This window comes from Hydra vulgaris, chromosome 11 (assembly GCF_038396675.1).
Source record: "Hydra vulgaris chromosome 11, alternate assembly HydraT2T_AEP".
Taxonomy (NCBI): Eukaryota; Metazoa; Cnidaria; class Hydrozoa; order Anthoathecata; family Hydridae; genus Hydra; species Hydra vulgaris.
Genome location: NC_088930.1, coordinates 9164337 through 9236425, shown reverse-complemented (window position 1 = coordinate 9236425; position 72089 = coordinate 9164337). Strand labels below are relative to the sequence as shown.

At 28.4% G+C, this 72089-nt stretch overlaps 1 protein-coding gene across 2 annotated transcripts; it reads left to right on the top strand.

Moving 5' to 3' along the window:
• Positions 1–16557: 16557 nt before the first annotated feature.
• On the top strand, positions 16558–52870 carry LOC100215411 (eukaryotic translation initiation factor 4B). Of its 2 annotated transcripts, none has more exons than XM_065810021.1 (9): positions 16558–17226; positions 33141–33281; positions 36671–36873; positions 48785–48892; positions 49770–49836; positions 49975–50062; positions 51508–51884; positions 51959–52527; positions 52639–52870. In XM_065810021.1, exons 1-9 carry the CDS (start codon positions 16680–16682, stop codon positions 52711–52713), a joined length of 2175 nt encoding a protein of 724 aa, XP_065666093.1. In that variant the 5' UTR covers positions 16558–16679; the 3' UTR covers positions 52714–52870. The 2 variants fall into 2 exon arrangements, with proteins under 2 accessions (XP_065666093.1, XP_065666094.1); XM_065810022.1 differs by lacking the exon at positions 16558–17226 and adding an exon at positions 27371–27492.
• The last annotated feature ends 19219 nt before the right edge of the window (positions 52871–72089 follow it).

The window sequence follows — 72089 nt, the reverse complement described above, 5'->3', positions numbered from 1 at the left end:
AATTTTGGGAAAACTTCATAGAAAGTTTTCCTTAAGGTGGTTATCAGGTAAAGAAAATATTTTTTGATTGCCAACTTAATCATGTACCAAAATTAGTTTAAAAGAAACATACTTATTAATATAATTAAAATCGCTTAAAATTTTTTTTTTTTTTCTGAATTAACATTAAATGCAAAAAAATCAATGAAAAAGGAAACAACATTTTCTCAGCTTCTTTATGATATTATAAGCTAAAAATTACAACACTGCTAGATTATAGTGTAATAAACAAAAGTTTACTAGAAAAACTAAAAATATTAATTATTTTTAAAATGGCAGCTTTTTCAATATTAAACAAAATTATTGATACAAAAACCCCAGGTAAAATATTAATATATTCAAATGGAAACAAGTTTAAGATTAGATCTAGTAAGCTATTGTAGTTCTATCTATAAAGAAACAACCCTGAAAATTTGAACTCAATTGCATATCTGGTTAAAAAGATATGCAATTGAGTTCAAAATGAATGATTTGCTCTTCGCAGTCAGGCAAAAAAATACAATTGAGAAATCAAGCTTCAAAGTTTAAAAACAATTTATTAATTAAAAATTCCCTGAAATATAAGAGTCAACTCCCTCTTTTTCTTTTTCTTTATCAATATAGCCTTTCCTGATACATTTCCTTTTCCTTCTAGTCATTTTTTGTTTAGGAGTTGAATTTTTAATCGTGTTCTTTACTCTTGATACGTCCTTCTTCCACGATCCTTGGATCATAAAACTTCCAGGGGCAAGCTGCAAATGTTTAAAAATTCTTGTGAAACCTCTTAAACCATCATTGTAATTTATTACAGCTGAAGCAACACCCATATCTAGTACCTTTTTTGTAACAAAAATGTTTTTTGGGCACTTTTTCCAGATTATCTGGTTGAACGCTTCATTTGGATTTTGTGTTGCACCATCCAGGCATTTTGATAACAAATCATCCGATTGTAGTGCCAAGAATGTGTCTTTAAGAATACTTTTAATAGCAAGAGGCAAATTGATGGCTTATAATTTTTGTCGTTCTGCCAATACTTGCACCAGCTTTCCTTTGTACGCGGACAAAATTGGTGTCTCTCTTCGCTGTTGCTTATATTAGAGCAATGCCAAAATACAGCCAAAACAGATTTTTTCATATTGTACAAGGCTATAGTACTGTCTCCACTCTATGCTTCTAAGGTATTTTGCCTAATGCTCATGCCATAAAAGTTTTGCATTTTATTAATGATCTTATCTGTCAACCTTCCTTTCCCTGATATCATTTTGTTGTCTTCTAACTTTCTACCCTTTAAGTCACACCGCATTTGACGTAACCGGGTGCCAAGGCGTTTTTAGACATGGCCAATACACTCTATCTTTACTGGGATAAGATCATCTCCGTATGGTTTTGCCTTTACAACATTCCTATAGGATTCAGTATCTCCATCTCCTATATAATGAGAATAGCGCACGTTGTACTTTGCCAATGATTCTGTAAAAATTTATAAAGCACCTGCTGATTCCATGGTACCTGATGATTGTAAGTGGTTAAGGTCACAAACATGTGTCTTCAAAAATTTTAAATAACCGCTTTGATTACTTTTACTTTGCCACAAAGTACAGCCACGGCAAAACTTTGAAAATACTTGGTAATCAACAACTTTACGGTTAGCTTTTGCAACAGCAGTGCATACACCATTTAGAGATGAATGACCGCGTTTCTGCCATGAACCGTCAATTCCAATTTGTATATCAACGATATCATTTTCAGCAACATTTGGAAAGTCTTTTTTTCTAATCTCTATCACAGCATCCTTCATGCTATCACAAGAAGCAGCTTCATAAAATTTTAATAGGTCAGAGTTTATTTCATTATACGAGAACAAACTCATTAGTGGGGGCATATTCAAAATAGATGCAAATGTTTTCATTGCCTCGTGACCTCGCCCAATTTCTCTAAAGGCCATAACAGTTCTCACATTAATTTCTTGAGATTTTACTCCTCTAGTATCTCTATCAGGCATACTAAATGCTCGTGATGAATTAAGGAAGAACTTCCATTCACAACCTGCACATTTAATACAACATTGTATTGAAAATCCCTTTGCTTGTTCATCAAGATATTCAAGAGCAATATCCTTTGAATTGCATCCACCACAGGATCCAATGCTACAAATTAAATCTTTAAACATAGGGAAATGAAAAAAAAAGAAAAAGTCGTCGTGTTTCGTTAAAGGTTGATCAGCTTTATCTAGAGAAATGTTCAACTTTGTTGAATTAGCACTTGGCAATGTATTTATTCCATCTTTGTTTGTATATTTTGCAGGCTGTTGCAAAAAATCCTCAATTGCTTTCTTAGTATATCTATTACCTTGAAAAACTCGTTTAACTTTGCTAAGTTTAAAACTTTTATTCTTTGCCATAATAAAACCTTTTTTAACAACTTCAAACTTTTTCCTCTCTGCTTAAAAACTATAACATCAAAACATACTACTTTGCTTTATAACTCCAGTTCAAAAGTTTAGTTAATTATACAGACCCAAGAAAATAAATAATTATTTAAATCTAGTTCTAAGGATAATATATCTATAAAAAAAAATTGGTTGCTATGAGGTTGCTAAGTAAAGTTTTTTTTACTCTTACCAACTAAAACAATTTTTTACATTTTTTTTATCAATAAACTTATATCATGTTATATATGGTTGAAAAGCCAATTAAATTTTACACAAAGTTGGCTAATAAACTAAAAAACACTTTTTTTCACAAAAATCGCTATTTTTTTACCTGATAACTACCAAAGAACTACCCAAAATGAAAGAAGAGTGGTTTTTTGAAAAAATACTTAAGGCTCTTAGCAGTAATGTCATTAACTTTATTTTTATAAAAGTGTAACCATGTTAACTATTATATGGTATATAAAAAGCAATTGAATTTTTAAAATCAAAAAAATGCTATATTTACAGAAATTGTAAGCCATATTTATACTTGAGACATCAAATAATATTGATGATAAATGTTTTGTAAAATTCACCTTATAAGCTGGCGTAGATGTTAACCTGTGTTTACATTATTTCCTGCCTCATGACGGGAAACCAAAATTTGTAACTCCTTCAGTTTGAAAAGCTTACAAATTTTTGTAAGCCTTATTGCTTAGCATTTCATACACAATCTATAATTAAGCAAGTTCTCTAACTATTATAATAAATAAAATCATCATTACTTCCAAAATATTTTAACCAATCCATAACAAATATTTGTTGCTGTAGAAATAACTTTTCATTTCTTGAAATTTATCAGACCTACTCTTTTTGATATTGTTTTTGATCAAGTTAACCCTTTTTCTTGATCCCTTATTCAATATATTTATTATTGGTGACCTTAATGCTTGTCATATTGAATGGTTCAGTTTTAGGGTTACCGAATTCTCTGGCGCAATAAACACTTTCAAAGCTGTAGGTACAAAAAATATTCCACTGTCTTTTAAACCATAATCTTTATACCTCTCTTCATTTATCATATTTCTTTATTACTATTTATACTGTTTAACAAGTGCTAAACTGATACATATTTTAATGTCAGATTTAAATTTAAAATTTAAATCTGCCACTTCACGGCAATAAAATTTAAAATTTAAAATCATTACACTTAAGGTCCTAAATTTAAAAACATGGATGTTGCTCCAAGGAGTTATCATAGACTGGAGTGAGAACGAAGTTAAATTACGTCATTTTTCAAGGAAGTCTTAGTAAAATAATTTTCTATTGAACACTGCGTAACTATCGTAATTGAAGTTAACCAATCACATTCCACGTTTAAGAAAAATTATCCAATGATATTGTTTCAAAACGTTATAAACGATTGCAAATAAAAGATGGAAGTTTAAGAAATTCGAAAAACAATATTTAGAGTTAGTTTATTGTTATTTTTTGTTGTTGTGATTTTGAACGACTAATAATAAATTTCTAGATTAGAATTTAACTAATAAATGTCTAAATAAAAATTTGGTAGTACTTTTGCCGGATTTACAAAAAGAAGTTTTATATTTCTATGTTTGCTTTTAAATCCGACAAAAATACTCGAACACAAAATAAAATCCGACAAAACTACTCCAACACAAAATAAAATCCTGGAGGGATTTAATAAGTTCCTGACCAAAAAACAGTTTTAAAGAACGTAACTAACCTATAGCTGAACAGGCAAGCAAAAAATAAGGTTAAAAAGGTAGTAGAGATTAAGGTAGAGAGTCTAAAACTTTGATATTTATACCTATAATTGAGGTAAGCAAGAAACAATTACTTTGCCTTAATCGTGATTTTTTTAAATTAACTTTTTGATTGATCAAATAGTTGTTAAAAACATATTTAACAAACTTTTCTTTTATTAATCCATCTCGATTACAACTCTCAAAGCTTATTGATTACGTTTTAAAATTTTCCATTTTTTGCAAAAGCGCCATTTTGACTTGCTTCTGGAATAATTATACTACAAAGATTGTGACGCGATTTTATTTCATTTTCGGCTTTGTTCTCCCTCCAGCTAAGCTATTATACCTCCTTGGTTGCTCAAAGCCCTCTAACTACTAATCAAAATTTATACTCTTATTAGCTTTTGAGTCTATAATTAACTAATCTATTCAAAATGATACTCTAATCTTGAGTTTTTATCTTATAACCTCAAATCTTATTCTTATATTATATTATCTTAAATTTTTAATATCTCATCTTGAGTCTAACTACTTACTATTTGAAAATTAAAGCGGATTTTGATATTCTCGTTTTCACTGCTGACTTGTTGAAATGGAAGCAGTTAGAAGTGAGCTGGAAACAGTAAGAAAAAAAAACCTTTTGTGCTCTTAATATAGCTTCGAAATGTCACAATACCAGTTACGCTGAATGTCGGTTGTAAAATTTTGTTTCATTTTTTTAAGACAATATATCGACTTTAAAAATTAGGGAGAAAGGAAGACACCTTTCATTAGTCATAATCCTCTTTCAGTTTTCATGTTAAATTTACTTTTTTATACTAAATTTTTAAAATACTGAAAAAATTATTAATAAATAAATAAAACTAAAAAATATAAAAAAACGGCAATAAACAAACACTATATATTGATTACGATTTTTATAAAAACTTTTATCTTTTATTCGCAATCCTCTGATTGCTTATGACGTTTCGAAAAAATATCATTGAAGAGTTTTTTTTAAGTGGAATGTTTAACTTTAGAAAATTGGTTAACTGTAAATTATGAAAATTACGTGGTATTTAATTGAAAATTATGTCACTAAAAAGACTGTTCCTCTAAAAATGAATTACTTTATCTTCGTTCTCATTCCAGTTATAATACAACTTTTGACTTAAAGAACCTTAAATAATTTAAAATTCATCAATATCCATTTAGGCTTACAGGCGCAATACAAAAAAAAAAAAAAAAGGAAAGGTAAAATTAATACGTGTATATGTGTGTATGGATAATTTAAAGAAACCTTTTATGATTCACAAAGTACTATTTATTACATTATTTTTATAAATATGGCATAACGAAACAGATTTTCACAAATTTTGAAAAGAAAATTATTACCTATAGTTACCATTTACTTTGAAGTTGACAAAAAACGAAACCGCGGCGTAGTGGTTAAATTTTTAGCTCAGAACTAAGAAGTGCGAAGTTCGAAGCAGATTCTAGCCCAAAATGTGACATTTGTAAGGAAGAAGTACCCAGTAAACACGCTTTAGTTGGTCCAACTGACGGCCCAGTAATGGCTATAGTTGGCTAACTATTGGCATTTTGTGCAAACTAGGCCTGTAAATCGAGCCGAACAAGCCAAGCTTGCCCAGGGCTTGGCTTGGCACGTTTACATATTAAGAGTGTTCAGGCTCGGCTCGAGCTCGTTTCGAACATGAGATTCTTTGTTCAAGCTCGACTCGTTAAGGATTAGTATTGTTTGGGCTCGGCTCGTTTTACATGTTGCTTGAGCTCGACTGGTTTAAAACTCGAAATAATTATTGTAACCTGTTAGTTTAAAGCTCGTTTAGTAAAAAAAAATTGTTTGTTAAAGGCTCGTCTGTAAATAATGCAAGTCCAAATCAACAAACAACATAAACAATCCTACAGTCTATTAAACATGCAAATAAACAACATAATGAAATAAGATCCCACAAATCTAATAGTTCAAAATAAAAGTTAAAACTAATAGTTCAATGTTCAAACTTAATGTTCAAAGTTCAAACATAATGTAAACTCTCACAAACAATATAATTCCTATTAAACACTGCACTCTAATAGTTCAAATTACATTTTCACAAATATAAGTCTTGCTCTCATTGCATTGGATATATATATATATATATATATATATATTTTTATATATATATATATATATATATATATATATATATATATATATATATATATATATATATATATATATATATATATATATATATGGTTGCCATATGGTAATCTTCAAAAAAGAGGAGATTTTGCAATTTGTGATAAATGAAAGGGGCGTCAACTTTATTTAGCAAGGTGGTAGAGTGGGTACCCCTATTATGAATGTAAAATAAAAACCATTTTTTTAAATAACATTCGTTTTGTTAATATAAACAGCTGGTTTGAAAATTAATATTAGGACTCTTACAACTAATTAATGTAATTTTAATCATAATGCAAGTGTACATTCAAATTCAAATTTATTGAATAAGAGATAAATATATATATATAAAAAGAATCAATAATTCATAAAATTTTTAATATATTTTCAAGTATACTGTTCTGTATATTTTTTACTATATATTTTATATATTATTCTATATTAAAATATACCTTTAAGTATGTCTAATTAAATATAGCATATATTTAAAAAATATATATATATATTTAAATCAAAGTATAAATAAAATGTATATATATTTAAATAAAAGACTAATGAAAGATAAAATCTGTATGATTACAAGTTACACATTAATTCTAATTTTGTATCATTTGTATCAATCTTACTAATCACTTGTATCAGTATCTCTTTCATCAAAGCTTTTATTTGTGGTAACAGAACTGTAAACAGGGGGAAATGGATCATACCAACTATCCTTTTTTGTTGAGCCTATTTTTCTCAATAAATCTTTGTTTGATAACAGATACTCATGGAATTCATGATATGAGTATGATTTGAAATTATATTTTACACATAGAATACTTTTAACAGGCTCTACTGATAATCTACTTCTTTCTTTTGTCCATTGGCAAGACATTAAAGAAAACAATCGTTCTACAGAGGTATTGTGGCCTGGAATGCAATTAAAAAATTGCACTATTTTCAACAGTTCAGAACCACAGGACTTGTCTGGCAGGTTACTAAAATACTTGACCCAAATATAGTTAAAAAGTTTTAACTTATTTTGTAATTTAATGTATTTTTTATTGTTTTTCTTTTCTTCTTCATCAAATTTTTTTACCTCTTCTTTGTGCCTTTTAAAAACTTAACAAAGTTAGAAAATTGGTCACGGCACAATGATTCATTAACTTGAAAAGAAGCTTTTTCATTTACAAACAAAATTGAGTTTTCAACCTGATCCCAATTTGGGATACTATCCAGTTTCATCAAACTGAAAGCTTTGAACTCTTGGTTTTGGAAGAGCCATTTATTGAGGTACAAAATTGAGCCTTCATATACATTAGAAAATTCAACAAATAGAGCACTACATTTATCTTCATATCCATTATTTTTCATTTTCTTGAAAATACTTTTAACATTTAAAGTTACAAAGTTATTACTTTTTCTGTCAGTTAAAATTTCAAGAGTTTCCTCTAGGATGTAGATACTTTCAGCTAAACTGTTCTTTTCTTTTTCTAGATAAACAATTCTCTCATGAAATAAATACATTAGACTATGAACAAAAAAAAGTCTGGCTTCATTAAAATCATCATCAAAGAAATTTTTAATTATAATAGGTACAGATTCCTGAGATTGAAAATAGGACTTAAGTGCTAGGTACATTTGTAAGACTCTATTTACACAAGGAAGCAAAGACAACCACCTTGTTTTTGAGTGGTATAACAATTGCCTGTATTCTACATCTACGAAATTACAAAAGCACTTCAGCTCTTCAGTTTTTACTGTATATATTGAGAAGTAATTAAATATTTTCAAGAAAATTGACTCTACATCAATGGAAAGTCCTCTGACCAAACCGTTTTGAATACAATTGTGCAAAACATGAGCAGGACATCCAGATCCTAACGTCTTAGGATTAAGGACATTTTTAAAAAGGCTTAACACATTATTGCCCTGACGCCTGTTGATACCTCCAAAGTTAGTGTTGGTGTTATCCCCAGCAAAGGCAATGCATTTGTTTTGTATGTTTGAGTTTTTTAAAGTGTCAATAATGTAGCCTGAGATAGTTTCAGCTGTCTCATAAGGAGTGGCTTTAATTTCAATGACCTTAGTTGTGACACCTTCTTTGTTTGGATCAAAGTACTAGATTAAAATAGGAAACATTTTGGTAGAAATATGATTACTGCCATTGCTTGCTAATCCAAAACAGGCAATGTTTTTCAGATCCTTTATAGTCATGTCAATTGAGTGGGGAGACAACACTGCCGTAATTATTGCCTCTGATTTTGTTCTGGCACAAGTGACTTCTTTAGCAATTTTTGAATCAGGATATACAGTTTTGTGCAGCTTACTGACACAATCCATCGAATTAAAAGACTGGTGATGACTTACTGTATGAAATGCTAATGCACCTTCTGCAGCATGAACTTTTTCTTGAAGAAGGTTGTGCTGATGAGGCTGTAAAAATGACTTAATTGTCCTTGTAGATACAACTGATTTTAAACATTTTTTGTGTTTTGTTGTGTTTAAGTGATATTCCAAATCCAGAGCACCTAAAACAAAACAATATTTAAAAAAAAAAACACATGATTTGTAAAGATGTAAAACATTTAGGCTACGGTAAAAAAAGACTAAAATACAAACTAATAGTTATAATAAAGTAATTAATTCAAAAGCTGAAAAGACCTACAATAATTATTGTAAGATGCATTTGATAAATAAGATGAATTATTTCTTACCTTTCTTACCTTTGTGAGTAACAGAAATATATGTTCCAGAAGGACAAATTTTGCATTCAGCTTCACAATCAATTCTTCCTTTCTTAAAACTAGAAAACTTTTCTTGAAGGACATCATTAAAAGTGCAGCTATACTTTTTCTTTTTTAGGTTTTGGTTTAGATTTGACATGAAAATTAATTAAGTGATGTTTGACATATGTTATCTTCGTGTTTACGAGTTTGGAGGTGCGCACATTTTATAATAATATGTAAAAGAGAAAAAAGAGTACTTGTTGTTTGAGTATTTTCAATAAATCTGTAAAACAATACATTTTATTTTAGTTCGCCTTTTTATACTAAACTTTTTTGCATTTAATAATTTAATTTAATAAAACATGTTGCACTTAATAATTTTTCTATATATTCTCGAAAAGTTCTATATAAACTCGAAATTTAGGAATTTGAAAGGGTTTTTTTGATAGAAACTTTCAAAAAGAGGAAATTTACCTTTTTTTTCTGAAATCCTCTGGAGAATTCTTTTTGGCCTGAAAAACCGGAGATCTCCGGGTAAATCCGGAGATATGGGAACCATATATATATATATATATATATATATATATATATATATATATATATATATATATATATATATATATATATATATATATTATAAAATAACAAAGAACAAAGTATTGTAAACTTGTATGAATTTTTTAAAAACATCTACTAATAATTAGTCCAGTCAACGTCTAAACTTTAATGTTGCATCTGTCATTTTTAAGTAGTTTTTAGGCTTTTTAATAAATTTAGTTTTAATAAATAAATTTTTGTTTGTTCTTGGTTTTTTACTTATTTGTTTTCAGATTCTTAAGAACTAGGCAACTAAGCTAAGCAAGTTTTGTTTTATTTTTTAGGTCAATTGGAAAGAGTTGAAAGCTATTTTTTAGTGCAATCGGAAAAAACAGAAGTGTTTTTTAGTCACTTCACACAATATAACTGGTACTGATTTGAGTTTTTTTTTTTTTTTTTTTTTTTTTTTTTTTTCTTTGCTGTTCATATAAAAATAAAATAATAAAACTACAATGAAACTTTTACGTTACACAAAGAATATATATAAAACAGACAGGGGCTCAAAGAAGATATGGATGACTGGTGCCACCACAATCTTTTCATAGAGCCCCTTTACAATAACATTTAAAGCCCACATGGCTTTAGTAAATTTACAATAAAACATTTTTTCTGAAAAATACTACGTGAAGAATAATACTCAATAACATAATTTACAATAACATTTAATAACATTTAAAGCCACACTTGCCTTTAGTAAATTTACAATAAAATATTTTTTCTGAAAAATACAAGGTAAAGAATAAAAACTTATATATACATCCTCATATATATACATACACATACACAAACACATATACAAACATACTTTCACACACATATATAAACATACTCGCATATATATCAGAAGTTAAGGAGATGCAATTTCATTTGTCGTTTAAAAGAGGAAGTGCTTTTCAAATCTTTTATATTGTTATTTTTTAATTGATTCCATAATGACTGACCTTGGTTAATAATTGAGAATTTTGACACTTGCAATTTTACTCTGCTCAATTGATAGTTATGGTTGCTATTTGATCGAAGATTGTATTTTTGTGAAAAGGCCAATGTAAAAATATCAGAAAATATTTTTGGCAGCAAGTTATTCTTGTATTTATACATAAATATTAATATTTGAAGCGAATTAAGTTTTGATATATTTAACACATTCATGTATTTCATTACAGGGGAAGGATTTTCTAATCTTTTTAAATAGTTAACCGCTTTACATGCGTGGTTTTGTAGCCTCTGTAATCTTATTAATTTAGTTTTGTGTGTATTTGCCCAAACAATATTAGCATAAGCGAGATGACAATGAACAAGACTGAAGTAAAGCATTTTGCGTGATTTATAATCAAGAAAGGCCCTAGATTTATATAATACACTTATAGCAGAAGATATTTTTGCTTCAATAAGACTAATATGTTTTTTCCATGATAGGTTCTCATCAAAAATTACTCCCAAAAATCTTGTATAATTTACTCGATTTATTTCTTTTTTATTAATTGACAGTTTTGGCAACTTTAACAGGAGATTAGTTGATTGTAAATACTTAGTAAAACTTGTTTTTCACAATTTAATGATACCTTATTAGCTATAAACCATTGGTTAAAGCTTTCCAGTTCAGTGTTCATTGTTTCGAACAATATTTTTACATCAGAATTGCTGTAGAATAAATTTGTATCGTCTGCATATATAATTGACGATATTTTATGAGAAGCTTTATTCGTATCATTAACATATATTAAAAATGATAAAGGTCCCAAGATCGATCCCTGTGGGACTCCGCAATCAATATCAAGAGCTCCTGACTCCTCCAGGACAACAAACTGTTTTCTATTAAAAAGATAACTTTTAACCCACTTATATGTTAGGCCTTTAATGCCGTAATGCTTTAACTTTGAAAGCAAAATTCCGTGATCAACGGTATCGAATGCCTTAGAGAGATCAATAAATACTCCAAGTACTTGTTCCCCTTTATCAAAGCACATAGATATTTTATTGGAAAGTTCAATAATAAAGTGTTCAGTTGAGCAGTATCTCTGAAATCCAAATTGATTTTTGTATAAAAGCGTATTTAATGTCATGTAATCATAAATTCTATTAAAAATTACCCTTTCAAATATTTTTGAAAAGACAGGGAGTAGTGATATAGGGCGGTAATTGGAAACAGAAGAACAATCACCATTTTTAAAAACTGGGTGAATTTTAGCTAATTTTAATTTATCAGGAAATATACTATTCTCAAATGAAAATGCTATTAAATAAAATAATGGTTTTATTATACTATCCATAACATGGATAGCTACATTACTAGTAATGTCGTCACATCCACATGACTTGTTAAGCTTTAGTTCAAATAGTGCTTTGTTAAACTCGTGTTTATTTATTTTTTCATTAGATATGCTAGTCGCGGGTTTATCTCCCAAGTATTCATCAAACACTTTAGTCGACTGAACAATATTAGATGCAAGAGAGGCGCCTACATTAACAAAATATTTGTTAAATTCTTGACATATTTTTTTCACTTGTTATAGTTTTGTTGTTAATAATTACTTGTTTTGGTAAGCAAGAGAGTTTCTTTTTCTCTCTTCCAGTTACTTCATTTATAATAGACCAAGTTTTCTTGATATCAAACTTGTTTTTATCCAGCTGGTTAGAATAGTACTTTATTTTCGCTTGTTTTAAATTATTTTGATAAAACTTTTTATATGATTTGTACGCATTTTCGTCAATTTCCTTTTTAGATTTTAGAAATTTTATATAAAGCTTTTGTTTTCTTTTTGAAGATTTTATCAGAATATTTGTCATCCGTGGGTTTTTAAGTTGTTTATTTTTTATTTCAGTGGTTAATTTTGGGCAGACATTGTCATAAACATTTTGAAAAGTATTTAAAAAATTGTCAAACGCGCTATTGGGGTCTGCAGAGGAATAGACATCTTCCCATCGCTCTTCGTACAACTTCTTCTTAAGTTTATCTAGGCTTTTAATACAAAGATTTCTTTTAGTAACAAATACTTTTTTATTGCCGTCGTTACATGAAACTCCGTGCGCAATGTGATAGATAGGAAAAGGATCAGAGAAATCTGAAATAAAAATGCCAGATTCGAAATAAGTATCTAAAATATTATTAGTTAAAATATTATCAATTAAGGACTAAGTAGTTTTTGTAATACGCGTTGGCTTAAAAATGGTAGATATAATGTTAAATTCAAGTAGTAGATTAAAAAAGTTTTTTGTATTTACAAACTTTTCTTAACACATAGCATCCAAGTTTAAATCACCAGCGAAAAAAATATGCTTAATCTGAATGCTCATTTGCGATATAATTGCTCTATGGCTATTATGAAAGTTAATTTGCTTACCGCATGGTGGTCGATAAAGCGAGGAGATTAAAAAAGGCTTACCAGTTTTATTTAGAATTTCAATACACAAAGTTTCAATATGTTTGTTTGCTTTACAAAAAGTTTTTTTTGTTTTAAATACAAACTTGTCAAGAATATAGATTGCAACGCCGCCTCCCTTGCTTCCAACACGTGGTTGACTTATTATTTTGTATGATGATAAATTGTACAAAGAATTTTCTGACAAAGGCATTTTTGCATCTTCCCAAGTTTCTGAGATACATATAACATCAAAAAGATAGTTTATAGAGTAATAAAAATGTTTAAAAGCCTCATAAACATAAGATCAATGAATAAAAGTTTTTATTCATTGATCTTATGTTTATACTTAGGATACTAAAATCTTTACTGTTTTTTTCTCTATTAAACTCGTCAGGTTTATAGTATGAGTTGTCGAGACAACTAATATTTATTTCAGTCAAAAAACTATATTCATTTTTGTTAGCTCTCAAAAAGTTTAAAACTGGAGACTCTAAGTTTTCAATATTAATTGTTATATTATTCTTTACTTTTTAATTATTTTATTTTATATTGGATTTATTTATATTGAATATATATTTTATCTATTTAACATGGAAAACTGACTGTAATTTTTTGACATTAAAGTGATCAACAAATTACAGTCAGTAATTTGTTGATCACTTAAATAATTGTGTGAATTGTAATCTAGATTTTTTGTTAAATTAAAAATAATTGATGTAAATAAATATTGTTTAATATTTTTGATAAACAACTTATGCATATAAATATAAAAAGATATGGATTTCAATAAATCTTAAGTTTAAATAGTCTTTGATTAGAAAAGATCACAATTTGTAAGGTTTTTTTACATTTTTTTATTATTCAGTTGTAACAATAGTAATATTACTGGTAATATGTTTAATGATAATAGTGAAATTGAAATGGATAATATTAGGCTCGTTATTTGTAAGAAGTTATTAATGTAAATGCTAACAGGTAACTTGAAAATAGTTGTCGTCAAGTGAAAGAGATAGATCTAGGCAAGATGCGGTAGTGGTAAGAGCGAGTTAAAGAGTTGAGAGAGGGTTGCACCACTAGTAACAACTAAAAAAAAATAAAATAAACAAACACAAAAATGAGTAGCCTCCTCGACTGTAGTAGCCCCCCTCGGGCCTTGGGGAGGTGAATAATCTAAAAAAAAAAAAAAAAAAAAAGAAGATGAAATAAATCATTGAAATCTAAGAAATGCTGCTCAGCAAGCAGAAAACTTACTTGCCAGAATTCAGTGTCAATCAGTGTTAATGTCTGTTAATTTAATTTTACTTTAGATAATTTAGAACAAAGCAAAGTATGAATTTTACTATTTATAGTAACAATAACAGTTTTAAATTTAAATGATTTTAAATTTTTTTATAATTTCAAACATAATTATGTTCTTTTTCTTTTTTATTTGTTAGTTGCCTTTGTCATTTCTTGATTAGTTTGCTTACTGTTGAAACATGGCTTTAATTTTGTAAATTTAACATGATGTGAAATTTACTCTATAAATCATTAGTCAACAGTTAGAGAGAAGCTGGAGCTTAATTAAGAAATGCTGGAAATTAAATCAAGGTAAATATAATTTTGTTTACTGGTAACATAGTAAAACCAGTTACTACTATTTATTGCGTGTTTTTTTACTTTTTCTAACAAGCTGCTTTGGAAACACATTCTTTCTCTCCCACTCTCTCTTATATCAGAGGGAGAATTAATAAAACTTATGTAATTGCTGAGCTCTTACGTATTTCTTAATACCTCAATTAATAATGACCATTTATAAGAAATATTTTTTGAGTTGCTTGCTATTTTGTGGTATAATTATTCAAATTGTTTAACTGTAATTGTCCCTCGATTGTTCAAGTATTTTAATAAATAAAATCTTTTTAGTCCAAGTTTTTTATTTGATAAAATATCTTAATAAGCCGTGGTGTTATATGCCAGTGTTACTACATTGTGTTGCCTAGGCTTTTAATAATCTTTTTTTTTTAATTACTTTAGAGACACAGTAATGTGTGCTACAAATATTTTATGCTATGCGCTATTGTTACTGTGTTTTGTGTTGATAGATCTAGGTTGTTATAGCTATTTTTTTATTCTTTATATTTTCTGTAATATTATTATCCTAATTCTACTAACAATAAAATGCAAATAATACTTTTTAAATTAACAATTGTAATTTTTTTTAATTTCTTTTTTTAGGTATTTTCAGGCTTTACTTGACTTTCTTTTTCTGGTACTTGTGTTTTGACAGATTTAAAAAAGAACTTAACTGATGTTAATGCAGTCTTTATGTCGTTAACTATAAACAATGACATTGCTGATAGAGAGTCAAAGTTAAAATATTATTTATAGATAAATTTGTATTTAATTTTTTAGATAATATATCAAGTTATTAATGTGTTTTTGTTATTAATGATTTAATTACTCATAACCCGTATTCGGGGTTGCTTATTCCTAGTTTTTTATTATTGTTACTGTTGTGAATTACTGCTGTTATTATTATAATTGTAGTTGTTATTGTTATTACTACTGTTATTATTACAATGATTATTATTGTATTATTACACAGGTCAACAGACAAAAAAAATTTTTCTGGTGCCGAGCAAACAGTTTGTTTTTTGTATAGCATTTCTCTTTTGATTTCAAATATGCAACTCATTTTTCACCATCACGTCAAGTTGTAAAGCTAGTTGTAAACATTTATAACATTTGCACTTTCAATTAAAGTGCAAAAGCAAATTTAGAAAATCGCGACAAAAATCATATAGTTTGGCCGGTAATGGTACCACCTGTTAGCCAACTGTTTTATTACTGTTGGGCTGTTAATGGTACCAACAGTTTATAAAACAGTTGGCTAAGTGTTGGTAAAAGCGTTACGTTTTTTTCACGGTACCAACTAAATAGCCGACTGTTGGCCCAACTGTAGCTAATAGTTGGTTATTAGGATCGGGGCAACTACTTACCAACTGTTCAATGTTTACTGGGTAGTGAATAATAATAACCACAAAAAAAAATTCTATGATTTTAATTTTGATTACCAAAATGTTAGTCAAAAACATATTTATATAAAAAACTAATGGGGAGTATTTACAGGAATTAACCTCTCAAAAAACTATTTGGCTACCACATGCACTCCAACCATAATAAAAATTCAAAACAAAGAAAAGTTTATTACAATTTTAAATGAATTAATAAAAGCATTAAAACTAACAACGAGTTTAGTTTGGAGTCTTCTTTAAATCAAGGTGAAAACAACAACGAGTGTGGAGCCTTCTTTAAATCAAGATGAAAACAAAAAAACGCTAAAGTTATTTACTATTTTTAAATAAATTTCTTTAAATTTAAATTTCGTACAATAATCTAAGCGTTCAAAATTTATAATCTTGTTAAATGTGTAACCCCTTCAAAATGAAGAGAAAACTATGACTATTTAAACTTTAAATAGTCATAGTTTTTAAACACTATGAGATTATTGTATCAAATTAAAAATTTATCAATGAATACTGGATTATTGATTTGCGATACGTGATCGGACGTGTTTTTCTTGCGCTGTAAATTTTTAATAAAATCGTTTAAACTTAATTTTTAAAATTTTTGTTTATATATCTATATATTTAACTAATAATGAATAAACAAGAGGAGTATGTTTCAATTACAATGATGCGTGAACTAATGAATACTCAAAAAGAAACGATTTTTAGCTTTTTTCGAAAAACGGTAACCAACCTTAACCTTCAGATTGAATCGTTTCAAAAAAATGTTCAAGATTTAAGGAATGAACTTCACGAAATTAAAGTTGGTATGAACTTTGTTGGCCATATTTGTGATGACAAGGTAACGGAAGAAAAAATAAATGTAAAAAAAATTCAAGGTAAAATTTCATCGGATAACTCTGACCTCAAATTAAAAAGCGTTAATAAAGAAGATCGGAGGAAGAGGAGTTTACGAATTGATGGTCTCGCTGAAAGTGGTGACAAGAAAGATTGGGAAGTCATCAAAACTAAAGTTAAAAATTTTTTTGCTGAAAAGCTTGAAATTGATCGAGAAATAAAAATCGAACGTGCACGTAGAGTTGGCAAAGTTAATCCTGGTCGAGAGAGAACTGTTGTTTTAAAACTGCACGATTTTGAAGATAAAGAAATAATAATGGAAAAAGTCCACAAACTAACAGGTACGAATATTTATATTAAGGAAGATTTTAGTGAGATGACGAGAAAAATTTGCTAAGAGCTATATTTGCACAGGCAAAAACCCATAGGCAAAATGGTTATTTTGCCAAAGTTATATATAACAAACTATTAGTTCGTAAATTAACAAACAAGACAGATAGAGCGGAAGTGAAAATTTGCATATTATATAAAAAATAAATAAATAAATTATATTTTTATTAAAAATTTTTTCATATATAAAATTATTCTTTTATTTATCAAAAATGGCGATTTATGTTTTTAAGAAAGTTGATTTTGAAAATTTAAATTCTGATCCTTTTGAGGACAATATTTTTAATAATCCTTCTGAAGAGGACTTAAATATTTTACAAGGAGCTCAAATGAGGTCAATAAAAACACCAAATTTTGATTCCTTTGAACTTAAAATTTAAAAAGATATAAATTCTTTTTCTATACTACACTTGAACATAAGAAGCATGCGTCAAAATTTTGAGAAAATTTAAGAACTTTTAGATATTGTAAATTACACGTTCGATGTCATATCTCTGTCAGAGACTTGGCAAGAATCAGAAAGTCCGTTGGAATCGAATTCTAATTACAGTTTGTCAAATTACAAACTAATTAGCCAACCACGAAGAAATAAAAAAAGGCGGGGGACTAGGTATTTATATACTTGAAAAGTATTCTTTTAAAATAAAAAAGCAATTATGTGTTGCAAATAATAACTATGAAAGCCTTTTTATCAAAGTAATTAATCAAAAAAAAAAAAAAAACATTATAATTGGATGTATATACCGACCACCAAGTGGTAAAATTAGACCATTTCATGATTTTATCGAAAATTATATTTTAAAAATAAACAATGAAAGAAAAAAATTATATACCATTGGTGATACAAATTTGAACGCTCCAACATATTACAAATTTCCTAAAACAAAATCTTTTTTTTGAAATTTTGCTTAAATACAATGTTTTGCCTGTAATTAATAAAGCGACTCGGGTAAATAGAACTTCTGCCACTGCTATCGATAATATTTTTATTAGCAATTACTTAGAAACGTCATTTGAGGCAGGTATATTTAAGATTGATATAAGTGATCATTTCCTCATATATATTAACATATAAAATGTTACAGCTATTTTGGAGGACCATCCTAAAATTTTAAGCTTAAAAAAAACGTAACCTTTCAACTATTAATACAAACAATCAATCTCACAATTTATATAGAGAAAATTGGAGTGACGCTTATAAAAGCCAAAATGCAATTGAAGCGTGTAATTTATTTTTAAACATATTTCAAGAAATTTTCAATGAAGCGTGTCCAAATAAAGTCATAAAAATACATGGGTGGATAAAACACTTATAAAATGCTCTAAAACCAGACAAAAATTATACAATAAATTTCTAAAAAATAAAAATACAGATAATAAAAAAAATTATAAAAATACTTTTATATCAATCTTCTTAACAAAACTAAAAAATATATATTACACCAAATAAATTACTAATTGTAAGTTATATACTAAATATACATGTTCAGTAATAATTGATTTAATTTGGGAAAAATAAAACTTCTTTGCTACCAAAAAGAATCAATATCAAAAATACTGATCTATTATGCCCTAAATAAATATCTGAGGAGTTTAATAAATATTTTACAAATGTTGGACTTGATCTTGCTAACAAAGTTATACCAAACTCATAATTCTTTTAAAAGCTAAAACCATCAGACGACAAAACATTGCATGACTTAACATTAAAATAATTTGAAACTGCTTTTACCTCCTTAAAAAAGAATGAGTAATCGGGATTTGATGATATACCCAGTAATATACTTATTGAATATAAAAAAAGTATTAGTAAACCGTTGTTTTATATAGTAAAACTTTCTTTAGATTAAGGGGTATTTTCTGATGTACTAAAACTAGCAAAAGTATTTCCAATTTATAAAAATAATGATCATTCTAACGTTTCCAACTAGATCAGTGCTTTCTGTATTTTCGAAAATATTCGAACGTGTAATTTACAATAGAATCTTTGATCATTTTACTAAAAACAGTTTTTTTTATTCAAAACAATATGGATATCGGAAAAATCATTCAACTGAGCATACTCGTATTGAATTAGTTGATCGAATAAATAATGACTTTAACGAAAACAAATTTACTTAAGGAACATTTATCGATCTCTCAAAAGCTTTTGACACTGTTGATCATTGAATATTGTTAGAAAAGTTGAAGCATTATGGAGTAACTAATAAGGTTTACTACTGGATTAAAAGTTACCTCACGGATAAAAAACAATATGTTTTAAATCAAGAATACGGAATACTTAAAATCCCGTGTGGAGTATCACAAGGATCGATACTTGGTCCTCTTTTATTCTTAGTTTATCTAAATGACTTAGTCAATGCATCAGTAAAGTTAAACCCAATTATGTTCGCGAATGATACAAACCTATTTCTTTCCAACGATAGTATCAAACAACTTTATGTGACATGAATTTTGAATTAAATAAGATAAATGACTGGTTTATGGCGAATAAACTCTCATTAAACGTTGAAAAAACAAAGTATACCTTATTTCATTAAAAGAAAATCTTCCCCTTAAATCACCAGACCTATTTTTAAATAACATACTAATATAAAAGCAAGGCTATAAAAAGTTTTTAAGAATACTTGTTGATAATAATTTATCTTGGCTTCCCCATATTAAGGTGGCTATTTTAAAAAAACCATTTTAAAAAAAATTGATAGGATCGATTTTTTACCTCATACTTAAACATTTTAGTAGCATTGGAATCAAAACAAATAAAAAAATACAAATTTTTTATATTTTCAACATTACGTCATTAATTATATGCATAATTAACTTAAAAACAGCATATTTTTTAACAAGGATAACTAACTGCCAAATATTAAAAAAAATAACCAGAGACATAAAATTCATCCTCATTTTCATTTGTTTTATCACTGTAACCTTTTTATAATTGGTCTTAGCTTTCTTCTTTGTTTTTTGGCTGGCTCTGCTGACTTTTTGTTTATCTTTCTAACGCGTTTAACATCAATATTTTGCAGTCCTTTCAAAGTATACTTTCCAAGTACAATACCGATCTTTAAAAATATAGGGAGTAGTCCCTGGGAACCTTCATTAAAGCAAATAACAGCAGATGCTGCAGCCATTTTTAATAAATCTTTTCCTGTAAGAACTCTTTTTGAACATTTGGTTCATATCATACCATTCAGAGATTCATTTGCATTTTGAGTTTTACCATGCAAAAATTTTTCCAGCAGCTTTTCGTTTGCAAGATCCTGATAAGAAAAGATTGGATTAAGGATATTTGCAACTGCTTGAGGAATAGTTAAGTTAGACTTATAAGTGTTTTTGCCTGTAGCTAGGTCAGAGTTATATTTGCACCAAAATTTGGCTCCTTTTGGACAAAGTTCATGACGTTTGTTTGAGTCATCATTTTCACAGCAATGAAAAATGATAGCAAAAGGTTTACCATCTGTTAACAGTTTACCACGATAGTTTATTCGCAAAGTTCTTAGCCGTGCACCACATCAATTTTGCACATGCCCTACACATTCTGCTTTTTTAATTTCAAAGCCTGGATAAGGATCTGATGTAACAACACTTTGGTATGACTTGGTATCTCCATCACCAATGTAGGTAGTGTATCGAAGTTTTCGACTATTTACTGAACGACCAAAGATCTTTATTGCACCTTCTAATTTCATTGCACCAGAGCTGCCCACATGGTTGATTTTGCAGTTGTGTCTGAATTTCCACAAATTGTAGTCAGCTGATCCTCATTTCTTTTCTCACAAACTGCAAGACTTACAGATTTTTGAAAGAACTTTAATGTCAACACACTTTCCATTAGATATTTGAGTGACTACACCATTTAAAGATGTATATCCGCAATGTTGCCATGATCCATATGTACTTGCAGATACATTGACAACTGCATCTTCATGGTAGTTATCATTGAGTACATTATGTCTGATTTCAAATGCAGCATTTCTCATTGAATTCTCTGCTACATCAACATATGAATCATGCAAGTTCTTGTTTGCAGTCTCAAATGGTTTTGAATTCCTGGGTGGCGGCATATTCATAACAGAGCAAAATCTTTACATTACAGTAAAACTGCAACCTATCTCACGAAAAGCCATTATTAATCTGTAGTTTACTTCATAAGATTTTGGACCATTTTTTCCATGATCCTCTATAATTGGTTTAGATGTTAAAAAGTTTATACTTCAATCACATTCATTGCAAGAGAGAAGAAAACTGTGAGCAAGTCTTTTTTTATTTTCCATGTCATGAAAAACTTTGATTGCAGCTGTGCAGTTTGGGCACCGACCAATCAAACTAAGTAATTTAATTAGCAAGTCTAAACTTTAGCAAACTAAGTAATTTAATTAGCAATTTAATTAGCAAATTAGCAAGAATTACCAATCAAGTTACAACCATCATTCCTTTTGAATGTTATTTATTACTTTTAAAAAAGATAAATCAATTTTGTTAAACGAAGCTGATGCATGTGAACTGTCGATAACAGGACTTACAGTTACTTTATTTAATGCAACTGTTGGTGTTTCATCTGGAGTTATGTCAACCTCAACAGACTTTTTTTCGTAAAAACGTCTTTTTTTTGCTCTTACCTTCTTATATCTGTTTTTAGATCCCATATTATAATAATATTATCAACATAAATTCTTAATAACACTGGTGAACTCAACAAGATATTTTTAAAAACAAAAATTACTAGGACAAATATGTGGTATGACTTTAGAACTTTTGGCAAATGGCATTTAGCACGGAATTAAATTAACAGTGCACCTACTGGCCGTAGGTGGACAAAATGGGAAAAATTTTAATTGTCTAATCTTGAAAACCTATTTAATTTTAGTATCTACATATATTAGGGGAAATCTATTGATAATTTATTTATATTAAATCCTTTAGTTACCAGGACTCTAAGCATTTGAATATTGAGATAAAATAAAAAAAAATAAAAATTATAAATAAGTAATTAACGGTGACATCAACGTTGTGTTATATTTCAATTACATCTACGTTTTTGAAACAAAAAATTAGTACATGTTATTCTAGAGTATTTAGAGATAAGAAAAACCAATGTGTGAAATAAATTTGTCATAGCATATTATCTCAGTTATACTTTGAAAATCACAGATTAAAAAAAAAAATTTCTTAAGAAACTTATTTTTTGCCGCACAATAACTAGTAATTACCACAATTTGCCATGTGTTGTCTTATATTTATTTGAGCTATATGATGCTTCAATCGAGTTTTAATTGATTGCTCGTCCCCTTAAATCCCCGTTCAGATTTTATGTATGTTTTAACTTGGTTGCTATGGTACTAAATTCTGCATAGCAACAACTCATTTTTACATTAACGTTGTTTTAACAGTATTTTACTTGCGCTAAATACACAATATTGGGGGTATGTATTAAAATGAGATTCAGAATTCTTATAAGGTTAACTTTTTTTGGTTACTATGGATACCTTACTTTGCATAACATAGCAACAACATATTTTCGGTAGTTGTTAGTAATTTAATTACTAACACTGACAGTAATTTAATTACTTTTAATTTTAATTACTAACACTTGTAGTAACTTAATTACTAACAAGTATTAGTAGTCCAGGCGGCATATATATTATAACATTTTACTTTTAAATACAAAATACTTGTTACAATAATTATTTAGATATGGTTTTGTTAAACTTAGACATTCATAATTTTCTCCAAAAAAACAATCTTAGTATTTCAAAACAAAATATTACTGAAGATATATTAAAATTTATTCAGCCAAAATTTGCTGATTTTAAAGACGTTGGTTTTAGACATGCTGTTCAACGATTTGTTTACTTGTATAAAAAAAAGTGGAAATCTGCAAACTATACTGTGAAAATTTTTGAAAAGAAGTTTGTGAACTGGCTTAATGAATATTTAATTGTCAGAAAAAAAGACAATGAACCAACTGCAAGTAGACGTGGTCGAAAACCAGTTGCATTTGATAATAGTTCTAATAAAACTAAAAAACGGCGTGTATCTTGTTTAACTGAATCTCATTCATCCAATGAATTATTTTTTGCTGCTAATAAAAAATTTAGAGATGAATCTGTTGTTATTGCTGACAAGAATGTTTTAAATATATCAAATACAGATAAAGCAACTAAATATTCACTAGACGAAGCACTGGCTTTAATAATTGATGCAAGTCTGACAAAAGCTTCCTATCAATTGATTAGAAGCGGAGCCTTGGAGAAAGAATATAACATCTACCCCGCTTACAATGATGTCAGAGATGCAAAATTGAAATGTTATCCTGCAAACATAACAGTGGAGGACTATTCAGCTTCAGTTCCTTTAAAAGATTTAATGACTCATACTTTGCAAAGAATCTGTGCAGTTCAGGAACCTGTGCTAAGGCACTTGATATTGAACGACAAAGCAATAAAAACAATGACACTAACGTGTAAGGCTGGTTTTGATGGTGCTACTGGCCAAAGCATTTATAAACAAGTTTTATCAGAACCCGACATTAACAGAGATTTAAAGCGTGAAGAATCATTATTTATTACTTGTCTTGTCCCATTGGATTTGACTGGATTTAACAACAGCAACGAAAAGGTGCCTATTTGGAGAAATCAAAAGTCGTCCTCCACAGCCTATTGTAGACCCATAAGATTTGCATACAAAATGGAATCCAAGGAATCTGTGATTGAAGAAGATCAGTAAAAGTGAGATAGAAAGCTTGGATATGATTTTATTAGAGGTTTGCGGATCTTCTATTGAAGTGAATTGTATTATTGAACTTACAATGATTGATGGGAAGGTTCAAACAATATTATCTGAAAAAATAACTCATACCAATGCTGTTCAGTGTGTGGTGTCTCTCCAAAAAATATGAATAGTCTTGATATCCTTAATATAGATTATACTAACAGAGAGTTCAAATATGGTCTTTCCAGTCTTCATGCATGGATTCGATTTTTTGAGATATTATTGCACATTGCATATAAAAAAGAAACAAGAAAGTGGCAAGCAGGATCTAAAGAACACAAAGAAAAGGCATCTGTAGCTAAACAAAAGATTCAGACTGATTTTATGAACAAAATGGGACTTGTTGTTGATTTCCCTAAAAGTGGTGGTTCTGGAACAAGTAATGATGGCAATACCTCAAGGCGTGCTTTTGCAGCATATGAACAAACAGCTGAAATTCTGGGTATTGACCAAAACCTTATATTCAGATTTTACATTATCTTGGTAACGCTCTCTTCAGGATATGAAATAGACTGCTTAAAGTTCAAGGATTATTGTTTTGACACTTTTAGACTATATGTGTCCCTTTATCCATGGTATTACATGGCTCAATCAGTTCACAAAGTATTGATACATGGACATGACATAATTAAAAGCCTTACATTACCCATCGGACTTATGTCAGAGGAAGCTCAAGAGGCTAGAAATAAAGACTTTAAATCTTATCGCGAAAATTTCAGCCGAAAAACATCCAGAAAAGCAACAAATACTGATCTTATCAATAGACTCCTAGTTTCCAGTGATCCTGTTATTTCATCATTGCGTAAATCAACATCACACCAAACAAATCATAAAGCATTTTCTTCAGATGTTTTACAATTACTTAAACAATCTTCAAACGATATTATTGTTTTATAATTTTTTGATGTAATTTAAAATTGATAACGTTTTCTTGCACTATTTTTTGCTTTTATTATTCCTAAAACATTATTTACCTAAATACTCAATTTTTATTCAATATAGGTGGGTCAAAAATCCGATAAGATATTCAAATACCGATTTACCACTTTGTAACTAAGGAAAGTATCCGGTAACTAAGCAATATAAGTATCCATAACAACTAAATTTAAAAAAATTTCACTTTTGTAAGAAGTGTGATCTCATATTGGTACTCATGCCAAATTTAGTGAATATAGCACTTATAAAATATCTGCAGATAACAAAAGTAGGTTGTTGCTAAGCAAAATAAAGGTATCCATAGCAACGAAATAAAAAAATATTACCTTCATAAAAAGCGCAGACATCATATTAGTACTCATACTAATTTTAGTGAATATAGCTCTAATATTAAATTAGTTATGAAGTTTGTCCAGTAAAAGTGCATTCTGGCCCACTGTGCAGTGTAGAAAACAACCTGGTTAAGATGCAGTAAAATTTGTGAGAAAAACTGCTCAATAGTTATGGAGAAAAAAGGTTTCAACTGTCGCTAAGGCCGTTGCTATGGAATTTTTTAAAATTTTAGAGATTTGCCCCTTTTTAAAAAATAAAATTAGGGTAAGTTAAAAGTTTTTATACTATTGTTGTACGTTATTTATTGCTTATAAAGGTTAAATCTTCCACAAATAAGAATAAAAATTCTCACTTTTTTTTTATTTTTTCAGATTTTAATAGTGGGAAGCCTTAAATATTTACAATCAAAAGTTAGTAAAACCATTGGTCTGATGTACCGAGTTTGTCCATATGTAAAAACAGTTTTTCTAAAGTTAATATACTTTTCTTTAATTCATTGATTCAATAACTATGCTAACATTCAGCGCCGTACTATCGCAAGTGCAACAAGTGCAATCGCACTGGGCCCCCTATTAAATAAATTAGAAAAACTTCTCCAACACCATAAATTATTACGAATTAAAAGAAAAAAATTTTTTTTTTAGTTTCTGCACAGGGCCCCCAAAAGTTACAGAACGGAGCTGCTAACATTACATGGGCTAGTACACAACCATCAAAACCTAAAAAAATACATAGTTTGCAAAAACATGCGTGTATGCGTGTATTATTTAGGAGAAAAAAAGAGAAAAGCATACTAAACCCTTAATAAATATATATAAATTATATATATTACGTTATTAATATATATATAAATATATTAATAACGTAACTCCAGCTAATTTTATTTGTAAGTTTTAGAAAAATGTAAATGAAAAGTTTTTCTTTAGAACAAATCGATCGAATTCCTTTAAACTGCCAAGGAAATTAAATAAATAAACAGAATATTCAATCGAGGACCTAAGTTATGGAATTATTTTCAAAAAACTAATTCAAATATGGTAAAATCATTTAACTCGTTTAAGTTTCAAGCAAAAAAACAAAATTTTAATTTTGCGGAATAATAATTTTGTAAATTTATTTAAATAAATTTTACTTATTATTCTTAGTAGTTACTAATGCATACGTGTCTTTTAATGTATTAATTATTAAATCTTTTTGTATATGTTTGTATTTATTTTGTAATTGTAAAAATAGTTTAATTTTTTATTATATTTTAAGTTTTATATTTTAAGTTTATTTTATATATTTTTTATTTTAGTACTTTTATATTTTTAATGGATTTTTATAACTTTTTTTGGATATTTTATAATTTGAAATAATAATATTTTATTATATTAAGGGGCTCTATGAAAAGATTGAGGTGATATTGCATCATCCATATCTTCTTGAGTCCCCGTCTGTTTTTCAAATATTTTATTTATTGATATTTACCATGTAAAATTCATCTGTAATTTATTTTAACAGCGAAATATAAAATTAAAAAAAAAAAAAAAAAAATTATTTTATGTAAAAATAGTAAACTTTTTTTTTATCAACTTGTTGGTCTTACGTTTGGGGCAGACAGAGGCAATTCTACGAATAAAATGAGAAGGGTGAATTCTTTAAAAAGTACTAATTGGTTTCTTAAAAAAAGAAAGATAAAAAAAGATCCTCAAAAATAAAATTTACTCGACTGAATTGTGTCAAATACCTGACTAGCCAACTATACTCGTAAAAAAGCCAACTATATCTTGAAAATCCCTTTCTTTGGGGAATGAGGGGTAGGGGAAACCCCCTTCCCCAAAAACTGCCGCGTTAAGTTGCACCTGGGGGCAGATATGGCCAAAATTTTAGGGCTTTTTTGTTCCCAGGCTCTTATCGTCGCAGTTTTTTGCAAAGCATCATTAATTGACAAAACTATAAACAGGTAAATGTTTGGAGTTTGCTCCATATCTGGAAGTTATCTATCTCAGATATCAAAAAATACTGCATTTGCTCAAGCATTTTACCTGGTATTGGTACAGGATGTTATACCGGGAAGAATGCTTAAAATGTTAAAATTATTTTATTTGCGGTAAACAAATATTCTCCGTAAATTTCATATTCTATAAAACGGAGGTAAATTGCACGTTTGCAACTCTGCAAGATGGCCGCCTCAGGTAAAATATACATCAATTAGGTCTATCTCAAGTTTAACTATATATTACAGAAATTTAAAAGTAATCTTAGTATTAATTTTAAGAAAAGTAAATATTAAAATTTAAAGTTAGAAAAATATTGGAATTATAAAATGAATTATTTTTTTAAATAGTTAATTTGTGTAGTTAATTTCTTTTCTTTGTTCTAGTCAATTAAGCTAACTATATTACAACATCAAAAAACAATTTAAAAAATTGTATTTATTAAGTATTAATATAAAAAGAATTTTAAGATTTTTAAAAACCATTTTTTATTTGTGCTATAAATTAGGTTTATCTGTTTTTTAGGTGAAAGAAGCTAAAAATTTTAAATAACAAATGTTTAATAAAATATAATTATATGCTTATTTAAAACGAAATTAATTCACTGTAAAGTTTTTTATGATAACATTTATTCATACAAATTTCATAGATCAAGCTTAAAAGCAAGAAAAATGCAACAATAATATCTAATATAAATTTCAATCTACCATTAAAGTTAAAAAAAAAGTTTGAAGGCTGAAAGTAACTAGATTTCTACACTAACTTTTAATGCTTAAAGTATGTGTAAATTATTTGAATATGATTTTGAATAATATTTTATAAAATAAGCATATTCTTCATGAAATATAATACAGTTTTAAAAACTTTTGATTTAATTTATTGAAATCTATGTATTAAGTTTAAATATTATTTTAGTATTATAAAAATTCAATATTTCATTATAAATTTTTAATTGTCATCGTGGTAAAACATTTTTTTTTCAAGCTAGTAGTTTTTAATATTGTTAAAATGTTTAAAAAGTTATTATCAACATTTTTGTAAAATTTTTTAAGTTAAAAATCAGTATATATTTAAGAATAATAGTGTCTAATAACTAAGCTATGATACTTTGGACTATTTACCTTGGAGAAGGAAAAAGCTGATATAAAGCCCCATTTTATTTTAATTTTGTTTCATAGTCAAAAGTAAAGGCTTGCAAGCTCAGGGTAATCTTCCTAGTGTTCGCACACTCCTAGTGTTCAACACAAAAATACTCAGTTCTAATCTGCAAAACAGGGTATATATATAAATATATATATATATATATATATATATATATATATATATATATATATAAATATATATATATATATATATATATATATATATATATATATATATATATATATATATATATATATAAAAATACAGGAAAGAAGACCCCACTCTATGCCTGACCAAGTATTTAATATATATTTGTGAAAAAAAACTATATATATATATATATATATATATATATATATATATATATATATATATATATATATATATATATATTATGTATGTATGTATATATGTATGTATGTATCGACTGTGTATGTATGTATATGTATGTATGTATCAACTATAGTGTAGTTTTGTCCTTGGTACCAAAATTAATACCTACATAAAGGAAGAATTATACCGACTACAAACCAAATTGTTAGCCTGCATAGTGCGCAACATTATAAATTTGCATTTTTTGTATTTTTAGTCCGTTTTTCCAAAAACTTTTTGAATAAAGTATATAAAAATATTTTCTGATGCTCGATTTGATTTATAAAATAATATATAATTTTTTTAAATTCTTCTTAATTTTTTTTTTTTTTTTTTGGAAGGAGATTGTATTACCAATATTGTAAAAACGGTTTTTGGTAAATAACTTTTTTCCGATCTATCAGACAGTTAGGAATTTCCTTAAAAATTCCAAATTAGGGTTTAAATGAGGGTTTCTTGATTGTGAAATCAAAAAAAAATGAAACAGTTTTTTGATAAAAAAATTCTGATTTTAGGGTCAAAAAATTGTAAATTTAGTAGTAAAAACTTGTCACTAAAATTAAATGTCTATTGGTTGGAATTGTTAATTTATCTATATATACTATATTTAATTTAAAGGGATCCCAAGTGCCGAGACAATGTGTTCATATCATAGATAAATATTAGGAAATAAGTTTAAAGTTAATTAAACTTTTCAAAACAAATTATTGAGTGAGATATTAACAAAAGCATTTGTTGTTTTGCCATTATACTTCCGGTTGAGAGCCTAGTTTTAGGCTCTCAAATCTGCATAGTTTTTTCTGTTAAAAAAACATCTGGTTTCAATAATGCTTTCGCTCACCATAGAGTTTTTTAAACTCAGTTCAGTTTTACACAATCAGATTGGGTTTTCCCCTTCATAGTCTGAAGGTGGTTATAAAAAATGTTTGCATTTGTCTGTGGTGGTTATAAAAAATGTTTCATGTTTTTATTTTTTGTTCAACATATCATTAAGTGTTAAATAAACTAAGCATAACAAAAATAGTAATTTAGGCTAAGCAAACTTTAAAATATGCAAGATGATTATTTTTCTTAGAAAATAAGTAATTATTTTTTTATATATATACACCACTAAGTACTATATAATCCAACACGGTTAAATTTTTAAAGATTTAAAAATCTTTATTTTTTTAATAAATTGAGGAAACTTTTAAAAATGATCTTATGTATTTTTAACTTATGCTTTTATTAATTTATATTTTTAATTCAAGAAATCATTTTTAAAATGTTCCTAATATATATATTTTTCAGATATATATAAAATTTATATTAAAAACTTGAATATTACATTTTTGTTTAACCACCAAAGGTGAAACCACTTGAATTTAAACTTGATTTAAATTTTTTGAAAGAAACTTTTTGTATTGACGTCAAATATAAGCACATTAATCAGACCTGACTTAAAGAATAAAAAATAGTCAAAGAGTGGAAACTTTCCTTTCCCAGAAACAAAATGGTGTTAAAAATTAAAAAGTTTTTTGTTAATATCACATTCAATAATTTGTTTTGGAAAGTTTAATTAACTTTTAACTAATTTTTTAATATTTATCTATGATATGAATTCAACTTGTCTTGGCACTTGGGGATCCCTTTAAAATAAAATAAAATATATTTCATAAGTTTAATACTAATACAAATTGTTTATGTTTAAAAAAAAAAGTGAATCAACTAGTTATAATTTAATCACTAGGAATTGGTTATTAAGCAGTTAGACTTCTAAAAATGTCAGCATCTTTTTGGAGTATATCAATCCTAAAAAAAAAAGTCTTAAAGTCCTAAATTTTGTTATTATTGTTATTAAAATTTCATTTTACTAACAATAATAACAAGGATAATTAAAGTTAACATTTTAACGATTATTAAAGTTAACATTTATTTTTAAAAAAGTTTAAAAAGTTAACATAAATTTTTGTAAAACAAGTAACCCTAAAATAAACACCTTGAACTTTATCATTAAATCATGATGTCTATCTTTTAAATGTTTTTTGAGATTAAAAGTGCTTCAACTTTTTGTAATAAAGACTCCTGCATTGTGTGCAAGTTGGTATATTTTTGTCAACTATATCCCCCTTTTCATCTACAACAAACAAGAAATATCTCCATATCTTGCTTTGACACCCTTTCTTTTTTATATAAGTTGTTCTTCGGGTTTCCATTTTTAATTTTGTTTTTTAATATTTTTAATTAAAAGCTTTCAAAGTCCGTTTGTATATTTACATATGTATATGTCCTGTGGGATAATAAGCTTGAAACATCTTAAACATACTGAAAACTTCATGAACACAAAACATACTTTTTTTAAAATTTTAACAACAATTAAAGTAGAAGTTTTATGTCATTATTTTTTTCCTTCTAAATAAACTAATATTATATTGGTAAAGATTCTCGTCTGTTCCATTAAATATATGCATATCTAATACATATATCGAATTGTGTATAATTTGTATATCAAATTACAACAATATTAATAGCTCTTCAAGGCTTGAATCAAGTGATCATGAATTGGGATATCTGGAAATATATCTGGTCAACAAATTCTCAGTTTATTAATAAACTCAAACACTGTTTTTATATTTAACTAATAAAAAAAAAATTAAAAAAAATAAAAATAAATTTACTACTGCAAAAATAATAGCAGTTAAAATGCATATTTTAAATTATTGTTAGTTTAAACAAAGAGTATAAATGAAATAAAAAGTATAAGGAAAAAAAAATTCCTTAAAGGTCCGAAAATTTTTCGCTGTAATTTAAAACTCAACCAATAAAAAGTTATACTAAAGCTATTTGTGCATTGTATGAAACATAAAAATCAATTTTTGTTCAGGGGGAAACTTTGAGAAATTATTTGTTTAAAAATTTAAATGTTTTAAATTAGATATTATTTAATTGATAATAAAAATAATAAAAATAAAGATATATTTTAAAATAAGCTATTTTTTTTGTTTTAAAATAACTATAAAAAGTTTATATATTATTATTAGCTTTATATATTTTTAAACTCCTCTTTTTTTAATTTTGTATACTGCTAAAGAGTTATGAGCATTAATTTAATAATAAAACATTATAATAAGATTTTATTTTTTTAGATTATTTAAGATTTTTAAGATTAAATTAATTATTATTTAAGAATAATAATAAAACATTATAATCAGATTTAAATAAGATATAAAAGTATTTTATATCTTATTTCACGATTTCAGTTAAAATATTTGGTCACCCCTAAATTCCTTTAGTTTGTTGTGATTTGCGGTTGTTTTTTAATACTACATCATTCTGTATGCTTTATTTTTCTACTTTATCTGATGATTTATAAAATAAATTAAAATATCAAAATTAAAATCACAATTTTTAATAATAAAAATAATAGTAGTAATATGGCTTTATAATAGTAGTAGTAGTAGTATATATTTGTCACAACAAAAGTAAAAATAATTGACAAAATACAAATCATAGAATGTCAGATTATAGTTAGTTTTTGTGAAGCTCATATTGCAACTTTCACTAAGGATAGCTGCGAGCTGTAGTAACATTAGAGCTTATCGAGGCTCGCTTTAAAACTGTTGACAGTCGGAGAACCGATTACTTTATCTGGTAACATATTCCACGCATTGGCAATGCGATTGTTGAAAAAGTGGAAACGAGCTAAATTATTGCTGTACTTTTCACAGCGAATTCTTTCTCTGTGATTTGCTCTTGGTGGAATTGTGATGAGAGGAAAGTGCCAGTTGACTATGTCGATGTTATTAATAATTTTATATTTTTGGATGAGGTCACCACGTTTATGACGTTCAACAAGAGAAGATAGGCCAAGTTGTAAACATCTGGACTTGTAGTCTAACTTTTTTAGTTTGGTATTTTTGTGGCTCTGCGCTGTATTGATTCAATAGTTTGTTCATCTTTTACCATATGAGGGTTCCAAGCTGGAATTGCAACTCAAGTGAAGGACGGATGTAGGTGAAGTAGAGTAATAAAAAGTATTATAAAAAATAATATAATAAAAAATGAAAACCTAAAAATAAAAATCAATATAAAAGCTTTTGTTTGAATAATAACACTTGAGTTTAGTGATAAAAACAGAGTTTTTACAAAGCTAAAAATTTAAAGACTGGAAGCATTTCCAGATATTGCAATTCGCGATCACTTACTTCTAGCCCTGCTTTTATTAGTTCATTATTAGTTTTGAATGCTTAAAAAAATTGTTTAAAAATTTTGCCAAGTTAGTAATTAACTTAAGCCAAACCTAAGAAACTTTAAGAAAGGTTTTAAAATTGATAATTATTTTCTTTATATAGGTGGTGGCAAAAAAGGCAAGAAAAAGAAAGGCATAACATTAAATATAAATGATTTTTTAAAGTCTGAGGATCCTAACAAATCTTTCATACCCCCGAGAAAAAATTGGGCTGATCAGGATGATGATTCTGAAGCAGTTGTGTGTAAGTATTTTAATTTATAAAAAAATTATAATAGTCAAATAATGTGTATACTAGCATATGGGTTTATTGTCTTTTTATGTAACTAATTATCTTTGCCACAAGTTTGTTGGATTGCATCTCTTTTTTGCTAGATCATTACTATTAAAGTCTGTATCAATTTATAGAATTTGTTGTTGTTTTTTTAATTAATTTGTTAATCTTGTTAGGCATTTTTTTTACTTTTACATTGCTTGGTGTATATAAGCAATTTTTGTTTTTAATTTAAAAGATTTCTTAACTTCATTGTGAAGTGTGCAAATCAATTACACCTATGCTTTTATATAAATCAGGCCTTGTTTTAAAAGTAAATGACGTCATTGATTTTTGTTTGTTTGTGCAAGAGATCAATTATATAAATAAACAAAAGTCAATGACATCATAATTAATACTCTAAAGAATAAAATGCGCTTAAATAAATTATTAAGTCTGTAGATTGCAGCATATATTACGCTGACTTTTAAGCCTACAATAAAACGGAGAAGATTAGGTTTGACTAAAATTAAAAAGTTAGTTTTTCTTGGTATTCATTTATTCTTTTGTTTTAATCAAAAAAAATTAGCATTTTTTTTTTATCATTGAGGTTTGGGATCCCTTTAAATAAAATTTGTAAAAAAATTAGAATGAAATAGTTTTTTTTTTTTGAACAATAAACTATAGTTTTTATTTAGGAAGTATTTTATTAAATATGTTTAAACGCTTGTACAGTTTTCTTATGTTCTAATTAATAATAGAAAATGCAGAAAACAAACTTGACACTTTAAAAATAAAGTTTTATTATTATTTTAGATAGTTGTTTTTCTTTTTATAGAATTCTTAAATTAAAGAAAAACAATTGCATTAAACAAATATTTTGAGTATTTATTAAGATAACGATTGACAGACGACTTATTGCAAATCATATGAATCAGGAAAGCAAGACGAAGGAAGCAAATTTCTAAGAACTGATGTTCGAGGAAAAAAACTAGAGTTTTTGGAACACTTAGGAACAGTCACAGAAAAAGGATGAGCCTTAATTGAATGATAAGTAACACAAGAATTAATTTTAGTAGATGGCACAAGAGGCGCTAGCTCTTTGGAGCAGTGCCCATTATAGTATTAGTAGAAAAGAGAAAGAGAAGCAACATTACGACGATGTGATAATGGTTGAAGGTTGACTGCAAGAGCAGGTCCAACTATGTTTATAATACATTTTTTTCCCTTGTCTAAAAGAGAAAGGGCATCATTAGAAAATCCGCCCCAGATATGGCAACAGTATTCCATATATATATATATATATATATATATATATATATATATATATATATATATATATATATATATATATATATATATATATATATATATATATATATGTATGTATAGGGCTCAATTGAATTTTTTATTAAGTCCCAGACAAAATTGTCCGATAAAACTTGTTTGGGTCAGTGTCCGATCAAATTTTTTAAATATAATTTTTATGGTTTATGGAACTGAGTTATGCAATCGAAATCTTTGTCATGTCATTCAGTTTATTTAATGTTAGTCTAGTGAAGATGTAGTTTTTTTTTCTTATTATTTAAAATGTTTCATCGCAGACTTTAGTTATAATAAAATAGTTTCAATTTAATATTGTATGTTTTTTTAGATAGATATAAATTTTCACGCTGTAACTGACGTTTTTTTTTTTTTTTTAATTGACAATGGTTATTTTGATGTTTTAACAATTTAAATGCAATAAAAAAAATCGTTACATTACGAACTTTTAATGGTTGATCTTTTTTAAAGTTTTTGTTTTACGTGAAAGCTTTAAATAACATCAAAAATTAAGTATAATGATAGTTTAAAATAAACACATGTGTAAATTTTGTGTTATATTTAAATTTTTTTAGTAGGTATGTATTTTTTATGATAAATTTAAACAATTGAAACTATTTTTCCATGTCTTTCTAAAAATCTTTCAAAATATTATTTCAAAATATTAAAGTTACTTTAAGTTATGAATAAGTTAAACTAAATCTTTCCATGATTTAATTGCTTTTTTTTTTTTTCTGCTTCTATGTTTACAAAGAATTGTTCTAAAGGTTTTTTTTTAAACTTGACTTACTAATTAAAGCTTGAAATAATTAAAATTATGACTTTCAAATGACTACGTCATTTTTTTAAACAATTTTTTTTGCAATTTTTTAAAAAAATGTTTAAACAATTTAAAGATTTTATATATTTTTTCTTTTCAATAATTTAATTTCACTTTTCAATAATTTTAATAAAATTTGTTTATTTATTAAACAATCAATAGATGTAATTTGTAAAGCGTTTTGCGTAACTTTAATTAAACGTTTTAAAGATAAGTTTTTAAAGTGATTTTTTTCAAATGCAGTTAAAAACCTAACAAAAAGTAATTTTAACTTCAAGTTTTTTTAGTTTTATTTTAAAGCAAATTTATTTTATTTTTCATTTGCTTATTGTTTCATTTTTTTACTAAATTAAGTTTAACTTTCTTTTCCGGCGCATTTCTGAAACGCTGAAATCATCATATCGTTTGATTGCATGCCAGATTTTATTTCTCTATAAAAATGTTGGATTACTTTGTAAACTGATCGGACAATCTGAGGTTTTAGCCAGACAATGTCTGACCGTTTAATTGAGCCCTGTGTATATAAAGTTTGTTGTTAACTATAAACAATTTTGTTTTTTCTGTTACTAAATATTTTGATAAAATAATTAGTCTAATAGAGAGTTGTTGTAGTTTTCAATTTTATTTGAATTTTTTTCATTGGTAAATAGCTAATATCTAACATAATTGTCATTCAAACTTTAGTAACACTTTTTTATATAATTGTCATTCAAAAGTTAATGTGGTTTTTTATAAAATTAGCTGCTTCTTTTGTACATAAAATTCCTTTGCGCCTACGTAAATTGCCGGCAGCTTAATGCTTTAAAACAAGTCCTGTAGTGGTACTCTCTTGCATGTTCTTACTAGATAGTCAGTTGATGTTTGTACTGAAGTCCTCGCAACTACTTTTTTAATCATATGAAATATTTCATATTATATTATATACATTAAAAATTATCCAAGTATCATATTTTTAAATTATTAAGTTTTAAAGTAATTTAGCTTGAATTAAATAACTTCAAAACTTCAATATTTTCTAAATTCTATGAAGTGAAACACATTTAATTTTAGTTTAACTTTGATTTTTCAGTGCAATTTTTAAACTCGCTATCAAAAGAGCTATGGGCAAGTTGTCAAAACAAAATATTATATCCAAGGTCATATAAGACATGCATATATAGGATAATAAATCCTTTATAGTTTTTTTAATAAAAGTGTTCTTTTTATTTCTAATTCTAGCAAAATATATACTTTTTAGTGGCAGAAGAGTATGGTGGACCACCTCGATCTGCTAAACCAGTAGTTGATATATCTAAGTTACCAAGTGCTCCACGTTCATCTCTTGGTGTGGAAATAGATATGTCGAGGTTACCTAGCAAACCTCCGTATACAGCTTTTCTTGGTAATCTTCCATTTGATGTAACAGAGAATGATATAAAAGATTTATTTAGAGGTTTGAAGGTAAATGTTGATTAAGTTATGTTTCTTATTTATTATTTTTTTGTTCTTGATTTTTTTTTTTGAAAAAGCTGTTGATCTTTTAAATCATTGAACTTTCCCTTATGCAATTTAAAGTTTAGTTTTTAATACTTGTAGTATTTGGTGTCATGTTGCCTATATAACCCTCATTATTACACAAGTTTTTTCTTTTTTACGATTAAATATTTTTATAAGAAAAAGGATATATTGGTGTAATTTTCAGTAAGAACTTACTACAAGATAAATATAAAAAAAATATTAAAGATTAAAAACTATTTTAGTTATATTTGGACATAAATGATGATAATATTAGTCAATCAATTAGTATATATTTCTGAAATAGTTGTAAAAATTAATGGATTTTACAAATATCTAGTCAGAAGGGAGTACATCAACTAAATATTATGGTTAAGGCAGCAATCTTTCTTTTCATACAAAAATATTATCTATAAATGCTATATATACATACACATATATATATATAGATATATATATATATATATATATATATATATATATATATATGTATATATATATATATATATATACATATATATATTTGTTGAATTTCATTAACCCATATCCTACCAAGATCCCAATTTGGGGATTTTTGGTTTTAGTTAACAGTAGTTGGTAGTGGATGCCATTTTTTTGTAGTTGGCAACATATTAGCTCTTATAACACTTCATTTAAGTGACGTGTGTCAAAAAAGTAAAAACACTGAGGTAAGTTATGCATAAAATTAATATTGTATTTCAAATACATAAATTTTCAGTTGTTTATAATTGAATACATTCAACATTTGTCACATGGTTAATTTATAGGTTATAATAATCATGTGTAGTGTAAAGTTTGTTTTTAAATCATTATATTTAAAATTATAGTCATTTTAATGCTGATACCCATTTAGGGATCATGGCAGATACAATGTTAAAAGTTGATGATATTTCATAGTATTAGTTATTTGCCTATATCTACTTGCCAATAACAAATAATTTTATCTAATTTCTAGATATGGGTACCAGACAATTTCTCTCACTTACTCAATTAGAAGATATGATTAATGACCCAAATTTCTTTGATGAGGATGAACCAGATGCAGTTGTAGATATTGTTGAACTTCCACCCGATAACGTTGATATTGTATCTGACTTAGAAGACTTCGATGAAGATGTTTTAGAAGATACCCGTCCAAGAGACGTACCTGGTAGAGTAGAAGTACATTCTTGTGCAATTCCGATAGCATCTACGTCTAGTGGTTGTCATACAGCATCTACATCTACGCAATCAGACGAAATGATTCCACCAACTAAGCGCCAGAAAAAAATTAGGTCCTCTACAGATTGGCAAAGAACAAGTGCTGACTTTGCAATGGAGATGGGCCAAGATAATGAAATTTTGGAAATGAGAGAAAATCTTGAAACAACACTTGCAGGAAAATCTCCCGTTGAAGTATTTGAGTCATTGTGGAACGAAGACGTTATGGATTACATTGTGAAGCAGTCCGTGATATATGCAGTGCAGAATAACTGCCATCACTTTACTTTCTCTGTAGACTGTTTTAAAAAATTGATTGGTTTTCTGTTGCTTACAGGATACCATTCTTTGCCACAAGAGCACATCTACTGGTGTGAGGACGAAGATGTATGTATTGAAAGTGTGCAAAAATATTTAACAAAAAATAGATATATTGAAATAAAAAGGAATTTACATTTCAATGATAACTCTGAAATTGGAGTTCAGAAAACTACAAAGAGTTTTAAAATAAGTCCACTAATAACTAAAATGAACGAACAGTTTAAAAAATTTGGTGTGTTTTCGAAGAATTTGAGTATCGACGAACAAATGATCCGTTATTATGGCCATCACTATTTGAAACAGTTTATTAGAGGAAAGCCGATAAGATTTGGCTTCAAAGAGTGAGCTATGTGCTGCTCCGAAACAGGTTATTGCTTTCATGTAGAACTGTACGAAGGAAAGCAAGCTGATACGTATGAGGTAAATGGATTGGGTGCGTCCGTTATTTAAAAAAATATTTCAGTTATCACAAATCCATCGAATCATGTGTTTTATTTTGATAACTTTTTTACAAGTTTTGAGCTAATAAAAGATCTGAAAGAAAAAAACATTGCAGCTACTGGTACAGTACATTCAAACCGTATGAACAGTTGTCCCATAAAGTCTGACAATGAAATAAAAAAAGAACATCGGGGGGCATTTGATTATCGCTTTAATGTGCAAAATCAGATATTTGGGTAGTATGGAAAGACAACAATTGTGTAAAAATGTTGTCAAACCGCCAAGCTCTGCAACCACTACAGAAAGTTAGCAGATGGTCAAGGACGGAGAAAAAGCAGGTAAAAATCCCTCAACTGCAATGCATACAACACTACAATAAGTATATGGGTGGAGTGGACAAATTAGATTGGTATATCAATAAGTACAGAATCAAAATAAGATCAAAGAAATGGTACTTTCTTATTTTCACAAATCTTATAGATATGACAGTGGTGAATTCACATGCATTATACTGTCTAGCAAACAATGCGAACATACCGCTGCTAGAATTTAAAAGAAATATCACAAGGGCCTACTTGCGAACTTCTTCAATTATTTCAAACCCAAAATATGCTGGCAAGCCATGTTTACAAAAATTGTCGCAAAATTGAATTCCTGAGGATATTAGGAAAGATCCCGTTGGACACCATATAGAAAGGACGGAGGAAAGAAAACAAAGAAAATGCGCCGTTTGCAAAAAGAACACAAGGAAACAATGTTCCAAATGCAATGTTGGCCAACACATGGATTGCATGAGAAATTGGCATACACTATAATTTACAAAACTATCATATCTAATAAAATATTATAAACAAAATTATCTATTATTTTACGCTATACTAGCCACGATCCCCAAATGGGACTTTGTATAAATATTATTTTTTTTAACAATGTTTTTTTTTATTATTATTAATTTAACTTGGATAAATACTTTTCCAGTTAAAAAAACAATTATATTTTACAAAATAAATGTTTTAAAAAATTTGGCAGGTAATGGGTTAAGAAGATTGCATATAAACTTAAATATATTTTGATATAATTGTATAGTTACAATATTTCGCTGACCTATAGCAGTCGCTACGTCAGGTGTAATAAAAAACGATACAAAAATTGTTCCAAAACTACATATATGAAGCCATAAAAAAAAAACATTTTAGGTTTTTAATAAATTTCAAGCCATTATACCTAAGGACTCCGGGTTCAAAAAACGATTGTTCCTCTAACCTTAATTAAGTCTTAATTTTTTTCCTATTAGTATTCCATAAACTTATATATATTTTTAGAGCTCCTGGATACCAAAAAGGAGGATAAAGTAATCTTTTTGTGACTTCCAAATCCGGAGTCCTTTTTGGGACTCCGCATCCCTGATATGTGTATATATATATATCAGGCCTTGTTAAGAAGCGTTACGCAGCTCGCATTTTGCTTGCGAAAAGGCGATTTGCCTACGCGCTCAGCAGTTTTGCGCTACGCAAAATCTTATATCTTTTAGAATATTTAAATTATCTTTTGATTATCGTTAACGTGACGTTTATTCAGAAGAAATAAAGTCGTAAGTTAAAGCATTTAACCGCAATTGTAAACTAATAGATTTTTTTGTTAAAGAAACAGTTTGTTTCATTTTTTTTTTATTATTATTAAAAATTAGTTTAAAAAAATAAAGTGTTTAAGTTTTATTTTAAGGAATTAAATATATAAATTCCTTTTAAATATAAAAATTATTTTTAGTCATAATAGTTTAAAAAATACACGATTTATTTTGATGAAAAAATTTTATTAATAACATATTTTGTTGATTGTTAATTCAATAACGTAAAGTTTTAATGACGTTCATTTAATTTATGAAAATAAATTATGATCATGAATATGTTATCGGTAACTGATAAATAACAACAAAAAAAACTCTATTGTTTAAAAACATTATTAAAAAGAGTTCACAAATTAAATAAGAAAAAATTGATTAACAATTGATAAAATAACCAAAAACCAAATGTAAAATCATAAGAAAATAAACAAATATTTTACGTTTCATGAAAAAAATATTTTTTACAAAATAAAATTTAGTTTATATTTGAAAAAAGAAGAAAAAAACAAAGAATAATGAATGAAAAGATTGCTGTTCCTTGCCAAACCCTCAGTCGATGTAGCAGCACTCCACTGTGAGTCAGGCTATTTGTCAGTCGATGTATGTACTGAAGCCCCTAGCAGCAGGCTATTTCATGACATCATACTGCTCACCTAAATCAGCAGGATAAGATATGTATATATATACCAGGTTGTTACTGGAAGCACAGGGAGTCAGATGCTTTGCTTATTCACGCATAAAAAAAATTTTTAAGAAAACTTGACTATGACTCTTTGATTGTTTTGAAATATTAGGCGTTTCAAAAGTTTGCAGAACAAAATTAAGCTTAAATAAACTAAAAATTAAAAATAACAATTAACCAAAGGGAAGATTAAAAAAATCACCTAAAGTTTTAAAATATTAAAAATAAAACTTAACTAAAATAAAACTCTTAGTCTAAAAGAAAATTATTTAAAATGTTTATTATTTATGTTTGGAATAAACAACTTTTTTTTAATAAACAACAAAAATTTTTTCTAACGATTTTATATTACACAAAATACTTTTGAATAAAGTAACCAACTACTTATGATCAATGTTGTATGAAAATGTTTATTAAAATTATCTAAGAATAATATATAATTCCTTTTAACTTCCTTTTTATTTAGAATGTATGTATTTTTTATGGCAAATAACTTTGATATTTCAGAATAAATTTTAATTCTATGTTTTTAAATATTATGTGTAATGCTTTTAAATTATAACATATTACTTTTACGATAAACTTGTTTTATTGAAATCATCTAATTTAATTCATATATTCTGAAATAGTTGTTACATTCACAGAAGTTTACAAATAGTACATGTACTAATCTTAAGTAAAAACCTTGTAAATAAAAGCTACTAAATATATTGTTAATGCTAATAGTAATAATCGTCCACAGCTGTAACAAAGCAAACATTAAAAGTTAAAGGAGTAAAATACTAATAATGATAATACTAAGAGTGGTAGTAGTAACCATAATAACAATACAATGATAAGAGTATAATGATAATAATAAAAATAAAATGACAACAATAAAAATAATTACAATAATCATAAAAAGAATAATAGTAATTTAGTATTAGTCACACACATACACCTTTTATTAATGTGATTTATCTAAGAGTATTTTATATAATTATTTATTTATATAAAGATGTGTTTTTTCCAACAAAATGCACACTAGTTATTTGATAACAAACTTATTGAATGAATAGCATTGTCAATTCTTTTTTTTAAATCATATCATTCTTTGTTTAGTAAATAAAGTTTTTTCTTTACGAAGAAACAACTAGTCTTTTTAATAAAGATTTCTTTGTAGTAAATAGTGTTTATAATTATGTTTAGAATACATAACTTTTCTCATTTTTAAAGCTTTTATATGATTTTATTTTCTTTTTAAGTTTTTTTTTTTTCAATTTCTTTAAAAATCTTTAGTACTGTATTATTTTTTAGTTTGCTTTTAGTTCAGGTTAGTACTTTCAGCCCATTTTTAAAACACTTTAATTGTCGGAACATGCAAACAGCAGCGGCCAAGTTGTCTTAGGTAAATATTTTATGCATGGATAGACTAGGCGTCTGACGGCATGCTCTTTCTGTAACTGCCTAATATATATCAGATACACACACATACACACACACACAACCATATATATATATATATATATATATATATATATATATGTATATATATATATATATATATATATATATATATATATATATATATATATATATATATATATATATATATATATATGTGTGTGTGTATATATATATATATATATATATATATATATATATGTGTGTGTATATATATATATATATATATATATATATATATATATATATATATATATATATATATATATATATATATATATATATATATATATATATATATATATATATATATATATATATATATATTAGGGGTGTTCAAAAAAATAAAATTTTAAAAACGCGAATACACAACAAGCTAAATTTGGGGCAAAATATAAAAAAAATACGATTACAAAAAAAAAAATCAAAATTATGTGCAACTTGTATCTTTAAAAAATATTTTTTTAATATAAATACTAAAGTTCAAGCTATCTTCTGAATTTTGTAGCATAAGCTAAGTAGTCTGTTTGCAATTCTTTTCTTGCTAATCTTTATTAACCAAGAAACAAAATAACTTTGTTATTTTATTTCTTGGTTAATAAAGATTCACTGTCTGATGCTTTAAAAATTGAGCAAACTTTGTCTCTGTAGTGGTGAACAAATTGTTGCATCATTCCAATTGCCCTTTCAGCATGGTCGTTTACACAAACAATACTTTTTGCAAAATTTAAAAATAATTTATATCTTGATTGCGTGTGCCAATACTGAGGTGGCAAGGTCAGCCAATCATCAATTCGTTGATCTTTTATTCGGATCATATCAAACATTAACCAGGAGAACTCATCAACCAAAGAAGCTAAGCTAAGAATTTGCTGATGAATGTTAAGTTCAATTTTCAACAATTTTTCTATATCTTTTTTTTGCTTATTTTCAGTTTTAAAGTAACATGACTTAGGTTTTGGATATGATAATATTGCAGCAGCAATTTTTTTTTTTTTTTTTTTTCCGAGTGCAACACCATCATCCAGCAAGGCTAAAGGAATCAGAGTTGAGTCAAGATACCATGTATGCTTAAATAAAGAATTCAACACAGGATCAACAGCAAATAGTTCTGCACATACTGCTTTATACTGATGTATTTGATGAATAGCAGTTACATCCATAAAAGGAGCTTTGATTGTATCATTTGATTGCAGGTACCACTTTGCATAAAAACAAGCTATAAATTCAGTTATTACCTTAATATGTTCTCTATTTTTTTGAATAAAATCAATTTGAGTTGAAAAAATTTGCATTTTTAAATAATGTATAGATTTCCCAAGAAATCTTGCATGATGAACTGCTCCAGTTTTTCGAATTTTAATGATGAAAGGAGAAAGATAGCTGACCACTAGCTCTGCAAGTTCTTTTCTATCTTCCCTTACAATATTATTTCTCAATAAGTAAGATCTACAATACTCAAGAGATTCTGTAGCAGCTTTTTCTACAACAGTTTCTTTAATTTCTTCCCAACCAAATTTTACCAACATAGATGGGTTTTACTCAAAATTAGGCTGCTCAAACAAGTTTTTGAAATGTTTAAACAAAGGGTAATTGGGGGCCGTAGTTTTTTCATTTGTTATAGCCTCACAAAAGTGTGTGATTCTCAACTCAGAAACATGATGTCTGCAAGCTTAAAGAACTAGATGTTTATTTAACTCAGTAGATATTCTTATTAAAGATCCTTTATGTATTCCTGTATTGCTTGATGTGGTATCAAAACAAAGTAATCCAATCTTCGATTCGAGATTGTACTCTTTTAGGACTTTCATTACACCATTGTACTGATCTTCTCCAGATACAGAGGGTAATAGCGTAACTCCAAGAAGATGGGGCTCATCAATAGTTGCCAGAACAGCAAGTCTATCATGCTTTAATTTTTTTTCCATTATTAATTTCAAAAAGTGTCTTTCCGTCGAAATGTATAATGCTTGTGTAGGGAGAAGCTTGGATGCTAAGTTTGACATCTTTAGCAATAACTGCCATTTCATGAGCTGTTTGTTTCATCTTTCTAGATGCTGTTGACCTACTGCAATTTACATTTGTAAGTTCAACCCCAGAACTATCAAGGATTGCAGAAGTAACTTTTGTCAAAGCGTTTGGAGAAATATCAGTAATTGTGGCAATTAGAGCAACATTACCAGAAATAATATCTTTTGGGATCTCAGCTTTTATAAGACTACTTGACTCTATAGAACGCCAATATCCTGATTCAAAATCGGAATCAAAGGATGAATCTTCGCTGGTGTTCGTACCAAATTCTAACTCTGAACTTATTTCTACTGATTTAGCAGCATTTTTTATAGATGGATTTCTATTTCTTGATTTCTCCAAAATCTAAACAGCATACATTATAAGATAAAAATTAATGTACCCAAAATAAAAACCAATGAAAAATTGGAGAAGAGTGAACAATGAGAGGAGAGTTTTTAAATTCAGAAAAAAGGTTTATAATATGGATTTATATTACAATATATAATACATTCTCACTATAGTTTTTGTCTTCAGGCCCTAGAAATAACTTTCTGTTGTGTTCTTGATCGTATAAAAAATCTAGGTCCTCTTTCCTATCTAGGTCTGATCTATTCTTGTCCTTCTTTATCCAGTTTTGTAAGTCAGCTATTCCTGCTTAAAAGATTTTTCCCAGCTTCTTTCTAAAGTCTTGTTGCTTTTTTAATTCTAAAGGCAACCTCCTGTGCATGTTTTTTTTTTAATTCAAATATTTTTTGTTCAACTTATTCAGCTTTTGTATCAAGTTATTATCTGATTGAAGAGGGAATCCAGTTTTAAGCCAAGGACCCTTGATTTTGCTTAGAATACACCTACAATGCAGTTCAACACATCTCTTGTATTTTCTGTCTTTTTTTACCGAGCATGCAATTATCATTGACTTTTTGATGTTTTAGAAAGCGTCGACTTATTAAAAGCTATGTGTTGTAAAATATCTAATCCAGTTGGCAGTTGATCAACTAAAATTAATAACAAAAATACTCAGGTTGAGTTTGCTCTTGTACAACATGAAATCTTATAGTCATAAGATTTCACATTATAAACTATAATCTTATAGCATAATTTTGCAAAAATTAACATTAATGTATATAGCATAATTTTGCAATATACATTAATGTTGATTTACAATTGTCAGTTTTTTTCTTTTTACAACTTTTAGACAGGTAATAAAATTGTTTATTAAGTGAGAACAAAAGAAAAATGCAAACAAAGTACACAAATCAAATAACAAAAGAAACATTAATAATTAATAAACTAAACAATGTGAATATAAACAAATAAAATAACTACGAATTATTCCGCATTCTTTTGCTAAATGCGCATATTTTCGTTTTTTTGCATAAAATTGTTTTCAATTTAAAGAACTATTAAGAAAAATCTAGGATACACATCAATTAAAAAAAAAGTATAGATTATTATGAGCACATTGAAAAGGAAAAAAAAAATTAAAAATATTAGGATTTACCTTGTGTTCAAAGCCTTGCTACGAGGGTACTATTTGGGGTATTTTTAGGGGGGTTTTGACGCTTGAGCACAAGGTAAATCTCAATATTTTTGATTTTTTTTTTTTTTTTGTAATCATATTTTTTTGATATTTGCCCCAAATTTAGCTTGTTGTGTATTCGCGTTTTCGAAATTTTTTTTTTTTTGAACATATATATATATGGTAATTTAGTTGAAAACCTAAAAAAAAATTTTCTCACAATAAATAAAGTTTTTATTTTTGCAATAAATTATATTTTTTATTTGTTACCTGCTAATATTTATAAAATAAAAAATCATTACAAATGATGCAAAGTCACAATTACAAATTTAAGAATAATAATAATAAAAAAAATTTAACATATTTTAATTCATACGAATATCATGAAAAGAAAAAAATTAGTTCGTTTTAAATATTTATTAAATGTATTAAAATTAATTATTTAATATTAAAATAAAATAATTATTCCATAATAACATTGTATATGTTAATAGAGCTAGTTTTATAAATTAAACTCAATTCACAGTAATTTATTATATTGCAGTAATTTATTATATTGCGATAAAAATGTTAATGTCCTTAAAAAGAAATAATAAAGATAATTTTTTGATGTCTTTAGATTTTAGGGTTATTATCAACTAGTTATTATAAATGTATATATTGTTATATTAAACATCACAATTAGTCTCAGTGTTAATGTGGAGAATTGTAGCAATAATCTAGTAAAAGTTCCTTTATGGTACCACAATGAGGTACTTAGTATAAATATTACCCTGGTGTACACCCAAAATGGGTCTTGTGGAATAAAACAATTTATAAAATGAATATTTATATAATATATTCATTTTATCGTTGCAAGAAATTAATGCAAAACAAAGTAATATTACTCCCTACACTTCGTTATTCTAAGATTACTTTTTTATCTCGGAAGTTTCTAGACATCTTTGCCAATGCCAATAAAGAAAGCTAAATTTAAAATTTTATCTCTCATACCAAATTTAACATTTTATCTCTCAATAAGTCTTATTACCTCTACAAATATAAAGTAAAACTATTTGCAATGAACTTTGTTTCTAATTTGTCTCTTGAATTTAATGACCATACTTTCTGTCATTCCAGAGGTTAATCCATTATAAGACATCGAATCTATTACCTCATTTTAGGTCTTCTCACACTAATATCTCATTTTGAGTCTAACAAGTCTCAATCAATATAGATTTTAATCTTCTTGTTCTACTGCTGACTTGTTTGACCAACAAAATATTTTTTAAAAGGTGTATTGGAAGCTGTGAGCCACTTTGCTCTCGACATATGAGAAATATTGCTCTTGACATATCAAAAGCATTCAATAATTTCTGGCATGCTGGTCTTCTCCATAAATTTGCTTCATATGATGTATCTAAGAAAGTTTTAAAAGTTATCAAATTCCTTTTTAACTGCTGTTTAAAGTTCTTGGTGAACTAAATTTTCCAGTTTCTTCTAGGCTACCATAAGGCTTCATCTTTTTTTCTATATTGTCAGGGTATAAACCTGTAAAAAAAATTATACAACGTTTTTGCAATATTGAAAATTTAAGTGTGGATAAAATAGCAAAAAAAGCGGTTAAATGTTAAACTTCTACCTTTGCGGTATAATGTTAGTTAAAAGATCTTTGTTACAATATGGTCATTTAGAGTTAATTTAAATTAGCAACAAAGGCATTTAAGGGGCAAAGTAAGATTTGTTCATCGTAAATTTCATTAAGTATACCAGGTATTTAAATTTAAAAATATATCTATTTAAATACAAAAATTATTTAGTTAATTTTTTTTTAATTTACAAATACAAAATTTACATTGATTTTGTATTTTCAAATTTAAAAAAACTATTATTTTTGTAAATTAAACTTTTGCATTTGTAAATAAAAAAAAAAAATTTTTCTGGTGCTGAGCAAGCAGTTTGTTTTTTGTATAGCATTTCTTATTTTGATTTCAAATATGCAACTTGTTTTTCACCATCAGGTCAAGTTGTAAAGATATTTGGGTTCAAATCTTTAGTATTTAGGGTAAAATCCTTAATATTGTCAAAAAAAAATTATTAAAAAGTATGTTGACTTGGATCTGAAAAGAAGATTATTTGTCCTTATATGGAATGGTCATATTTAGCTGGTTTTTCTAATGAGGTTCTCTCTCTTTTAAGCAAGGTCCAAAAACGCATTGTTAGACTTGCTCTAGTTTAAGCCTTTGTTCCATCACTGTTAAGTTGTGTCTTTTTTCTATAAATAATATCATTGTTCCTGCTCAAGTGAGCTATCATCACTTGTTTCTTTAACCTAAACTCACTCTTGTATGATTTCTAGTGGTTCTTATAATGATGCTATGATAATAATTTTTTTTTAATATATTATAATTACTCATAAGTTTAATGTTTGTTATTTTTATTATGTTAATTTTGTTTTTTAATTTGTTTTTCTTTATCAGTTTTCTTGTAACATTTGTTAGTTATTTTTAAACTTTTTGATTATAAATACCTATGAAATGTTTTGAATATTAATTTTTAAGAATAATTTCTTTGACATAAAGGTGTTGACTTCTTTTTTTTTTCTTTTAAATAGGTAGAGAATATTCGTTTTCCTTTGGACAATGGCCGAATGAAAGGCTTTGGCTATGCTGAGTTTAATGATATTGATCAATTAAAGCAAGCACTTGCGTTGACAAATGAGGTAATGAGATATTTCATTTAAGTAAACTGTTTAATAAATATTTTATTATTTTATAAAATTATTTTTCAAGCATTAAATATATGTTCTAATTAATTCTAACTATATCTTATAATTAATTATAATAAGTATATTTGATTTTCAACAAGCTGTAAAAAAATATTATTTAAAATGTTTATTTTAAATAGTTTTTCACAATAAATTACAATTTTTCAATATTGTAAAAAAAAAAATTTAAACATTACTGCACACAAACATGCGTACAGCATTTAAATTTAGATTGTTTAATGTGCTTCAACATTAAAATTCTTGCAGAATTAAAGAGAACCACACGTTTATTGTGCATTTTAGGAGCTATTTAAAAAAAATAATTTTGGGCAGAAATTTGCCATATGTGGGCATTTTTTAGTGAAAAAAACGATATTTGCTGTAAAAAAAAAAAGTCCTCAATTTCTGAATTTGGGTGGGTTGTTGAAAACGGTCTAGAATAGCCCCTGGCCATGTTCTTAGAAAAATCTTATTAGTTAATCATAGTTTAAAAGAATTGTTTTTCCTGTACTAAATAGACAATGAACTGAGCTTTGTGCAATTTAGAGTTGATTCAGTGACTTTAAAAATCTAATTAAGGATAATTTGTAGAATGAGTCAAGAATTTCCAATAACAAAAAGTTCGATTGTTTAACTATTTATAAAATTATCATTCTAATTTTTTCTTTTTCAAGTAAATATTATTATTTTAATTCTAACAGATTGACGTTTCAATTTAATATTTTATTGCTGTTGTAACTTCAGCATTATAAAAAAACCTTTCATATTTTTATATTTTGTTCAATTCTTTGTTTTTAAGACTTAAATTCAACATTTTTAGAGTATATTTTAGAAAATTCGTACTCGCCAAATAAGGATAGACATAGCAGATGCCGCTGGTAAAGACAGTATGGGGAAAGGTTTGTAATAAGTCCATTGATCTATTTTTGCTATTTTCCAGCATTTCGACATAAAAAGTGTTATTGGTTTACTTGTTTCATGTAGTTTATATATAATACCAATATAATTAAAAGTTGTTTATCAAAATTATTTTTAAGGCAGTTACCAAATAGATGACAAGACAGGTGGTGATTGGAGAAGGGAGTTAGCTTCAACAAATGGTCCATCCATGAATGGAGATAGAAGGTATCATGTAGGTGCTCAGATGTCCTGATTTTATTAGGAATATCTTGATTTTTAGAAGCTGATTCTAGAAATGCTACTTATTTAAAGTTTTTCATTTTGATTTTCAGTTTCTATAAATCAAAATAATCCTTGAAAATATGGACATTTAAGCATCCCTAAAAATTTAATAATCCTTAAAAATATGGACATTTAAGCATCCCTAAAAATTTAATAATCCTTAAAAATATGGACATTTAAGCATCCCTAGTATCAATTATTTTTAGTCTTCATGTGAAATTGATGTACAAAAATGTGTGACAAAAGTTTTTAGAAATGTGACAAAAATTAACTACGGTATATAGGCATTGGCTAAGAATCTTCAAATTTTTAATCTTTAAATCTTTGATACATAATATGTCAACAGAAAGGATTGACAGGATGTTTCCTCATTTATCATTATGATCTCTTGTTCATCAGTGCAGATCTGTCAGATCTAACAAATATGCAATGTTGTTAAATAAGATCTATCAAATATGAAAAGTTTGTCAACACTGTTTCGCTTCTCAAGCAGTATTAAAGAAATTTGTTTAGCGGCACAATTTTTGTGATAAAAGCCATACTGTTCTAGAGACAACTCAAACATAACTCATTAGATCAATAAGATAAGCTGCTAGGATACAATAGAACCATTGTTAATGTTTGGAGAAGAGAAGGAATGTTTGATAGATTGTGACATAAGGGCGGGGTCAAATATTGACAGAAGTAGTGTGATGTACTTAATAGATGATCTCCAAGCTTTTATGAAATCTTTTTTTTTTGGAGTTGAATGTTGTTAAAGCCAGTGGATGCAAAAAAGAAAATAATGTCTTACAATTTAGTCGATGCTTTGTATACCAAATTTGATTTTGACATATACCTTAGCTGCAAGCCTTAGAGTTCACAAAGCTTGTATGTAGATGTAAAAAGAAATAATAGAAGCTGTTACAATATGACAAATACTTATTTTAAAAGCACAGTTACAAAAAATTGGATCAAAATACCAGATAAAATTGTTTTTCCCAAGTTAACGATTTTTAGTAAAAAAATTGATAAACTAACAAATCTTTTTTTTTTTTCCTATTTGATTAAATAAAGCTTATCAAATAGTTATTAGTTAACATGTTTTAAATTAAACCTTATAACAGTTGCTCACTTTTAAAGATTTCATTTCGTGAGCCGTTGGCTTCTATACCTATTTCAACCAGTTATTTCAAAGAATTTAGTCCACCCATGTATTATCCTCAAAAATTGCTCTTGATCATGTGATCAAATAATTTGATTAGAGGCACCTAGTCCAGATTTTGTTTCTACAACATTTTTTTTCTTTGTTATATTTAATAATTTAATGTTGTATTTAATTTTTTATAGTTTTTTATATTTAATAATTCAATGTTTGATTTCAAAAAAAATTTGTTTTTTATTTCTAGAGATGTTAGAGGCAATGATTTTGCTCGTAGAGAAGGTGGCTTTAGGCATCAAGATGCAAGTGGTCCTGCCGATCTTGATGATAAATGGAGGAAAGATGATCCTCCTCCTCCTATACCTCATAGCAGTAGAGATAAGCCAAGTGGTGGATTAAGGGAAAATCGCAGTCAAGATCCTTGGAGAGCACCTCGAGATGACTCAAGTTTCAGTGGAAATAAAAATGACCATGATTTCAGAGGTCCACCTCGTGAATATGGTGCTCCTCGGGATGGTCGAGGCGGTGGGTACCGAGATAACCGTGAAAGTTTTAAGAATGATGGAAGAGGAGGAGCTGGGTGGAGAAATAAAGATACAAAAGATGAATATCCTCCATCCGAAGGTAGTAGTTATTTGTTTTTGATTTTAATTTATTTGAAAATTATAATATTATTAAAAATGTTTTTATTTTTAAAGATGCGCCAAAAGAACGACCAAAACTAGTTCTTCAACCAAAATCTGTCACTGAATCAACAATTAATGAGTTCTCAAAGAAAACTTCAATATTTGGTGAAGCTCGTCCTGTTGATACCGCTGCTAAAGAAAAGCTTATTGAAGAAAAGCTTAGTCAAATGCAAACCTCTGATAGAAAGCGAGACGACAAAGTCCCTCAAAGGTCTCATAGTCCAGACGGTGTTAGAAGTCCAAGGCGAACTTCCCCGAGAAGATCTTCACCTAGAAGAGCCTCGCCTAGGAGAGCTTCACCGCGGCGAATATCTCCAAGACCGTTTTCGCCAAAACGAGACGTCGATCATAGAGCCAATTATAAAGATCGCGACGAAGGGAAAAAGGAAGAAATTGGAGAAGCAGACTCTGCGAATGATTGGAGGGATGAGTCTTTGCGTCCAAAAGCACGAGTAATGAAGCCTGCTAAAGAAAATGATGGGTTGCGCGATAAAAAGGGACCCCGCTTGAACAATTCTATTGACAAAAAAAAAACCAATGATTCTCCGGTTCTTTTAAAATACGAAGAACCTGCTAAACCTGTTAGTATATTTTTTCAATTTTATTTTGAATTGTTACTTTTTTAATTCTGTTTAATTATTTTTATCTAATTATTTTTATCTATCAATAAAAATTAGTTTGTTTCAAAACAGGTTTTTGGACAAACAAGTAAATTTGCGGCGTTAGATGTAGAAGAAAACGACAACAGTGATAATGAAGAAGAATAAATAAGGTGCACTCATTTGAGCTCCAATGTGGTTTCGTAAACTTTTTTATTAATTATATCCAACATATTTTAAAATGACATTTTATTCTTTATTTCAAATAATAATTTCTGTAGATTTTGTAAGTAGGAATTTTCGAAGAAAAATCCTCTATATTTCATACTCAGTACTTGGTTTTGAAAAAATAATGCAATAGCTTAAATTTATACCGGAAAAATACAAATCCAGTGTTTGTATTTTCACAGGTGTTGACTTATAGGATGACTTTAAGGAGGTTAGCATGTATTAAACTGCCTATGTTAATGCAACGACCAGTGTTTTAAAAATATAAATCAATATATTAATTTATTTTCTTTTATCATTTAAAAAATCTTTACAGCATTTCTTATTGTTTTAATATGAGTTTTTAGGTGACTTTTTTGCTTATTTTCGGTTTTTGTTCTTTCTCAAAAACTTTTTTTTGGTTAATAAATTTCATTTTAAACGGTTGAATTTATGTTCAAAAATGTAACCAATCGAAATCAAAAAAGTAAGAACGTCAACAGAAATGTCTAAATTTTTTATTTCTAGCTGTGAAATTCGTTCTGTCCTAATCGCGAACTAAATGCTTATGTTGTTATTCAATTTTAAAATGTTAAAAAAGGCTAATTAAAACTAAAGTTAATTATTTTAAAAGTTGTCTAATTCATTTTTACGTTTTACCGAGTTTTTTTGTTTTGTTTTCAGTTGGAACTACTAAACATTCGGAACGCGTAATACTAATATTTATGGTGGGGGGTGGCGTCATGGCACTTTTGGTTTTTGCTTCGTAACAATGTTTATAATACGCCTTTTTTTTAGGTTATTGGTTTAATTTGCAGAGTAAATTTATACCTACAAAATTAAATTTATAAATTACCAAAACATAACAGGTCAAACTTGTGAGGCTATTTAAAGTACCCCACCCATGGGTTACTTTGATACACTGTGAGCATCATTAAAACCGTAAATAAAAAGTATATTACCTAAAGAAAAGGCAGATTTTTACTTGAAATATGAACAAACTAATTAAAACCCGAATAATGCATAAAATGGTCCAAATGACAAATTTTTTTTTAAACATCTTCGCTTCCAACAAGGCTGCAAGCAACCACTAATTAAAGTTGGAAGTTACTGGAAGAGAAAAGATGAAGATTGTAGAGCAAGATAACGTTTGACAGATGACTTGAAGGATTGCAAACTATATGAGTCAGGAAAGCAAGATGAAGGAAGCGAATTCCAAAGAGCTCATGTTCGAGGAAAAAAACTAGACGAATAAGCGTTTCTGGAGCACTTAGAAACAGTCACACAAAAAGGATGAGACTTAATTGAATGACGAGTAACACGAGAATGAATTTTAGTTAATGGCACAAGAGACGCTAGCTTCTCTTGTGCCATCAACTAAAAGACTGCTCTCTAAGAGACTGCTCTTTAGAGCAGTGCCCATTATAGTATTAGTAGAAAAGAGAAAGAGAAGCAACATTACGACGATGTGATAATGGTTGGAGGTTGGCTGCAAGAGCAGGTCCAACTATGTTTACAATGGGTTTTTGCACCTTGTCTAAAAGAGAAAGGGCATCATTGGGAGATCCGCCCCAGATATTGCAACAGTATTCCATACAAGGCCGGATTTGAGATTTATAGAGATAGAGAATAGAATCCGAAGTAAGAAAGTATCGAGCTCGATAAAGAGATGCAACCTTAGCAGATGCTAATTTTGCAAATGATTTGATATATGTTTTCCAAGAAAGATTGGAAGAGTTAATCCTAGAAGATGAAGAGTAGATGACTCATCGAGTACATCACCATTCATAAATATAGGGAGATCTAAATTATTGCGATAACGATTGGCTGAAAAAAATTGAGTTTTATCTGTATTGAAGTTCACCAGCCACTGTGAGCCCCATGCTGTAGCAGTAGTGAGATCCTTTTCAAGCTCAAATGCCCCCTCCAAGCAATCAGAGAGTGTTGGTTTCTTATCTTGACAAGAGTAAATGGTAGTATCATCAGCAAACAATGCCACCTTAGATGAGAGAGTATCTGGAAGATCGTTAATGTAAATTAAAAAGAGTATAGGGCCAAGGATAGAACCTTGAGGAACCCCTGAAGTTGCAGAATAAGAAGAAGAGTGTTGTCCATCGAGGACAACTTTTATGCTACAATTGGAAGGGAAGGATTCAATAATCTTAAAGATGTTGCCATAAGAAGAAAACTTATGGAGAAGACCAGCATGCCAAACTTTATCAAAAGCTTTTGAAATGTCAAGAGCAATGGCCTTAACCTCTCCACCTTTATCTAATGCACGATAAAACCTAACAGTTATTACTGTTAGCAAATCAGCTGTAGAACAAGGAGATCGAAATCCATATTGATGGTCAGAATGTAAGTTATTATATTCAAGATGAGAAATTAAATGTTTGTTAATTAAAGATTCAAAAACCTTGCTTATGATAGGAAGAAGACTAATGGGACGGTAGTTAGACGAATCAGATCGCTCTCCAGAATTTTTGAAGATAGGGAAAACAAATACCGCTTTCCAGCAGGCTGGAAAACAAGACTCTGGTAAGCACTTGTTAAACCGTTTTGAGAGTATAGACGATAGCTCCGGAGAACACTTCTGCAAGACAATAACAGGTATGTTGTCCGGGCCACAAGCTGTAGAAGAATCTAGGCAGGAAATCACTTCAGATACAGAAGCTGGAGTGATACGAATGTCAAGCAATGGATCAACCTGTTTGTTGGCAATATCAGGTAGAACGCAACTAGTGGAATCAAGAGATAATATTGATGAAAAGTTTTTAGCAAACAATTCAGCTTTGTCTTTAGGTGAGGTGACAAAGTCTGAACCATGCAAGAGAGGTGTAATTAAAGATTTGCCCTTATTAATACTATTAAAGATTCTCCAGACGTCACGAGAGCCTAATTTTTGAGATGAGATACGAGATTTCATGACCTGACAATAGCGGGCTTTGGCGTTAGACAAAACCTTTTTACAATGGCTTCTCGCAGTAATAAACAGACGTTTGTTTTCTGGAGAATTGTTTTGCTGATAAATATGGAAGTAATGGTTTCGATTGGCAATCGCAGCAGCACAGTATGAAGAAAACCATGGAGGAAAGTGAGGCTCGACCTGGAATCGTCAAGAGGGAACAAAAGATTCCATGCCAGCCTGAATCCACGAAGTTATGTAAGATGCACATTTGTCGACAGGAAGACAAAAGATTTCTACACAAGGGCCATCACGGAGAAAATCATGGAAAGAATCCCAGTCAGCTTTACTGTAGTTGTAAGAGGTTAGATAATAGGGGGATTCAGGTGATGAAGAAGAATGAGATAATAGTTTTAGAGAGATCAAACTGTGATCAGAAGCACCTAAGGGTGAATGTGGAGAAACTGAACTCTAACCAGGATCAGAAACAAGACATAAGTTGAGTAGAGAAGGTAAATAATTCGGGTTGTCTGGAAAGCGAGTTGGAAAGTTGACTCTTTGAGTTAGGGATTGAGAAAGGCAAAAGTTGTGGACTTTAATGCCTGCAGAATCACTGACACTAGAGCCAAGCCATTCAGAGTGGTGAGCATTAAAGTCACCGACGACAACTATATTAGTTGATGGATAAAGAGAGAGGGCTTGGTCAATATGATCAGAAATAACATCAAAAAGAGTGCAGTCTTGAGATGAAGCAGAGCGATATAGAACATAGAGAAAGGTGATAGAGTGAAGTGGTGCTAATCGAAAGCACATAAAAGAAAAGACTGTGGATTCAAACCTAGTTTCACGACAAATGGGTGAATTCTTACGAATGTAACTGCCCTGGACAAGCATGTGACTATTGGAGTCTTTATGAATTAAAGAAAGATGAGCATCAACACTAAGATCGCAAGATGAGACAGCCGAACTCAAATTAGTCTCACAAAGAGCAAGTAGGTCTGGTGAACTTTGCAAGAGATAAGACTCAACAGAAGAAAAGTTACTTCGAAGACCACGAATATTAGTGAACGATAGGTTTAGAGAACTTGGTGATGATGATGGTTTTTTGTTTTATAGTTTTTGGTACTTTATTTATTTTTAAATTTGATTCAAGAACTTGACTCAAAGCATAGATAGTACTCAGAACACTGCTTAATTGCCCAAGCAATTGCCTCATTACTACTAATAAACCCTAAGCTGTAACAAAGGGCTCCAAATGTGGCCTCCGCAATGCACACCAAAAGTACAAACAGGGACACCATCCATGCGCAACATGGCACTGTTAATACTTTGATATTTTTCAGCTGTTGATGGAATCAGCCTCTTTGAGAGCTACCACAGAGTTCGGGAAACCTGACCACCAGCCGGCCTCAGAACCATAAAACTAAGTTTTAGAGCTGTACCCTCATTAGGAGATAATAGAATGAGTTGCCTAGTCATAAAAACAGAGACACAAGCAAAACCTATGCATTGAGTCACGAAGATTCAGCATTCAACATCCTAAACTGGAAACAATGTATTAAAAATACATCTGCGCCAGTCTAATAGGTGAAGAAGGGATGCGAGGCTGGTCAACAGATAGAATCTGTTTACCCCTTAAGTTTTTGCCTAGGAGGCCTTCTACAAGACAGTAGCCGGATGCATTTCACATCTGCCCAAGATGAGTATTTTATCGAGACACCATCTCTAGCCTTTACTCAACCAAGATCCCCAAGGCAGGGGGTGTTTTTAGTCGGAGTTAGCATCTCCTAGCCTTTGCCTAAAAAGACGTATCCTTCAAAGCAACAGGACATGAAGCAGATTGTACTAGGTTACATGTTACCAGTAGCAGGATAACTTGACCTAACATGAGTAGCAGGGTAGCAGGATAACCTGACCTGACACTAAGAAGACTGACCTGACACTCAGAAGACCTGACACTTTTCAGAAGACCACATAATATCGTTTTAAGTGTCATTCTTAAGCGTCAATAACTAATGGCTTTGTATCGGAATGGGATCTCCTTGTATTGTGTTAACATAAATCTTTTAAAAACTAACTAAAAATAAAAGAAGTTATTTTTAGATTTGTTTATGACACAATGGAGTATTATTCTATAATTTTAAGGGCCCCCCTACAAATGCCATATCAAGTTACCCCACACTTTCTAATAAGAAATAATTCGCTTTATTTTCAGTATCAACTCTTTTTTTTTAATGATTTTGTTTAATGAAGCAAAGAGCTTATGGATTGTAGTTTACAAAATAATGTTATTTACAGCTAGACACATTGAATAAGATATCTTAAAACTTATGAGCTTTAAAAGTTAATAAATTATTTTGTCATCAAAAAAACACAAATTTCGATCCCTCTCAGGCCTAACGATGTCAAATGATACAATTTTTTTTTCGAAACTTAGCTCTAGTAGTAACTTTCATTATATGAAAGTGGTTGTCACAACTCACAAAAGATGCATCTACAATTACAATGTTTCATTGTGTCCCACTCTCCTACCTGTTTTCGATTAAAACTAAAAGAATTATCAAGTGTTAAATTACAGGAATAGTGTCGAATTTATTAAAAAGTCGCCATAACAAATCAAATTAAACAAATTAAATGTAACAAATTTTTTTGAAATTTTTAAAAAACAAAACACACTTCTTTTGAATAATGGTATTGATCCAGAGGTAAACTTTTTTGAGGACGTCATAATCAACTCAAACTAATTTGATATTAAGGAAGTTTCTAACCTTATGAATGCGTCACAATCGTTATTTTCAACATTAATTTTAACCATACGTAGTATGAGTAAAAACTTTGAAAATTCTAAGTCAATGCAAAAAAATATAAATTCTGAGTTTATGGTAATATGCTTAACCGAAACATGATGTAAAAATGAAAAAAAAAAAAACTCAAATTCCAGGTTATAAAGCAATCCACCAAACTCGAGGTGGTGGTGATGTATGCATTATTATTCACGAGTCAATCCATTTTCAGAAAATAGAAGTTCTCAGCATTCAAAATGCGGATTATGAATCATTAACTATCGAATTATTAAACCACAATAAAATTTTTTTTTTACTAACTCCTTTGTATAGACCGCAATGCAGAAATAAAAAATCTTTTCAAAAATACTTAAAATAAGGAGTGCACCGATGCATCGGTATCGGCCTGCCGATGCATCGACCATTTAGCCGATGCATCGGCCGATGCCGATTGTTTTGAAATTTTTGAAATTTTATTTTTGATTCTGTGTTTCTATATTATATCCAAACATAGAATTACGCCATAAACATAAATACAATGTATAAGTCTAACTTGTTAATAATAAGTTATTATATAGGCATATATGCAACCACTAAACTAAAAATTTTTGAGTGCTTTTAACAGGGCTCTCTACTTTTTTAGAGTTTTCTTATAATTTAGTACATTAATTATATAACTTATGGATCCAAAACTCTACAAAGAAGTTTAAAATCAAGAAATGCACATTTAAAAAATATAAACATAAAGTATAACATATTTAAAACATAATAGACCAACTTGCGTCATGTTAAAAATAAATATAAATTTTTATTATGTTATGAAAAGTAATAAAATATGTTATATAAAACTGTGAATCTATTTTTTTGTTTCCGTTTCTCCAAAAAATTTCCAATTCGCATGCACAAAAGCTAGATTTTTTCCATGTTCTGCAGTTAGTCGGGACCGTGTCGATTCATAAATATTTCCCCCAGTACTAAACAATCTTTCACTGAACACAGAAGAAGGCGGAGCTCCTAAATATTTTTTGGCAAGGTATGAGAGGTCTAAAATATTATTGCTACTAGAGTGTTTCTTTATACATGTATTTTTGAAATTTCCCCACCATATATATGGACATTCTTTTTGATGCAGATTAGGCAGTGATAAGTAAAAGTTTATTTCATCAGTTCTAAAAGAAAAGTAAGTAAACAAAAAATATAAAAACTAAACTAAAATGTAAAGTACGAATTTTTATTATTAAAAGTTGTTAAATATTAATGAATATTAGTAATATTATTTTATTTCATTTTATTTTTCAATTTTTATTTGTTTATGATAATTTAGAATTTAGTTTTATCTATAATAATTTATTATAAATTAGAAAAGAACAAAAAGTTATCAAAGTTCTTATTTAAAAAAATCATTTTAACTTACATTTTTTCCTTTTTCTCTGAATAAATTTGTGCCTTTGTTGAAAGTTTTTTACAGTTCTTCACTTTTGTTGATTTTTTTAATTCAGTGTCAAGAGGTGCTTTTGAAACGTGATAGAAATTGTATATGTTTTCTGTCATTTTTAATTTTTTGAGTGGAAAGCTAGGTTCTTGGGTTGATTCAGATGAAGTGTTTCATTATCTGATTGAGTTAAGTTGTCGGTAGTTAAAAGGCAATCTGTAATATCAGTTTTATTTAGGTTCATGTATTTCTCTTGAATATTTGATTTTATTGTGTCTTACTCCTCATCTGATATGGCATAACTAAGTTTGAATCTTGGATCTAAAACTGTAGACATGTTCAAGTTTTTGTTATATTTATAGCTGGAAAACCTTGAGATAAAATTTTTTTTCAACTCTTCTATTATAGTTTTTATTTCACCTGCATTTTCTGAAGCATAGGCTAGGTACGCTTCCATTGAAACTATAAATGGAATAATTTGAGACACTGATGCCCTATTTTCACTCATCTCTAGTGTAGCTACCTCAAAATGCTTTAAAACTAAGATAAGCGTCTCAGCTAATAACCAGTGGCGGATTTACCATATGCGAGGCTATAGGCAAGTTTTCTATTATATTAGTTGAGTTTTTAATTCTTGTGTTCTATTGTGTTTTGGATATATTAGAACGTAACGAAGCAAAAAACGCACATAGGTTTAAAATGTACATTAAGTATTTTTTTAATTTTGGATGAAGATGCACTAATAAGACTACTCAAAATGCGATACTATTTATTTTTTTCGCAGATTTTAGGAGGATCGATTACATTGACTTAAAACTTAACCTTTCTAACTTTTAAAGACGCAAACTCATCAATTAAATCAGAATAGTCCAAGGACCGACTTATTTTATTTTCAATGGAAATTAAAGCTAATGCAGATAAGCGGTCTTGACCCATAGTGGAACGTAAATAGTTTTTTATGAGTTTTAATTTGAAAATTTTTATGAGTTTTTAATTTGGTTTTTTACATCATTCATTACTTACATTATACCAAAAAATTGTAACTCGCACACAATCATAACATAACATTTTTTATACCAACAACAATCATACTATAGCTATAGCAATATAACAAACTATAACAAACGAGAAACTAAAAACAAAATTGTTGTCAGGAAAAATAAAAAGATCGTTAATGAAGACATTAAAGTGCTCACAAAAACAAAAATGGCATAGCGACGTCAAACAAATATAATACTACAGAAACCACAAATCTTTTCAATATAAAACTAAAAACGTACCAGGATTTTGTATATTAAAATGTACATAAAGAACTCAACTCATAAAATGCATAAAGACTCAAAGTCAGAAGGAAGGAACAAGCGTCCTCATGAAAACATTAATGTAAAATAATAAAAATAGTATGTAAATGTGATAAATTAGTAAAAGAAAAATCAGTCTTTGTTGTAAGTTCTGTAACGTCGAGTCTAATCAAAAGCCAGCGTAAGGCGTGAATATAAAAGCCACAACAATAATAAGGGAAGTGCCAGTCGTAAATTAAAGAACCCAAGATGGCTTTAACAGCAATGCAAGGAGAGTCTCAAACTTTAGACTTCACCAACTCACCAAGGATATTCCCAAGGAGGGGGCAGCCCCGCTTATGGGACTATTGTCAATAACTGTTAGCAAATGTAGCCATACTTCATCGAATCCACAATGGATAAAACACCTATACATGGAATAAACACTGATCTATGGCTCAAAGAGAAACCGCTACAACAAATACCCGGAACCAGCATAACATCCCATCACTGCTCAGATTATGTCTTGTGCAACAGTAAAAATGTAAAGACAATATTATATAAAATAAATAAACAAACAAACAAAAAGTCATTCAATTAGGAGGATGGAAAAACAGAAAAAGCCTTTGAGACGTGTAGGTGTATATGGGCAAAGATATATTTGTCACAGTCATTGTCAATGTATATGAGACTAGAAACCGCATACTCTTTCATATGGTTGCCAGGCATTATGTATAACGCCAAAAAAAATTGCTACATACATAATAATAGATGTATATGTAAAGTTGAATATTTTATAAAAATACTGTTTATAAAAATGCTGTACGCATACATTATATTGAATTTTAATAAATGAGTTTCGTTGTTTATATTTATTGTACTAAGAAAATTTTTTTATATTACTTGTACTAAGAAAAAAAAATGCGAGGCCACCTGAGCGCGAGGCCACCGGCAAATGCCTGCTTTGCCTGTGCTTAAAACCGCCGCTGCTAATAACCATTGGTCTTCATTCAGATTAGAGGCATTATACTTTTAATTTCTAATAAAAAATAATGTTAGTGAAGTTTTTTGTTCAACTAGTCTTTCTAGCATGTAAAATGTCGAGTTCCATCTCGTTACCACATCTTGTATAAGTGAATGTTGGGGTAACTTTAGCTGTTGTTAAATTTCATGTAGCATATCCATGGAAGATGAAGAATGATGAAAGTGTGTGACAATTTTTCTAGACTTAGCTATAAGATCATTTACAATTGTTTGCTGTTTGAAAAGCTTATCGGTTATACAAAGCTGAAGAGTGTGGATTACACAACTTTTTTTCTAAACCAGCTTCTTTTATGGCTAATTTCATATAAGCAGCATTGTCAGAGAGGACAAAGTACACTTTGTTAGTTGGTATTTTCCATTCATTTAAAGAGTCTTTTAGAAATTTTGATATCTTTACACCTGTATGAGAGCCTGTTATTTTTTAAGTTGTAGCACAGCTGTCATAGAATTAAACTCTGAGTTTATCCAGTGTCCTGTTAATGAATAAAAGCTTAGATCATTGTGATGTGTAGTCCATCCGTCAGTGGTAAAACTCAAAAAATTTGCTTTTGCTACATCATTCATAATTTGTATTTTCATTTTTTCATAAATTAAAGGAACAACTGTTTCATTCATATGTTTTCTAGAGGGCATGGTATACCATGGTTCAAGATGCATAATTAGTTTTTTAAATCCTTGATCTGTAACTAAAGAATACGGCTGAATGACACATATCATTTCTCCGATAAGCATAGTTATTTTTTGAGCTCTTTGTTCACTTGAAGTCCATTTCCTATGCTTATTAATAGTTTCCTCAAGCTTAGATTGATGTTTTTGATCTAGAATAACTGTAACACTGTTGCTAACGGATACTTTGCTATTATCATTCTCTTTACTGGTTGAAGTAGATACAATAACATTTTTTTTTCTGTGTTAATTTTTTTGAAACATTTTAGATCTTCTACTTTCTGGAAAACTTTTATATGTTTTGCTTTCATATGCCCTCTTAAGGTGGTTCCTACATAATCAAAAGTCAAAATTTTTTAAAAAATTGATTTTTTGGCAAATTAGATATTCAAATGTAAAATTTAACGTTCTTTCTCCTGGTATATTATTTTTTTTAAGTTTGTTTATGCTTTTTACAATATTTACTATTTTATACAGGTAGGTATAATTTTAGTGCCTAGCAACGGCCATAGCAACCGTTTTATTTTTTCAGTTATTATCTTAAATGTACCTTAAATTTTAAACTAGTACATCTCTTTTGTTATTCTACTGTTGCCTTGTACGTCCAAGTTGTTAAATATTTAATAATTATAAGTTATGCTGTTGCAAAGTGCAAACAGCAGGCAGGCTTTTTTATAATAATTTTTCTACTTTTTTCTGTTTTCTAATGTGCTTGTTGAAATTATTTATCATTTTACTTAGATTGTAGTAAAATAATAAAGATTTAATAAGGGAAACCATCGAAATAATAAAAGAAAGTCATCAAGAAAGGGTGTTGGTGGTCATGGTTGTAAAAAACCTCTAAATATTGTAAATAATAAATGTGGTATCAATGGAAATAAAAAAAATGTAAATATCGAAAATATCACTAAAAAAATTTTACCATTAAACCAGCTGAACATTCTGGAAGTAGTGATGATTATTTTTTATTTATAAACTTTAAATTTTTTTTGGAAATGATAGCAGTAGGAAACAAGTGTCAAGAATGTGGGGAAGCTAATGTCACAATATCTAATAGCTTGGATGATAGACGGGGATTTTCTCATAAAATTGTTTACTTTTGTGGAAAATGTAAAAATAAAAGTCACAAGTATACTTCACCTTTTAGTGCTTCTGAAAAATTGTATGGTTGTAAGCTAAGTGAAATTAATGTTCGATTGGTTATGGCTTTTCGAGAAATTGGTAAAAGAACACAAATCGATTAAAACATTTGCACGATGTATGAATATGCACTCAATATCTAATACTGCTTTTAGAAATATTAATAATAAGTTATTTTCTGCATACGAAAATTCTGCACTAGAAAGTATGCAAAATGCTGCAAATGAAGCAAAAATGGAAGAAATTGTCCCAGGTATACATTCTTGTTGTGTATCGATTGATGGAACTTGGCAAAAAAGAGGATACTCCTCGTTGAACGGTGTAGTGACAGCAGTAAGCAAAGGAAAGTGTTTGGATGTTATTGTTTTATCAAAACATTGTAGACAGTGTATAATATGGGGTAGAAAAAAAAGGGACAACAGAATACACAAATTGGAAAGTTGAACATAATTGTAAAATTAACCATCGAAAGTCATCAGGAGCAATGGAATCCTCAGGTGCTGAGGATTCCATTCTTATATTTCAGCAATCTGTAAGTTGAAATAAACTAGTTTATAATGATTATCTTGGAGATTGAGACACAGCTTCTTACAAATAAGTTGTTAACTCCAAACCCTACGATGCACAGTTTGGTATTACACCTGTTAAACTTGAATGTATTAGACATGTAAACAAACGAATAGGTTCTCAACTTAGGACACTAGTACAAGAATATAAAAATACCTCTACACCATTTGGTGGAAAAGGAAAACTGACAAACAATTCCATCAATTCAATAACAAATTGTTATGGTATTGCCATTCGAAGAAGTCTAAATTTAAATTGCACTGACGATGAAAAAATTTACACAATGAAAAAGTGGATAGGTGCTATCCTTCATCATTGTACCAACTTTTCTAACTTAGATAAGCGCCATATGTTTTGTCCACTAGGAGAAGAATCGTGGTGTAGTTACAAGAATAAAAAACTAAAAAAACACAAAGAGAGGATTAATTTACCAGAGTGGATGTTTCCTATCTTGCCAAAGATTTTCCAAGATCTTTCAAATGATGACCTTCTTCGCAAGTGCTTCCACGAGGAAACTCAAAATGCTAACAAGTCCCTGAGTAATATTATCTGGATGAAATGTCCCAAGCAAGTCTTTGTAGAAAAATCAATTCTACAATTAGGTGTATACAGTGCTATTCTTCAATTTAACAAAGGTCAATTTCGACTTGTTAAAGTGTATGAAAAACTTGGAATACAGACCGGTGTCTGTTTTAATAATATATCTGAAAAAAAAAAAACGACGCAGCATCCAAAATTTACTTATTAAAACATCAGATAAGACTAAAGCTAAAAGAAAACAACTAAAAGCCATCAAGAAGGGTTTATTGGATAAAGACTTACATAAAGAGGGAGGAGAAACTTATTTAAAAGGAGGATTTTAGTTTTAAAAACAATTTTTTTTTTTCTTGTTTTTTGATTTTCTACGATATCGTTTTTCAAGAAAATTGTCTCACGAAAAACATCATAACTTTTAAATTAATAGTGATAACTACTTGAAATTTTCGGGGCTTATTCATCCAGTGTACTGCTAGTGCCTGAGTTTTTTTCAAATAAATTTATTTTTTTGTAAGTCGTGGTTAGGGAACTAAGATTGGAGGCCAAGTAGCAGATTTTTCGAAAATACAGTTGTTTTGAAGCATAACTTTTAGAAGAAAAAAGATCTTTTTTTAAAAAAAACTCAAGCTCTAGATACAGGTAGCACGCACAAGTATACCAAGTTTGAAAGTAAAATAAGTATTTACTCATGAGTAATTGTGTTTCTAGTAAGCTCTATTTTTTGGGGTTATTTAGACTCTCATAGGCATATATGTGATCATTAATATATTTTAGGAGTTCGAAAATGTATATATATTTTTTTTACACATTCTGTACCTACTTTTGAAAAAATTAATGGTTCATGAATAAAAAGAAACTTTTTTTGATTACGTGGTAACCACCTTAAATTAGATGTTGTCATTTTTTTGCCAGATGTTCCTCCTCTTGATATTTTCATTTTGCAAAATTTACAAATTGCTTTTGAGCGATTATTTTCATCAATATCAAAATAGTCCCAGATTGGACTTTTCGTTGCTTTACTCATTGTTTCTTTAATTCTAATTTAATATCTCTAAATTTAATTCGACGTTAAGAAAGAAAAGTTTTTATTTCATCGCGCATTTTTATAAAAGAGTAGAACAAAAGAGAAAGAAAAGTTAAACTTGAATTGAATTGAATTGAATGAATAACGTTGTATTGAATTTTTTTTTTTTTTTTGCGTCGTTTCTTTCTTTTTTAGATGAGAGAAATAAAAGTTTAATTGAAACAATACTTTGAATAAATGGGAACTGGAAGAGAAAATTGCTTTAATAGCGTTTAATAGATAAACATTTACAATAAGTATTGTTTTATATTTTAACTTCGTAAAAACATTTGCTAAAAACTTGCCAATTATTAGAAGTAACGGCATTAAAATCTTCCATTCATTCTTTATAAAAAACAAAATCGTTCTAATTCGAACAAAATGACGAAAGTAAATATTTATAAAACGAGCTTTTCAATTGAAGTAATTGCTCTAATTGTCAAGAGAACAATAAAAAAATGGAAAATAAACTTCAACAATAACAATTTCAAAATGTTGCTTTCATCGTCACATGAATGGAATGTGGCATTTCCATTCAGGTGTATATTTCCATCATATATCCAGTTTCAGGGCCGATGCCGATGCATCGGCTGATGCATCGGCATCGGCCTGTACCTATCGGCATCGGCCAAAAGTAGGTATCGGTGCACCTCTACTTAAAATGGTATTTAAAAAAGTAAAAAATAAACAAATTTACATCACGGGAGGCTTTAACGTAAATCTTCTTAATGTTAAAACTGATAACGATGTAAAACGTTCCATAAACTCTTTTTCATCACAACATTCTTCCTTTAATAATCAAGCTACTACTACTACTCGTGTACATTAAACCGAATCTCTTATTAATAATATTTTTACTAACATATCTACAACATGCAACATTCAAAGCGGAATCATAAAAAGCAATTTAAGCGACCACTTTCTAATTTTTTTTATATCTGATATTTATAAAAAAAGAAAAAAAAAAAAGAACAATACATACGGAAATAAAAAGACAGGTTACTGAATTTGATATTATAGGATTTAGAAGTTATTTACTCAAAGTAAACTGGAAACAACTACATAACTGCAAAGATACTAATAAAGCCTATAAATTTTTTTACAACGAGTTCTTTAATGCGTACGACAAAACGTTTCCGATGAAGGAAATTAAAACCAAGCTTAAAAGTCTGCAAAGCCCATGGATTACAAAAGGCCTTATTAAATCTTCTAAGAAGAAACAAAAGCTGTATGAAAAATACTTTAAAAAAAACTTATCAAAACGAAAAAAATTATAAAATTTACAAAAACCTGTTTGAAAACGTGAAAAAAAAGTTAAAAAGAATTATTTCTCAAATTTATTACAAAATAATATCGGAAATAACAAAAAAACTTGAGATATAATAAAGGAAGTGAGGAAAAGAGAAGGAAACTCGTGGTTATACTTTACCGAAATATTTATATACTAAGGATGAAAGAACGATAACTAATGAGAAAAAAAATATTGCAGACACTTTTAATAACTTTTTTTATAAACGTGGGTAAAAAAAACCTAGCAAACAAAATAACACCTTGAAAATTTTTTTAAATCCATATCTAAAAGAAGTGGACGATGTAATGGATGAGGTATCGCCTGATAAACTTTGGTTTACTTTTGATATGATAAAACCAAACAAAAGCGCAGATCTTGATGGTATAAGCCCTAGGGTTGTTAAAGAAGTTTTTGACATTATTGAATATAACACTTACTTATTATTTTTAATCTTTCATTTAAGAGATTTTCGTGACCTCTTGAAACTAGCTTGAGTGGTCCCAATATTTAAAGGTGATATCTCAAAGTTATCTAATTATAGACCTATTTCAATTTTCCCATGTTTTTCTAAAATTCTAGAGCGAATAATGCATGTAATGTTGTATATGCATATAATATTGTAATATGCTTTACAACGGTCTCACAACTCACAAAGTTCCAAATAGTAATGAGAACGGATTTAGAAAAGAGCACTCGACAGAACATGCAGTCATTAAATTAGTCAAGGAAATATGAAATGGGTTTGAAAACAACCAATATACTCTTAGAGTGTTTATTGACCTCTCAAAAGCTTTTAATACTATGGACTGTCTATACTACAACCACTAAGTCGATGTAGCGAACTTTTTATTACTAACGAACGATTTTTTTATTACTAGCGATATAGTATAGTATATACTACTATATAGTATAGTATACATTACTATAGTGTAGTATATACTATAGTATATAGTATAGTATATATATACTATATATTGTATAGTATATATTACTAGAAATATAGTATATAGCGATATTACTTGCGAACGATTTTTTTTATTACTAGCGAACGATTTATAACTAGCGAACGATTTTTTATCTAATTTATAGACTGTCTATACCACAACCTTAAGTCGATGTAGCGACACTGCTTTTATGCTCTACTAATTTAGGTAAGTCGATGTATGTACACTTCCTGCATGTTGAAAATGAATTAAGTCAACAATTGCTACAGCAACCTAAAATAAGCAGAAAGTAGGCTTCAGGCCGGCTAAAATTTAACGAAGACTAATTTAAAAAAAGCAAATGCGATTTGAAACTGTTGTAACACCTTTAGAATAAATGTGTGTTTTAATTCTAACAGATTGAATTTAAAATGTTTGACAAGTTACACCAAGTAGTTGATAAAATAAGTAACGACTGCTGGTTTGATTAGCGATTTCTGACTCGCTATTTTATACAGGTTTAAAGCGCATTTCAAATGTGAATGAACCTAGTTGCTAAGCTTAAGCTACTGTTTTATTATTGTAAGGTTGCACCTTTTTCTTTGTTTCAAATAATTTTAACATGATTGACACCATGGATCTAAAAAAGTATAAATAATAAGTAGGAGAGAGTGGGGCTCCATGATTTTGGTTTTTGCTTTGTAACTACTTTTTTAAACACGTTTTTCTTTAGCAATTAGTGCAATTTGTAAATAAACATACCTTCAAAATTAAATTTTTAAATTACCAAAATAAAAGAGGTCGAACTTGCAAAAACTCATTGAGTAAAAGTCGAATTTTGTATCAAGGTACCTCACCCATGGGGTACCTTGATACAGTCTATGGGGCACCATGAAACAAGATAACAAAAAAATTATAAAATGTAAGAAAACAATACAAAAAATTATATAAAAAAAAGAAACAATACTTTCTAAAGACTTATCATAAATTTTTAAAATTAAGAATAGGAATCATGTTCATCACTTAATAAATAACTTTCGGAAACAAAATTTTTATTTTTATTTTTCTGATAAGATAGTTGTTTCTTTATCTTCTTTTACTTTAGTACATTTTTTGTTGGTGCATCTGTTGCTATTATACTGCTAGCTTTCTCACGAGGTTTTCTTTTATTTTTTCTTTCAGCGGCCTTCAGAAATCCTTTAAACTGAGAAGGACTTAAAAAAGTTAATAATTCCAGAATCATTGGTTTGACTTGTACTTGACTCGGAACTGAAAAAAGGCTTCTAAAGCTTTTCTGGTGAGAGTAACAAGTTATTGTTATTCAGAGTTTTTCCAGTGTTTGTTTGGTATGTATTTGGATTGTTTCTATCAGTAACAACACTACATAAAAAATCTGCTTCTGAATATACACTCTTGTCAAAAGGAAATATTCAACTTTTACTAAATCCACTTTGAATGTTTGTGATGTGTTAAAATTTTTTTCATATGCGATGGTAACACAAGATGCAATTTTGTAAATAGTGATTCTCCAGGGATGATTTAGAACACTCACAGTGACACTCCAGGATAATTCAGAAGCCAAGATTTTACTGTGTCATTATAATAAACTTTAAATGGATCAAATACAGAAATATCTTGGGGTTGAACTTTGTGACTATGTGGTAGTATAGTAAGATTAGTAATACTATTACATTTAGCAAGATCAAGAGCTTTTTTAGATAAGTGGCTCTCATATTATCAAATATAAGTAGAGATGGATTTTTCTTTGACGAGAACTTTTTCATATAAAATGTTGAACTACTTCTACAAATAACTCTGTATTCATCCATCCAGTTGGATTTGCAAGACCAAGAGATCCAAATGGTGCATTATAAAGCATATGTTGCTTATAGATCCTAAATTAACAGCATGTGTTCATAATACATTTGAGAGCAGGTGGTAATTTACTGCTTCAAAAAGTTTTCTTGCTCTTTGGTAAATACTCTTCTTGTAAAAAAAAATGGGTTTCATAGTCATGATTTCTCCTTTATTTCTTTCTTTTTTCTTTTTTACATATCTGTATACATAAAAACACACATTTAGAATTTGTTTTAGTCACAAACTTATACAAGTTTCATTTACTAAGTAGGACAAATACTTATTGGTGCAGAATACAGAGCATAAAATACCAGCAAAAGGTGGTGTGATTAAGATCAACTTTTTCTGCAGTATTTAATAAACGCCCTCCTGTTAAATGTTAAATGAACACCCTCCTGTTAAAACTAAATCAACAGCTACCTTCAATGAATTACTAGAGAAGGTTCCTTTATTAGTTTTTCAATAACAAAGAGGCTTTACAATGTATAAAAATTCATTTCATGGTCATATCATGATTTAATACCACGCTAATTTACGTCTTGGTCATATCATGATTTAATACCACACTTTAATTTACGTCTATAGATTTTATATATTAAAAGAAATCAGAATAAAAACATAAAATAAATAAATGTTAATCCTTCATCAAAAAAGTGTTTATAAATATCTTGATATAAGTATAATAAAGCAAACTTATGTTTATATAAACTTTTGTAACTTATGTTTATGTGACAAACTTAATTTTATTACTATATAAGTACATCATCATACTACATGCATAAATACTGAATAACATAACATTTATTTTTACTTCATAAACTTTATTTAATGGTCCACCAAATTTTTTTACCAAGTTAGGTGAAACATTAAAGTATTTCTCGCCGGCAATTAATTATAGTATGCTTGACTATCGAGTAATTTACAAAACGGTATATTTAGTTTTATGGTGCCCCACTAAAACTGTTTCATGGTACCCCATACATTCTGATAAAATAAGATGACTGGTTTTTGTTTTTTAAAAACTTATTTTATTAAATGTCTTTGCCACACTGAAGAACTCATGAAATATAGTTTACAAAATAGAAGCCTTTTCCGAAGAATACAGTGAATAAAACATCGTAAAACGCTACAACTCCAAAGGTTTAAAAATTACTTTGCAACGGAAAAAACACAAATTTGAACCTCTTCCGATATTATTGACATATTCTGGTTTGAATTATACGTTAAGTAATACATCTAGTAGTAACTGATTATAACTCAAAAAGATTTTTCACAATACTTTTATATCGTTGTATAATTGCTTTATTTCATGGTGCCCTACTCTCCCCTATTTCATTCGTAAATAAACATTTCAAAAAAAAGGAGATGTTTTGTTAATAGCAATTTTTCTTCACAATGCAAACTATGTTTATGTAATAGCCAGATAATATTTTAAATTAATTGTTTTATCACTACTGTACATGTTTTACCTTCCGGAGACTAAAGGGACTTCTACAGTTTAAAAAGCTACTTAATTTTAACAACCCTCTATCGACTCTATAACTCCGAAACACTAACCTTGACAAACAATGCTGCTGCGCGGAGAAACAAGTTAAGTAGAGTACTTTCAAGGAGGTGATTGGGATTGAACTCGCTTACAAAGTGTCATTGTTTACTAAAATTGAAAGTCCTGCAACATTGTTGTTAGATTTATATCTATAAATATTTTCGGTTATTCTGCAAATAAGATTTATTTAAACTTTTAGAAAAATCTATTTTTAACTTGTTACAAAACAGGTATTGTTCTCGAAATTCGCAAAATACCAATTTTTAATACCACATTATTAGTATTCTTGTCTTATTAAGAATA

Excerpts from the sequence above, each read along its gene's own strand:
- LOC100215411 (XM_065810021.1), top strand. The coding sequence starts at position 16,680 with ATGAATAAACAAGAGGAGTATGTTTCAATTACAATGATGCGTGAACTA. Across the intron at positions 17,227-33,140 it reads AAAAGTCCACAAACTAACAG|GTGGTGGCAAAAAAGGCAAG; the intron begins GTACGAATATTT and ends TTCTTTATATAG. Across the intron at positions 36,874-48,784 it reads ATTTATTTAGAGGTTTGAAG|GTAGAGAATATTCGTTTTCC; the intron begins GTAAATGTTGAT and ends TCTTTTAAATAG.